Source organism: Squalius cephalus (assembly GCF_949319135.1).
Source record: "Squalius cephalus genome assembly, chromosome: 22".
NCBI classification, from domain to species: domain Eukaryota; kingdom Metazoa; phylum Chordata; class Actinopteri; order Cypriniformes; family Leuciscidae; genus Squalius; species Squalius cephalus.
The window spans coordinates 15,847,941-15,915,868 of record NC_137143.1 but is presented as its reverse complement, the minus strand read 5'-3'; the positions used below and the strand labels follow the sequence as shown (position 1 = coordinate 15,915,868).

At 38.5% G+C, this 67,928-nt stretch overlaps 4 protein-coding genes across 7 annotated transcripts; 1 reads left to right on the top strand and 3 right to left on the bottom strand.

Moving 5' to 3' along the window:
* Window positions 1-26,695: 26,695 nt before the first annotated feature.
* On the bottom strand, window positions 26,696-29,592 carry LOC307149925 (keratin, type I cytoskeletal 19-like). The gene is made up of 8 exons (XM_079856546.1): window positions 29,024-29,592; window positions 28,772-28,854; window positions 28,061-28,217; window positions 27,745-27,906; window positions 27,421-27,546; window positions 27,081-27,301; window positions 26,946-26,959; window positions 26,696-26,869 (listed from the first exon to the last, which is right to left on the bottom strand). Exons 1-8 carry the CDS (start codon window positions 29,516-29,518, stop codon window positions 26,745-26,747), a joined length of 1,383 nt encoding a protein of 460 aa, XP_079712672.1. The 5' UTR covers window positions 29,519-29,592; the 3' UTR covers window positions 26,696-26,744.
* Window positions 29,593-33,114: 3,522 nt separating this feature from the next.
* LOC307149932 (keratin, type I cytoskeletal 19-like) lies at window positions 33,115-35,821 on the bottom strand. The gene is made up of 8 exons (XM_079856557.1): window positions 35,243-35,821; window positions 34,979-35,061; window positions 34,718-34,874; window positions 34,473-34,634; window positions 34,178-34,303; window positions 33,526-33,746; window positions 33,404-33,417; window positions 33,115-33,295 (listed from the first exon to the last, which is right to left on the bottom strand). The coding sequence occupies exons 1-8, from the start codon at window positions 35,720-35,722 to the stop codon at window positions 33,231-33,233; spliced, it is 1,308 nt and encodes a 435-aa protein (XP_079712683.1). The 5' UTR covers window positions 35,723-35,821; the 3' UTR covers window positions 33,115-33,230.
* A 13,274-nt stretch (window positions 35,822-49,095) lies between these two features.
* krt98 (keratin 98) lies at window positions 49,096-59,243 on the top strand. Of its 3 annotated transcripts, XM_079856552.1 has the most exons (8): window positions 49,096-49,483; window positions 52,632-52,935; window positions 54,016-54,098; window positions 54,182-54,338; window positions 56,320-56,481; window positions 57,222-57,347; window positions 58,167-58,393; window positions 58,656-59,243. In XM_079856552.1, the coding sequence occupies exons 2-8, from the start codon at window positions 52,768-52,770 to the stop codon at window positions 58,735-58,737; spliced, it is 1,005 nt and encodes a 334-aa protein (XP_079712678.1). In that variant the 5' UTR covers window positions 49,096-49,483; window positions 52,632-52,767; the 3' UTR covers window positions 58,738-59,243. The 3 variants fall into 3 exon arrangements, with proteins under 3 accessions (XP_079712678.1, XP_079712676.1, XP_079712677.1); XM_079856550.1 differs by lacking the exon at window positions 49,096-49,483 and having other exon boundaries at window positions 51,675-52,935; XM_079856551.1 differs by lacking the exon at window positions 49,096-49,483 and having other exon boundaries at window positions 52,541-52,935; window positions 58,167-58,384; window positions 58,537-59,243.
* krt15 (keratin 15) lies at window positions 59,085-62,046 on the bottom strand. 2 transcript variants are annotated; one of them, XM_079856542.1, is made up of 7 exons: window positions 61,243-62,046; window positions 60,860-60,942; window positions 60,614-60,770; window positions 60,267-60,428; window positions 60,032-60,157; window positions 59,426-59,646; window positions 59,085-59,316 (listed from the first exon to the last, which is right to left on the bottom strand). In XM_079856542.1, the coding sequence occupies exons 1-7, from the start codon at window positions 61,771-61,773 to the stop codon at window positions 59,187-59,189; spliced, it is 1,410 nt and encodes a 469-aa protein (XP_079712668.1). In that variant the 5' UTR covers window positions 61,774-62,046; the 3' UTR covers window positions 59,085-59,186. The 2 variants fall into 2 exon arrangements, with proteins under 2 accessions (XP_079712668.1, XP_079712669.1); XM_079856543.1 differs by having other exon boundaries at window positions 59,085-59,310; window positions 61,243-61,865.
* Between the last annotated feature and the right edge of the window lie 5,882 nt (window positions 62,047-67,928).

Below are 67,928 nucleotides of genomic sequence, written 5' to 3'. Positions count from 1 at the left end.
GATCAGTAGTGGGATCGCGCCTGTGAATAGACACTGCAGTGCAGCCTGAGCGATACAGCGAGACGCAGTCTTTTGTGTGCACAGTTATACTCAGTGTCAAATAAATGTAATTACAACAAATCATTATTTGTAATTGTAGTCTTTTAAGGTTTTAAATTAGATGTCAATATTTTGCATTTTTAATTACTGTATTTATTTAACAATCGAAAAACAACATCTGTAAATCTATACATAGCCAATATACACAAATCCGCCGCGAACTCTATGGGCGTCGCCATCTTGCCTGCCGCCATTACTGCGTGCCTGCGAAGTGACGGTGTGACACTTGCCGGTGCCCTCTAATGACATATGAAAGCGGATCCTGCTCATGAAATAAAATGTCTGGTGAAAGGGAACATTGGGTAGATGATGTCAGGCAGTGGCCAAAACTTACTGATAAAGGTAATTTATTGACATAATGTATTAATGTAAAAATGCGTCAGCCAAATGTAACGTAATGTAATTAAGACGTGTATTAATTGATGACAACAATAAAACCGAACGCTGTCATTACTAGCTGTGTTGTTAATATGTTCACAAGCTTCACAAGTTGCAAATAACTCTTAGCCACGACCAGTTGTAGCAATAAAATACATGTTCTTACAGGTATTCAAGATTATTTTATTAATCATCTGGCATGCGATGAGCTTCAGAACCTAAACTACAGGGCATTGATTGAAGGTCAGAATTCCATGAGCTCAGGATGGATTGGCCAGATACTGCATACCATCGCAGATGAGCTCATCACATTAAAAGGTGTCGTGAGGTTTTCACAGGCAGTGAACTCGTGTGCGTGTAATGTGTCAGTAACAATACAGAGAGAAAACTGCAAAGTTCTCGAAGTAGTGTGTGACTGCATGGCTGGCCGAGGGAAGTGTTGTAGCCATACAGCAGGGCTACTGTACAAAATTAAAGATGCGGCAACAAGAGGGTTCACAGGCTTGGCCTGCACAGACACAGCATGTGCCTGGAACAGCTCCACTTGTGACAATGTAGTGCCAGAGACAGTGGAAAATATGCAAATGCAGCGCAGTGGCCCCAGAAAATCCATGAGTGTAATTTCTACTGCATTTCTGACAGATGAAAATGTTATTGCACATTTTTCAGCACCAGACATGGTTGGATTATCTATGGTTCCTGGAACTATCTTGCATCATGTGTTGACTGCTCAGCCACACACTGCACACACTGAAACAGGTCCACCCAAAGAGCACACAATGTGTGCAGAACAAAAATGCACACTTTGCAACACAACATTTAAAAATTATATACAATGTGGGGAACAGGACAGGCAGAGATTAGAAACGGAGACCAAGGGCCAGAATAGTAAGCTGTGGCTGGACCAGAGAAAAATTTGAATAACCAGTAGTGAGGCATCTGAGGTACCAAAAAAGACAGACCCAACAAACTGGGTAGAAAGAAAACTTAACACAAGGTTTTCTGGAAATGAGGCTAGGTACGGTCAACAAGCTGAGCCTTTGGCTAGACAATGTTTCGAGCAGACAACAGGGCTTGCAGTGGAGACTACAGGCCTGGTTGTGCATGATCAAGAAAATTGGCTTGGTGCCAGTCTCGATGGAATTATTGACACAGATACTATTCTTGAGATTAAGTGTCCCACACCAAAAAAGCTTGAAGCACATGGTGGCAGTCTGCAAAAAATGATAGATTCGAACAAATACGATGTTAGATTGATTGATGGAAAGTACGTTCTGAGGGAAACAGCATCTGGGTTAGGGTACTACTATCAGGTCCAGGTGGCAATGCACTGTGCAAAAAAAAAGAATTGTAAATTTATGGTGTGGACCCCAAATGAACATGTGATTATAGATGTACCCTACAATGAAGAGTGGATAATGAACAAAATCTGCCACCTGAAGAGGGTGTACTTTCAGCATCTGCTACCAGCAGTAGCAACAAGAATTGCACACGGGGTCATGACAATTTGTGGGCTCAAGTAGCTATTACACTTTAATGTGCTTTCCCATGACAACTTAGCGGTAATACACAGATCAAGAGTTCGACATTTGTTCACTGTTTACAACTGTACATTTTAACTATCTGCATTAAATTGTTATGGCAACTTAATACACATATCAAGAGTTCGACATTTGTTCACTGTTTACAACTGTACATTTTAACTATCTGCATTAAATTGTTATGGCAACTTAATACACATATCAAGAGTTCGACATTTGTTCACTGTTTACAACTGTACATTTTAACTATCTGCATTAAATTGTTATGGCAACTTAATACACATAAAGAGTTCGACATTTGTTTACAGTTTAAACCTATACATTTTAACTATTTGCAATTGCTGTCTGAAACTGTTGGTTGCTTTGTTAGATTTTCTGTTGAAATACAAATTAATATTTGGTATACTGTGACCTTCTTTAGCCTAAGGACATAACCTATATTAACCATATCTCACTCACACTTTCCCATGACAACTTAGCCCATGACACACTCACTCACACACACACACACACACACACACACACACACACACACACACACACACACACACACACACACACTCGGTTTATGTGTTTCATCCACTTTTGACGCACATCTTGGTCCTCCGCTTGGCCAGGAACTCTGTGTAATCCGTATGGCCATAAACATGGGCAGTCAATGTGCAACAAAAGTTCGTGAATTTCACAAACGATTTTATTCCAGGCCTGTAGTTTTGTGCTGTTGTTAAATCAGCCAACCACACAACACGCTCTTCCCGGCATCACTGGACAGCATACGTACTAAAAAAAACTAAATAAAAATAACATTTCGTACAGCTATGCTACAGCAGCCTACGGGACCAACACGCTACTTCCGCTACTTCCTTATCAGCAAGGCACGCTGTAATGGCGCTGCTTTACTTCCGTGTTTCGCCGGATTTGTGTATAGCCTATAGCAAACTTAATTTATTAAACTAAAATCAGTTTGATTAAAACATAATCAGTTGTGTTCAAATGAATGAGAACAGGTGAAGATAAATAATATTATGCGTTATGAAAGGCTAGATGAAATTTATGTCTGGAAAACTTCGGCTATGTGGTTAAATGGTTACTGTGTGATTTTGTGTATTGTGTTAAAACAACCTGAGGCATCAGGGGTTTTTTTTAATACAATTTTGAAGACTTATTTCTGACAAAAAAGCTACAAAAGAGATAATCTTCAGTTCACCGTGCTTATGGTAGTCTAACAGTCTGCTTATAGGGTGCTATGAATAAATTATATTACTGTAATTGCATTATGAAAGGCAATTACTCCTATCTTGAAGAAAGTAATGTAAAACTTAAATGTGGTTAAACAGCTATTGAGGTTTGTGTGTGTGTGTGTGTGTGCAGTCAATTAAAACATTTCTAGAATGCTTACATTTTCTTTACATATAAGCATACTTAATACCAAAATCATGGATCTTTATAGTCTTTTTTTTTTACAAATGCTTAAACGCAGCATGCCATAAATGAAGTCCTATTCTTCCAAACCATAGATACAGTATAAAGCCTCTACTTCTGCAACAATATTAGCTCAAAAGTATTGAAAGAAATATTTTAAAAAATATATTCAAAGAGCTGATAAGCATTTTTAAATGACTGATAATTAGAGTAAGAAATAGCTGATTCCAATCTCAATCGGAGACATAGCCAGGTGTTGAAGACTTTCCATTACATGGACATACACAATGAAAAGGCAGTCTTTGGATTGGTTTTGTTCAAAGCAACACATAACAACACAGAAAGAAAAAAAAAGAAAGACAATGTCTGCACGAAGGAGAGGACTAGTCAGACGAGGGAGAGGACTGGGAGAGGACTAGATGGACCAGTGAGAGGACTAGATGGACCAGGGAGAGGACTAGATGGACCGGGGAGAGGACTAGATGGACCAGGGAGAGGACTAGATGGACCAGGGAGAGGACTAGTTGAACCAGGACAAGGGAGAAGGAGAGGTAGGGGAAGAGGAGTAAGAAGAGGAGAGTAAGAGCTGTTGTCACTGATGAAATAAGAGCCACAATCATAGACCATTTGATAAACCATGGTCTATCATTGAGAGAGGATGGTGAAAGAGTCCAGCCTAATCTCAGACGGTAAACCGTTGCTTCCATTATCCAGATTTTTCAACAAACCAACAGGTAAGTCATGCATTTCATGAGCGCTATCAGTGCAGTTGCTATTTACTGTATTACAGTAACTGCTGGCCGTTACAAATATCTTGTATTTTTGTTCCTTTAGAGGACACAACGACTTCCTCGCTCTGGGGGAAGAAGAAAGCTTCTCAGTGAAGACCAAGAACATACCATTGATGGGTCATTGCTGACAATGCAATAAAACTGAGAGAAATTCAGACCAGAATTGTAGAGGACAACCTGGTATTCCAAAACGCGGAAAGCATCAGCTTGGCTACCGTTGCTTGGACTCTGACCAAAGACAGAATTTGAATGAAACAGTTGAACACGGTTCCCTTTGAGAGAAACAGTGATCGGGTCAAGGAACTCCGGCATCAATATGTCCAGGTATGGTGTCTATTACACCATGTCTGATTCTTCAGTGACTATTCTACACCTCTTTTTTTCACTATTCTCTATAACTACTCTAAAGCATTTATGTAATAATTGTGTTTGATTTTTCTGTCAGAGAATTATGGAGTTGAAGGCTAATCAGACACTGCATGAATTCATGTATGTAGACGAGGCAGGGTTTAACCTGGCAAAAACACGTAGACGAGGAAGAAATGTGATTGTGAAAAGGGCCACCGTTGATGTGCCAGGCCAGAGAGGAGCAAATATCACAATGTGTGCTGCAATCTCAAGTGCTTGGTCCTGCAGAAAAGCCAGATTGGTCCCTATACAACACAGAGCGCCTTCTTTTGTTTTTAGATGACCTCCACCAACAACTGGTGCCATAAGCAGAACAGGTGGGAGGAAACATGAGGACATGTGTGATTACATGGGACAATGTAGCATTCCACCATTCACATGCAATCACAAACTGGTTTGCAGCACATCCAAGAGTGATTTCCCTTTTTCTTCCTCCATACTCTCCTTTCCTCAACCCTCTTTTTTCCTCCATACTCTCTTTTTTTTCTTTTTTTTTATTCTTCTGGTGCTTTTTCTGTTTGTATATTTTGTATTTTCACATAATAAATGGCAGCTATATTGCATATTTTTGTTATCTTGCAGTAATGTCCTTTTGCAAATAAAAGTCTTTATTGCAGCAATTCTGTTTTCATTAACCGTACATTCTATAAAGCACTCTGAGATGGGTCTTTTTTAATTGAATTTCTGCAGCAAAATACCTAAACCCAACAAAACAAAAATGTAGAAAGGCTTCAAAAGAAACTGCAGTGCAAAACACAATCTATGATCAATACGGGCATACCTGACACATATAAAATAATGCAGTTTCTGTAATTCCATCTGATGTTAGTGTTTTTATGACATTGTGCTATGATTGACTAAATCTTACTGTTGGACGAGAACATACAGGTGCTGGTCATAAAATTAGAATATCATCAAAAAGTTGATTTATTTCAGTAATTCCGTTAAAAAGTGAAACTTGTATATTATATAGACTCATTACATGCAAAGTGAGATATCTCAAGCCTTTATTTGTTATAATTTTGATGATTATGGCTTACAGCTTATGAAAACCACACTGTAAAAAATTTACCGTAAAATTTACAGTAACTTACTGGCAACAATTAGCCAGTAAGTTACTGTGAATACTTTTTACAGTAAGGGTACTGTACTTCCATTTACAGTATTTTATGTATACACTGTGAAATCAAAAACAATTAAATACTGTGATTTTAGTTGTATTTACAGTAAGTTACTGGCTAATTGTTGCCAGTAAGTTACTGTGAATATGTTTTACAGTAAGGGTACTGTACTTCCATTTACAGTATTTTGTGTATTCACTGTAAAATAAAAAACAATTAAAAACTGTGATTTTAGTTGTATTTACAGTAACTTACTGGCTAATTGTTGCCAGAAAAAAATAAATACTGTGATTTCAATTGCATTTACATACAAAAAACAATTAAGCACTGTTTTTTATGTATTGTATGCAATACAGTACTATAAACAGTAGATAACAGTTAATCACTGTAAATTCAGTTTCTCACTGTACAATTTAAATACTGTATCACTGATTTAATATTAGCCATCATTAAAAGAATCACCCATATTCTAAAACATTGCAATCAGCTGCAGACAATAAGAAAATTGTTAATAGTTATTTATTTAAAAACATTTGGTGAACAGGAATGACAAAACAGGTACAACATAAAGGGATAATGGACATTGGACAACATGCCATTATACCATCCAAGTTAACGCACATTCTATGTTTGTAATGCGGCCACAACGCCCAGCGGAGTGCGTTAACTTTGGATAGTCTAATGGCGTGAAGTCTATTATCCCGCTTATTACACTGTTGCTAAATTTAATTTACGACTGAAGAAGATTTTACAAAACGAGGCTGTTTCATTACAAGTTTTGTAAAGTTACAGAGCAAACTGTTACTAGTTCATTCACTAGTTCCGCATGACTGGTTGCTATGACGGAACAATAATGCAAATTGATACAATACGGTCAAAAAATTTAACTACTTTAAATCCATGCAAATAACTGATTATTACCACATTCTAAAGAGCAATAAATAACACTATGGCAGTATTGAAATAAAATAAAACATTGAACATTAAAAAATTAAATATTTAACATTTGCATGAACATTTAAAACAGAAAGGAAAATAAACTTCCCCTGCCACTTGACAAAGGTCTATGACCTCTTGCATGCCCTGACCTTGGAGACCTAGAATCCTAGTTGGAGCCCTGAAATTAAAGAAGAAAACACATTAGATCAGCTGAATGGTTTTGAAAACGGTAAAACTCAAATGTTTAACTCTTGAGGAGTTGTAAAATGAGCCTATTTCCAAAAAAAGTGGAGTGTTCTTTTAACAAATACAACTTTTTATTTAAATAATGTAGGCTACTAGTAAATGGTGAAATTAACATTTAGAAAGATTAATAAATGCTGTAGAAGTGCAGTTTATTAATAGTTAATGTTAACTAATGTAGTTAACTAGAGTTTAATAAATGGAACCATATTGTAAAGTGTTACCAATTTGTTATACACCGATTCAGACGTCTCGTGAGTTCAGTGTTGGACAGGTCAGTTGTTTTAACCATTCATTAAATGTAATCGGTTCAAAGGAGTCATTAGTTCGAGAATCAGATGTGTCATTAGCGGACTATGGCACACGTTTTATTATCCCGGGAGTTTAGGACATTGCACAAGATTTTTGTCAACACAGGAAACATTTCATCACTGGATAGTTTTGTTTGTTTATTGAAAGTGTTTTTATTTCAGCTGATGCGTAACAATTTTCAGAGTACATAAGGCAACGTTTTTTTACAAGGTTTCTGCAGGTTTCAGTAAGTCAAATTTAAGACCTTTTTAAGACATTTTAAGACCATAAAGATTGAAATTTAACACCTACACGACGCATTATCCAAGTTAGATAGTTACCTCGGGATCATTAGAGTATCTATAGGGCCCTGTAAAATCCGTTTTATTTTTTCCCAAATTCCGTTTTATTTTTTCCCAAATTCCGTTTTTTCCGTTTTAATTTTTGCAAATTCCGTTTTTTCCGTTTTAATTTTTGGGAATTCAGTTTTTTTTTACCCTTTACTGTTATTTTAGTCGTAAAAAGAGTGTTTTTAATGTTAATGATTTAAATGTACACAAATAAAATAGGAATGACCCTAAATTTATTGAGGTAACAAACAAAATTCTCATTTTAAGAGGTGTTAAATGTAGTTTGGTTTGTTTACATTAGTGAATGTATTAGGCTAACTAACATGAACCACGAGCAATACATTTGTTACTGTATTTATTAATCTTTGTTAATCTTAGTTAACCCTAACCCTGTATTTTTATTATGTTACTTCACACAGTGCATTAAGCTAACTAATGTTAACAACTTTTCATTTAAATAATGTAGGCTACTAAATGGTGAAAATAACATTAATAAAGATTAATTAAAGCTGCAAGCAGCATTTATCGGGGTTCAAGCAGTTATGGCTTTTAAGGCCTTTAAGCACAAAAGCATCAAAAGACATTAAGTTTTATTTAGCAAGCATTTAACCACTGACATCATAGGTGGAAAAGACCATTTACAGCCAAAACAGGCAATTTAACATAGGACATATATGGTTTTAAAGCGTTTTTACAGTTATAGCACCTTTTGCCTGAGTCTTCTTATAGTCTTGCCTGATCTCCACCACTTTTATTAGTAGTACTTAAAGTGTGCCCATATATATGTGTCAGATTTGTTGTAAATATGTAATTTTGATAAGGAGTTTAGACAATTATATTCAGTGGCGTAACGAGCCAACACCGGGCCCTTAAGTAGGATTATCAAGGCGGGCCCCTTGATGACGCAATTGATGACGCAATGTCCGCGAGTAGGCTACTATGAATAGGGCAGGATATGATCATACACAGCATATAAGAGATGAGATGACTAACAAAATCAGGAGGAGCCTACGGTCACCAAAAACAAAACAAAAAAAACACTGGTGACAGCGCACCATAACACATTGTTAGGCCTAGGTCCAAATACATTAAAAAGATGCTCTCTTACATTATAGCGGGATTTTCCGGGCTTTCCTATGTGCAACTGCAAAGTTGTCGATTAGATCAGGATTGTGCGCACGGGCATTCTCAATTGACCCTTCGCAGGGAGTTTGATTGACAGGCGATCTGACTAATCATAATACGCCATTTTGTCCCACAAAGCAGTCAGGAGAGTTAGTAGATTAATATTGGAGGATTTAAATTTGAAAAACAAAGTGTGCTGACATCTTAGCACTTTAAAACAACATTCCTTTTATGTTCATTCATGTTTATTTTAATGCTATAAATTAACTAGAAGGAAGAGATGATTGGTTCATGAGCAGCTTTAACTGAGCCTCGAGTCTACAGCGATCTGTCAGACACATTAAAGAGTCACAAAACGGTATTTATTGTTTAAATGTCTCTAAAAAATTACTACATTTTGTAACAACATTGGCTATCGAATCATTCGTCGGTGGTTTGAATTAACAAATTCAAATACTCTGTGTTGCTAAAAACATTTCTTCTTGAATACAAAAGCTGGTGCACTTTGAACTCGTGAGTGCAAATCATGCTTCGGCTCCAGCTAGTCGGCGACAAATGGACTTTTACGACACTAATTGCACCTCAGAGACATTCCAAACCCCCTTCCCCTCTCTGGACCACAGAGAGATAACGAAACTTTCTCCTGCTACGTGACATCATACACACACACACACACACACACACACATACATCCCTTTGTGTTTTGAATTAGGATAGAATATCCTTTAATATAAATACAATTACATTATGCATGTGTGATTAGTTTTGCTTTATAACAGAGATGTGGTTTCGAAATGTATTCTTTAATCAATAGTGTTTTAGTTAGAGAATGTTCACTAACATTCTCTGGCAAATTGCCTTCCCCCCACCCACTTTGTTTTATTGCCTAACGGAATGTCAAGCAATGGAGCTTTTAGGAGTGGAGCAGAATTAAAGTGTTAATCTTTCCTCCTACTTAAATCCTACATTTTCTAGATGTATAACCACTAAAGAAATGTAAACATGGATGTAATTTCCCATCTCATAATTTTTCTTTTACGTGGTGTAGTTTGTGTATCCTGGTAAACTTTGGTAATAAGGTTAGACAAATCAGGTGTGTACCGTGTTTAGTTCCTTAAGTTTCATCTCCATTTGTAGCTAGTGTACAACACATTTTGGGTAAACCTTATTTCTAGCCATGTAACTTTAAAATGTTTTTAATTACGCATATCTTATGTAACTTGGTGTTCCTAAAATCTTCCTATGACAAGTTTCATATCTCTGAAATTCTCTCAATCTAACGGAGTCGAATTCCGATAGCAGAATGAAGTAATATGCATTATTTTACACTTTTTCATATTTTGGGAGCCGAACAGCTCAAAGCCCATCTCCTCATGACTCATTCGAGTGGGCGTTGCCCCCGAGACAAAGAACTTTTCCCGCTTCAGATCTTTGGACGTTCATTGGTTGTTCGCGCGAACAGAGGCGTCAACCCATCTTTTTCCATAAAAGACCAACTCAGAGAGTTCTTGAGTGAGCACTTTTACGAACCCGCTTCATCAGCGAGAAGACCCATATGGCTCCCGTTTAGGGAGCATTCATTCATCGTTTCCGTGAATGAATTTTTCTTTTATTTTCTTTAAGTCTTTTCTTTATTTTCGTATTCGGACTCAGCGAAGCAAATGCAGCAAGCAACTTCAACTCAAAGAAAAAGACTCTTTTGAAAATCCCGCGGCCGCGCACACCGAAGCAAGCCCTGCTTTCTTAAAGAAACACACGCAGCTGCTCTTAGGACACACGCACGAACTCGGCGTTCTTCAGCAACAAAGAGAACCATTTTGCAAGATAAGTTTATTGAACTTTTAAGGTGATTTGATTCCTTGTTGTCTCTCGAGGTTACCCTGCCTGTGACTTTGCCTAACTGTGATCGATCTTCGATCGCACATGTTAGTTTCACTTTCTCTCATCTCTCTCATTGTCCGATCTCTCTCTCTCTCTCTCTCTCTCTCTCTCTCTCTCTCTCTCATTTTCGTTACTTGTTTAGTCTTGTATTTTGTTTACGTGTCCTGTACATACATATTTACTCGTGTAAACTGTAGTATTTTTGTATTCATTAGTTCAATGTATTAGTCCAATTATTAAAAACCCATTATATCCTAGATTGTCTCTGTATAAGTGTTCATTTTACAAGTCAATGAAACGAAGATCAAGCTACGCTTTACAAATGCGCTACTGTTAAGTAACCTACATTTTATAAGAACAAGAAAGTAATTTTCATGGCGAGAAAATATAGCTTTCTTCGAATTATAAGAAAGGGATAATTTTGTTGAGAAGTTGATGGAATTAATTTTACGACCAGTTTGCGGGACAAACAACTGTTTAATTAATACATTAATTTCCCTTAAAATTATTCTGATTAATTGATCTGAAAGAGGGACCTTTTGGTATATTAATGATTGAATTATAATTCATTGCAGTTGAACATTGATGTATACGAATGGGTCTAAATTTCAGCTTCAATAATTTATTAATATTGTAAGAATATAGATGAATCAACCCGATTCATAATTTTGATTCCCTATAATCATTTGAGCTAAGTCATATTCGTTACAATTTGAAAGGTGAAACTTTTGGCGCTTTTCCATTACCAGCTCAACTCAACTCAACTCGACTCGACTCGGCCCGGCCCGCTTTTCGCTCCATTTTCCATTGCAGATAGTACCTCCACAATAGTACCTGGTCGTAATAGCGACGCCGCAGGAAACTGCCGTGACATAATCTTCTACACGAGATACATCCGCTGCCACACACACAGGACAATGGAGGAAATCGAGTGTATGCTGTTTTTGGATTTTTTTGTTTTTGCTGTTTTTTATTCAGGATACTCCGTCTGGCGCGTGCAATGATGATGCAGTGAATAGTGACGATTCTCTCTGACCAATCAGCAGTCTGCCGTGTTTTCACGTCACATTTTAGTATCGCCTCGCTTAGAACTTTGCCGGAGTTGGTACGAAAAAAAGTACCTGGAAGCAGGTACAGGTACAACTTTTACACAGTGGAAAACCAAACAAAGCCGAGTCGAGTCGAGTCGAGCCGAGCCGAGCCGAGGCGAGCTGGTACTGTGTAGTGGAAAAGCACCATTTGTTTCATATCAAAAGTACTTGTCTGTTAGCGCGCAGTCTCCTCTCTGATCCGCAATGTATTTTTCACTGCGTGAGAACTTGGTGTGGTGTGAGAGTGGCGTCGCTTGTCAGACATAGCAACAGTAACTAAAGTGGGCGGGTCTTTGCGAATGGTCATTGACAGTATGGACGGGGATTCGCCAGTCCCAATTCAAAACAAATTTCATCACAATCCATCATTGTTCGTTTCAAACATGTGAGAGCATCAAAATGATCCATGGGTGAAATTGATTGGATTTAATTCATTTTTTTGTCAGTTCCTATCATAATTTTAAAGGGGTGGTATAATGCCCTTTTCACAAGATGTAAAATAAGTCTCTGATGTCCCCAGAGTGTGTATGTTAAGTTTCACTTTTTGAGGGTGAGCAAAAACGCACCGTTTTTGTGTGTGTCCCTTTAAATGCAAATTAGCTGCTGCTCTCAGCACAGGGGGTGGAGCTTCAAGAGCTCCTGTCCTTTTACCTCACACAGACATGCACTGGAAATGTCAATGTTTATGTTCAAACTGGAGTCAGACAATGATGGAGAGACTCCAGTGAAGAAGTGACAACATGTAGAATGCAACAGGACGTTTCTGAATGGTTAGTTGATGAATTTATGTAGCTTATGTGTAGTTATCTTCTAGTCATTGATTAGCATATTCTGTCATGATAATCTATAAATCTTGTTCCCGGGGGTGGGGTTTATGTAAATTATAGGGTTAGTGATGTCACTAACCCGAGAGGAAGCTCGTGTAGTCCCTACCAACCGTTTGCTGTAGTCCTTAAAAAACGATTTCTTTAAAAGCAAATATCTCCCTTTGCTTTGAACTTTGAGCGTTGTAACTTTGCAGATGTTATTTATGCTCAAACAGCAACATTACACACTAACTAAAGTTAGAAAAGTGAAATCATAATCAACCACCCCTTTAACATTTTGGCATTATTGTTTAGCTATGTACCTATGTTTTCAAATTTCCTTTGTTTTTTTGTTGTTGCCTCGATCGGACTAACGGCTTTGAAGATAAACACAATTTTTTAAAGCTCTAAATGACACTTACAAAAACCATAAGGCGAAACCTGGCATGTTTGGTATTGTTGGACTTGGCAAGAATACAGGAGTCTTAGGAGGTCACTCCTGTGAAAAAACACTGGCTTGAAACTTCTAAGGCTCCTTCAAGGCATTGTGCCAATGACGTATACTGAGTTTTTTTAGATAAACCAATGTTCTCATAGACTATCATGGCACCCTGGACAAAGACACTGCATGCCAATTTTCAGTAGACTAACAGTTGGGTGCGCTTATAGCTATTTTCATGATTTTTTTCACTGTTATAGCGCCACCAAGTGGCCAATTATCACGATTTTTTTCATGTTTTTTATTTATTTATTTATTTATTATTATTTATTTCATTCATTTAAAAACAAATGCAACAACAGCATTTAACATGAATGAAAAGGAGCAGAAAGAAGTAAATACTTATAATGTCTGCCCCCTATCAACACAAAATTAATTCCAGTTCATTTGAGCTGTCTCATGCAGCAGTCTCCTTTTTTTTAAGACATCAAAAACACAAAAATACATCAGTAAAGTTGATCTGCTACTCCGCAGTATTATATTTCAGCAACATTGATAATTTAACATACTTCTTAAACACATAAATGGACTTAGAAGTTTTAATTTTACAATCAAGACTGTTCCACAAACTGACTCCTTTGATTGTGACACATTTTTCCTTTACAGCCGATTGGAACCTGGGTTTTGTAAAAACCTCAGTACCTTTTAATTCATATCTACTTTTCCTCTTAGTGAAATTGTTTGGTAAACTTTCTAAATGAGCTTTATACATGGTTTTTAGAAGGTTATATTCTACTAATTCATTAAATTTCAGAGTTTTTAGTTGTATGAATAAAGGATTAGTTGAATCTCTGTATCCACTTCCACTAATAACTCTAATTGCTCTTTTCTGTAAAAATAAAATTGGATTAATATATGTTTTACAGGCACTTCCCCACACTTCAATGCAATATGTCAGATATGGCACAATCAATGAGTTATACAACAAAAACAATGCATTCTTATTTAAATAATCTTTAACTTTATGCAGCACACCTATTATTTGGGATACCTTTACTTTGATATTATCAATATGTGATTTCCATGTCAAATGTTCGTCAATCATAATACCTAGAAACTTAATCACATGTGCCCTTTCAATTTCTAATCCATTAATAAACAATGATGTTTCGACATATTTCTTTTTACTACAAAATATCATAAATTTAGTTTTACTAATATTTAGGGACAATCTATTAGCATTGAACCACTTCATGATTTTCTGAAATTCATTCTCTACGATTTGTAGGACATCTTTTATATTTTTTCCTGAATAAAATAAAGTGGTGTCATCCGCAAACAGAATGCACCTAAGTAACTGAGACACAGACACAATGTCATTTACATATAAAAGAAAAAGTATAGGTCCTAGGACAGATCCTTGTGGTACCCCACAAGTTATGCTGCAATTTTTAGACTTTATATTATCAATTTCAACAAACTGACTTCTGTTTTTTAAATAGCTGGTAACCCATTGGTGCGCCACACCTCTGATACCATATTTATATAATTTATGCAACAATATCTTGTGGTCTAGCGTATCAAACGCTTTTTGAAGATCCACAAAGATACTTACTAAATAGTGCTTTTTGTCTATAGCATTGGTGATTTCTTCAGTTAGCTCCATAATTGCTGTAGCAGTTGAGTGATTAGGACGAAACCCATATTGGCTGTTACTTAAAATCTTAAATTCATTAAAAAATTTATTCAGTCTAATCGCAAATAACTTCTCCAGAATTTTAGAGAACTGTGGAAGTAATGATATTGGTCTATAATTAGAAAATTCAGATTTATTTCCTTTTTTAAACAGTGGAATTACTTTGGCTATTTTCATGCAGTCTGGAAATATCCCTGAAATAAATGACAAATTACAGATATAGGTAAAAGGCTCAATAATTACATCTATAATTTGCTTTATCAATACCATATTCATATCAGTGTAATCATTTGATGTTTTATTGGCACACATTGTCAACTCAGATTGAGCTTATGAACATGTGTCCCAAGTTTAGGGAAAATATCTCTTTCCGCTCACAAGTTATAACCATTTTATAGTGCCACCAAGTGGCCAATTGTCATGATTTTTTTTTCACGTGACCTCAGAATGAGCTCATGAACATGTGTCCCAAGTTTTGCGAAAATATCTCTTTCCGTTCACAAGTTATAACCGTTTTATAGTGCCACCAAGTGGCCAATTGTTGCGATTTTTTTCAAGTGATCTCAGATTGAGCTCAGGAAGATGTATCCCAAGTTTAGCAAAAAAATCTCTTTCCGTTCACAATTTATAACCGTTTTAGTAAAAGTGGCCCTGGTGCCATCAAAAATTTTGGTTCCCCTTATCGACCGCTAATTGAAATTGTGAATTTTTTGGATGATTATTGATTGTCAGACTCCAGAGAATATTCTTGCAGTGGTTTGGTTCCGATCGGGCCAAAAATCTAAGAGAAGTTTGCAAAAATAGTTTTTTCAAAAAAATGCAATTTACTCGAAATTGGCGCCTGAAGGGCGAGCAAATCGGAGATAGCCATTTTGTCCGCCTTGAGCCAAGGATTCCAACGATATAAGACACTTGATCCTGGGACAAACGGTCTAAGAGTTATGAGCGATTTTGAACTTTTGGTCGCTGTAGCGCCACCTATGGGCCAATCGGGGTCATACTCTGATAGGTTGTCCCCAAATTGAGGCCTACCATCTGGCCAGGTTTCAAGTCTCTAGGCCTTACGGTTTGTCCTGCACGATGCGTTTTACAAATCCTTACAATTACAATAGGGTTTCAGCATTTCATGCTTGAACCCCTAATAAGAATGAAGGCTTTTTGACAGTTATAGCGCCACCTATGGTCCGATCTCCATGAAACTCTGCATGCTTCCTCACCATGTTCTGACACATATGCTCATCGATTTTTGTGAAGTTCTGAGTTTTCCTTTGGGATTTATAGGCTTTTGAGTGTATTTTGCCACGCCCCTTTTCTAAATGACCCTGTTACAGCCACCCACATGCCAAAGTTCAACTTTTTTTCGATAATTATTGATCTAGAGAGTCCAGAGAATTGTCCTAGACTGGTTTGGTTCCGATCGGGCGAAAAACCAGGGACTAGTTCGCAAAAGTAGGTTTTGGACAAAATTCGACATAGCAGAAAATTTTCCCTGCCTACATCCAAATCGGAGATAGCCATTTTGTCCGCCTTGAGCCAAGGATTCCAACGATATAAGACACTTGATCCTGGGACAAACGGTCTAAGAGTTATGAGCGATTTTGAACTTTTGGTCGCTGTAGCGCCACCTATGGGCCAATCGGGGTCATACTCTGATAGGTTGTCCCCAAATTGAGGCCTACCATCTGGCCAGGTTTCAAGTCTCTAGGCCTTACGGTTTGTCCTGCACGATGCGTTTTACAAATCCTTACAATTACAATAGGGTTTCAGCATTTCATGCTTGAACCCCTAATAAATGCTGCAGAAGTGCAGTTTATTAATAGTTAATGTTAACTGATCTAGTTAACTAGAGTTTAATAAATGGAACCTTATTGTAAAGTGTTACTGATTTTGTTATACACCGAACCGATTCAGTGTTGGACAGATCAGTTGTTTTAACCATTCATTAAAGTGAATCGATTCAAAGGAGTCATTAGCTCGTGAATCGGACGTATCATTAGCAGACTTGTACGCGTTGTGTGATTATCCCGGCAGTTAGGACATCGCACAAGATTTGTCAACACAGAAAACATTTCATTATTGGATAGGTTTTGTTTAGTTTATTGAAAGTGTTTTTTATGTCAGCTGAATGGGTGGAACGCTTTTCAGAGAAGAAGGCAAGGTAAAAAAGTTTTTTTTGCACAATTCACACCCAGCGGTAGCCTAATTCAGGAAAAAAATATGCGAATGCTCCATGTGAAACTTCGTTCTTCCGATCTTTTACCATTGTGTCAATTCTCAATTGATTTAGATTAATAAGCGCGAGGGAGTGAGAGAGAGCAAGACAGTTTGAAGACGCGCGCGCGACCGGGCCTATCTCTCTGCTCGTTCTTTCAGTAATATGCGATTTTCCTCAGACATACGTTTTTCTCCCACACAAAAACAGAATTGTATTCCAAATATGTAAAATTCCGCGAAATTCCGCGTTGACACTAGATTCCGCGTTAATTTGCCAATTCCGCGATTCCGTCCGCGATTCCGTGATCGCGGAAATTATAGGGCCCTATATCTATCTTTCTATCTATCTAGGACTATCTGATTGTGTGTGTGAGAGAGAGGGAGAGGTAGATATTTTTTTAATAGAAAATTGTACTTTTGCATATTATACTGTAAAAACACAATTATTGTTGATTTTAGTTGATCATAGTTGATCATAACTAGAGAGGAAATGATGAGATGATTAAAGTGACCAAAATTATCACGGTTATCACAGAATCCTTTTCAAAAAGTACTAATACTACAGAATGAAGTCAATTTAACAAGTTTTATGTTGAAAAACAGCAAAGAACAAATTGATTGGCATCAATTAGGGCTGCACAATATGAGGAAAAGCTGCGATGTGCGATAACATTGTTTAATATTGCGATGACGATATGATTTGCGATAAATATTCAAATGTGTATGTTAGCTATACTGTTCCCATGTCTTAGTGCTTTAATAGGTTCTTTGCGTGATAGGTCAAAAGTTTATTACCTGCCTGGTTCAGATTACACGTTTTTTGCGCGATCCGTTTGATGTAGGGTGTTGTGGGGATTCGTAAAAACAACGGGAGTCGGGACGCAAGATTCGATCGTTTCATCCCGTATAGTGTGTCATAGTGGACGACAACCGACGCCAAGTCTGCGATGCTTCACGACATCACGACTAGCATGTTTAATTTTTTAACGGTCCTCCACGACGGGTTCCGTCAAGAGTGAGTGAGTATGAGCGAGAGTGTGTGTGCGCCAGTGAGCGAGACGAGTGTGTGTGTGTGTGTGTGCGAGTGCGTGCATGTGTGTGTGAGTGCGTGCATGTGTGTGTGTGTGCGCGAGTGAGCATGTGTGCGCGAGTGAGTGAGTGAGTGAGCGAGGACAGTGAGTGTGTGTGTGTGCGAGTGAGCGTGTGTGTGTGCGAGCGAGTGAGTGAGTGAGCGCAAGTGAGTGAGTGAGTGAGGGTCAGTGAGTGTGTGTGTGTGTGCGCGCGCGAGTGAATGTGTGCGTGCGAGTGAATGTGTGCATGTGACGGCACGCGATGACTGGTCGGAAAGCAACGTGTAGTCTGACATGTTTCTTGTCCACGACACGACAAGATTTTAGGAGTCAAAATCGTGTAATCTGACACCGTGACTATCGTAACAGACACAAAAATCTTGTAATCTGAACCAGGCATTATTCATCGTGTCAGGCTGTCTGTTGCGATGTGTTCATCGCGCGAGTTCATATCGAGATGACGATGAAAATTCGATGTATCGTTCAGCCCTAGCATCAATATGCACTTTTTGTTTACGTAAACATTAAAATCATTTGCACATGAAACCGAAAATTTGCTCATCTCTTTGCGGTGTGTTTCGGAGCGCGCGCGCCACCTTGGGAACAGCATCTCATGAGCATATTTTTGTGCTATTAATAGCTCTTTTTATTATTAAACGTGTCCCGCAATTTAGCAACAGTAGCTAGCCTGCATTTTACAACAATCACTGAATGCTGAATCTGATTCTGTCGTTACGTTTGAGTTTTAGGGAAAAATGAGAGCGTAGCCTACTGCTGTGAAGGGAATGCAGCTATAGTTTTTAATGGTTTTACCTCAATATATTATTATTATAATCTTATATTATATTATAAAATATATTATTATTATAATCTTTGGAAGCCAAAATCTAAAATAAAATCAGACTAATCACAAATCTGAAGTGTAACCAGGCTACGTTTGAATGTTTAGTTCTGTCCTCCGTCATCACTCATTAGGGCTGTCATGTTGTGCGCGCTGTGGAGCTCTCTCTCTCTCTTGGACTGCGAATAGCAAAAATGCATCACAGACAAATGGTTTAATATTATGGTAGCCTATATAGAAATGGCTGGTGAGATAAAACGTCTTTATCCACCTTATTCTGCTCTAAACAATGCGCGCTGCCATAACGACGACTCCGGTTGCCTACTTCCGGTTCGTAGCGCTTGACCTGTACTAGCAGCGAGAGAATGAGTTCAAGCTCCTGATGTGCTGTTGTTTGTTGTTTTAACAATTCAAAGAAGATTTCAAACTTGAGTGTTTCGAGCATAAGATAAGAAGGAGATAATGCCCATGTCCGGTTCCGTATCAGATACATCCAATAAAGTAAACGTTTAGAGTGGTTAGCGTTAAAACTGAAGCATAAGAAAAAAAGTCGGAAAACTTTGCCAATTAATTAGATGTGCAAGGCAAGCAGGCAAGTTTTCGGGTTGTTATGGACAATTAAAAATGTGAGATGTGATGTGAAGTAAACATTTCGGCTCGTTTGACTCAGCTTACTGAAAAGAGCCGGTTCTTTTGACTCACAGCTCTTTAAAAAATAAATTCTTATCTCCTTCTTATCTTATGCTCGAAACACAGTTTCTAAAAAGTTTGAAATCTTATTTGAATTGTTAAAACAAACAACAACAGCACATGAGGAGCTTGAACTCATTCTCTCGCTGCTAGTACAGGTCAAGCGCTACGAACCGGAAGTAGGCAACCGGAGTCGTCGTCATGGCAGCGCGCATTGTTTAGACTGAGCAGAATACGGTGGATAGCAATAATAACATTACGTGTATTTTTCCAAGTACTGACAGCAGAACCGATTTTCATGATCATTTAATACCGGCTTTCGGTACCCATCCCTACCCAGCCCTATATGTTAATGGAATATTTTTATGAATGAAGGCGTGTATCACTGATATTAGTAATATAGCTACTGATGTCTCTATGAAAATGTTTAAGAATCGATATCAGTTTTGTAAGAAACTTTGAATCGATTCAAATAAAAAAATCTAGATTTTTTTATCCAGCCCTAATAAGTAACAGTTTATGTTTTACTTGCATATATGATTTAGTCAATCAAGAGCAATCAACAAGTCTCTCTCTCTCTCTCTCTCTCTCTCTCTCTCTCTCTCTCTCTCGTCAGTTAACGTTGATAAGCTACATTATGTCTTGTTTGACTTTCTTTGCCATTTACATCACACTGAACTACAAACTTTCCAATGACGTCTGGTTAAAGGGATGCGCTCGACCAGCTCACGCGTTTTCTAAACACAAACACTGTTTACACGCCTGGTATCGGTTGTTGGTATCGGAGTACAAAAATCATTTTTACGAGTACATTGAGCTCAGTATCGGCCCGATATCGATACCGGTATCGGTGCATCCCTATATTATTATTATCAAATTATTATTAATTATATTATACCCACATATACCTATATTATTAATTATATTATAATTATTATTAAAGCTATTATCAGAACCTCACCTGTATCTAGTCAGTTAGCAAATAGAACTCCGTGAAGTCCCTGATGAAGGATATTACATAGGAGTTCATGTATGAAGTCTTCCGCTTCACCACTCTCCCAGTCGTCTTGCTCATCTGCTCCTTGGCAGTGCACTTGTTGGAGTCAGGATTGATCCTGACTAAAAACCTATGAACATGAGTATAGGAGTTAGGGGATGGGACAATATGTACACATTAATGAATAACTGTAAGTGCAGTGAGCAATGTAGAATCATACATAAAGGCCAGGAGACAGAGGCATTTCACATCCCAACAGGAGTTAGTCAAGGCTGTCTACTTTCTCGATTAACGTTACCATTCCTCTTCGAAGGCCGACTAGATCATGCGGCCGACTAAGTTAACGTTAGATCATGCGGCAAGCCACTGACAACAGGCGCAATGGGATCCAATGGACACCATTTACACAACTGGACGACCTAGACTTTGTAGATTATATACATATATAGTACGTCAGTGATGGTAAATTTACTTACTGATTTTCTGGAAGTCCCGATAAGCAGTTGGTGAAGGATCCGCGATTCCAAGATGGAAACTCCAGCAGAGGCCACGGGTGGGAAAAATACATAACGTTAAAGGCTGTGAAAACGTCTCCGTCGGAGCTCTCACGGAAACGTTTTCGTTGAATTCCTCTCACGCAAAAAGTGAAAGATATCAACACAAAGACGAAAACAAAATAAATACAACCACAAGACAAAGCCGTGTATAAAGAAACGTAAATTTGAGTAGTAGTCTGTAACGGCTGTGAAAACGTCTCCGTCGGTCGGGGAGCTCTCACGGAAACGTTTTCGCTGAATTCCTCTCAGGCAAAAAGTGAAAGAAATCAACACAAAGACGAAAACAAAATAAATACAACCACAAGACAAAGCCGTGTGTAAATAAACGTACATTTGAGAATTAACGGAGCTTTTCTGTCACTGACGACGAGTCAGAAATTCAAGTGCTGCTTCTTTCGCGCTTTTTTCCCACAGATTCTAGAACTTTCTAGACTGGGTAAACCCCGCCCACTCTGCCGGCGCCTTATTTCGCCCTGCAGCTCAGAAACAGCTCTGCATGTTTATCTCTCCTGCTTCCGAAGAAAAAAATATATAACACTGATTTTTGTAAAATAAAAATCCCATGGTACGTATTTATGAGTTAACCAGACAGCCCCAATTTTTGCCTACCCAAAATAAAAGTCATTCTGAGACACATAACCTTAGAAAGCTTGAGAGTTTTGGCTCAAGTTTAAAACTCAAAATTAATCAGATGTTATTAATATTGAGATATATAAGCTCAAAAATAAAAACAACAAATATTAAGAATATATTTATTAAATGTATAAAAAACATGAATATTTTAATATTAATAACATAATTATTTGAATATACTATTGCAACTTATAACCAATGGTCATGCTTCATTTCAAATCTGAGGATGATATCTCAAAAAATAATGCTTTTATGAAGCCTATATTGTTAGACCATGTCAAGGGAGACTTTGGGTATGACTTTGGGGAGACTAAGGCTTATCAAATATTTTATTTCCCTGTTAACACCCATTTACACCCAAACACCCATTTACAGTCACAAAACAAACAAACAAAAAATATTCTTGGAATCTTATGTGAATTCTTAAAAAAAATATATTGTATGGAATAGAAAGCTCCTGCAGCAGGTGCATCAGAGTACAAGTTACATGACATATTTTAATTTATTAAAACACTTTTACTTAAAGCTCACCATCGAGTATTTATATCATATTCCGGTAATGAATTCTGAACAACAATAATCTGGGGCCGTCCATGTGAAAGGGGTACAAAGAAAGATATAATAAAAAAGGAAAATACAGTAGCTTACTTTAATATTTACAGTACTATAGTGGCTAAATTGTGTTTTTTTTACAGTAATGATTTGACTACTGTGATTTCAACTGTAATGTTTGGACTACTGTGATTTTTACGGTCTTACTGTAAACTTTACAATATTCTACTGTAAAATATTATACAGTAATGTTACTGTGAAATCTACAGTAAATAACTGTAGATTTCACAGCCATTTTTTACAGTGCACAAAATCAAAATTTCAGAAAATTAGAATATTACATGAAATCACACAGTAATTACACAGTAATCCCATGGTCATTGAACCAGGTTTTGGTTCTTTTGGCAGTGTGGGCAGGTGCAAATCCTGCTGGAAAATGAAGGAAGCATGAAGTGCTCTAAAAATGTCCTGGTCGACGCCTGCGTTGACTCTGGATTTAATAAAGCACAGTGGACCAAAGTCCTCTTTTCTGATGAGAGCAAATTTTGCATCTCATTTGGAAACCAAGGTCCCAGAGTCTGGAGGAAGAATGGAGAGGCACACAATCCAAGATGCTTGAAATCCAGTGTGAAGTTTCCACAGTCTGTGTTGGTTTGGGGAGCCATGTCATCGGCTGGTGTTGGTCCACTGTGCTGTCCACTCAACGCAGCCGTCCACCAGGACATTTCCAGAGCACTTCATGCTTCCTTCAGCAGACAAGCTTTATGGAGATGCTGACTTCATTTTCCAGCAGGATTTGCACCTGCCCACACTGGCAAAATAACCAAAACCTGGTTCAATGACCATGGTATCACTGTGTAATTACTGTGTGTAATTTTAATTACTGTGTGTAATATTTTTTAACGGAATTACTGAAATAAATCAACTTTTTGATGATATTCTAATTTTATGACCAGCACCTGTATGTTAGTGTTTTGAAAAATTATTTGATTTTGAGACATGTTTGCAGTGTTTTGGTAGACATAGTGTATTGTTGCTAGCGTATTATTGTATTTTGAAAATTAGTGATTGAGTTTAGTTTACAATGTGTGATTTTGAGCATGAAATTAACTGTTTTGCCAATTGTGTGTTGTAGGTGTGTTGGTGCGTTAAGAGTTTAGGAAGTATTGAAAAAATTGTCATAGCGATTGTAAAAAACTGTAAACTAAAATCAGTTTGATTAAAACATAATCAGTTGTGTTCAAATGAATGAGAACAGATGAAGATAAATAATATAATGCCTTATGAAAGGCTAGATGAAAGTTATGTCTAAACTTCGGCTATGTGGTTAAATGGTTACTGTGTGATTTTGTGTATTGTGTTAAAACAACCTGAGGCATTAATGACTCTTTTGCCTTTCAGGTGGATCTGTCTCTTTCTCTGGTGGATCTCACTCTGGCTCATCAGGTGGTTCCCTAAAAAAAAGAGTGGGGGGAGGGGTGAACCGGCCCAGGTCGGAGACGGAGCAGGTCAAAGTCCCCGTGCCGATCAGTAGTGGGATCGCGCCTGTGAATAGACACTGCAGTGCAACCTGAGCGATACAGCGAGACTCAGTCTTTTGTGTGCACAGTTATACCCAGTGTCAAATAAATGTGATTACAACAACTCATTATTTTTAATTATAGGCTTTCAAGATTAGATGTCAATATTTTGCATTTAGCCTATAATATATTTAACAATCAAAAAACAAATTCTGTAAATCTATACGCTAGCCTATATAACCTAGCAAATTATCCATTTATTAAACTATGAATCAGTTTGATTAAAAAATAATCAGATAGCCTATGTTAAAATGAATGAGAACAGATGAAGATAAATACTCTTATGATAGCCTATGTGTTATGAATGGCTAGATGAAAGTTATGTCAGGAAAACTTCAGCTATGAGGTTAAATGGTTATTGTGTGATTTTGTGTATTGTGCTAAAACAACCTGAGACATCAGTTTTTAATTAAATAAAATTTTGAAAACACTTTGACAAGAAAAGCTGCAAACTATATTGTAAAAAGCTTCGGCTCACCATGCTTACGGTAGTCTAAAGGGGGTCGCACACCGGACGAGAAGTGCAGCGCCACGTCTTTAAAATTCGAACACATTAGTCTCTGTCAGTGTACACACCGGCGGCGCCATTCGGCGTCTTTCCGCGGCGCCCAGCTACGGCTCAGGATCTTGTTCAAAATCCTGCCGCGCCACAGAGCGCCATTTACATAGTTTTATTTTAAATGTAGCCTAGCTACATTTATTTGTCTCAAATCGTCTTTAACGTATAGGCTACTGACTTCACCCTGTGCTGCAATATACATTTAGTTTTGCATTCATTTACAGAAATCAGCTGCGTAGATGAAAACTGCTGATGTTATCGGATTTTCAGGTGAGATTCTCAATTCATTCAGTTAACGCTAACGGACGCTCTGAGGTAAAGTGTTCAGACTGCAGACTTAGTAATAATGATTGTATTTAATTGTACAGTACAATCATAACATAGTAAAGACATTATCTTAATTCTACAATGTCCTTAAACATAACACTATTGCTGGCCATAAACTGAGAAAGTGCGCGTCCAGTGTGCGATACCTCGCGTTGTCCTAGACGCGACGCGGCGTGGCGCTGCGCTTCTCGTCCGGTGTGCGACCCCCTTAATAGTCTGCTTTCATAGGGCACTATGAATAAATACTCTTATAGTAATTGCATTATGATTATGAAAGGCAACTATGAAAGATATGGAAAACTTAATTGGTTAAACAGCTGTTGTGTTTTTCTTTTTTTCCTTTTTTTTTTTTTTTTTTTGGTGTGTTGAATCAATTTGAAGCATAAATTTGAAAACACATAATTATGAAGAAAATATACCACTTCCATTTAAAATAAAAAAGTAACCAAAGAGATTTCAAAAAGCTTTAATTCACCCTGTCTTATTGTAACCTAATCATCTGTTTTCATACACTAGATGTCGCTGTGAGCCACTAGGTTCAGTATCAGCGCTGATTCTCGCAGCTCTCGCCGGGTGCAGTGGCGCGCGCCTGTAATCCAAGATACTGGGAGGCTGAGGCTGGAGGATCGCTTGAGCTCAGGGGTTCTGGGCTGCAGTGGACTATGTCGATCGGGTGTCCGCACTAAGTTCGGTATCGATATGGTGTTCCTGGGGGAGCCCGGGACCACCAGGTCGTCTAAGGAGGGGTGAACCGGCCCAGGTCGGAGACGGAGCAGGTCAAAGTCCCCGTGCCGATCAGTAGTGGGATCGCGCCTGTGAATAGACACTGCAGTGCAGCCTGAGCGATACAGCGAGACTCAGACTTTTGTGTGCACAGTTATACCCAGTGTCAAATAAGTTTAATTAGCCTACCACAATTCATTATTTTTAATTATAGGCTTTCAAGATTGTAAATTAGATGTCAGTGTTTTACAACTATAATAATACCAATATTTAACAATCAAACAACATCTGTAAATCTATAGATAGCCCATATAGCAAATTATTCATTGATTAAACTAAAAAACAGTTCTATTAAAAAATAATTAGATATGTGTTCAAATAAATGAGAACAGAGGAAGATAAATATTCTTGTGATGCGTTATGAAAGGCTATAGATGAAAGTTATGCCTGTAAACTTGGCTATGTGGTTAAACGGTTATTGTGTAATTTTGTGTATTGTGCATCAGTTTAAAAAAAAAACTGAAATTTTAAGACAATGTACTATACCTTTGACAATAATAGCTACAAAAGAGATTTACAAAAAATTGACACCCCTTGGTTTACATCGCTCTCCTGTCCTGGGTGTGGAGAGGTTCTAATCATGGGGGTCACCTGAAAACCAGTGGCCCCCAGAATCGTCACCACCTTTCGTCCCCTAAAGAGACTGCCCTGGCTGTGGTATCGATGGCTACTTAAAGGGGTTTTTTTTTCTGATCTGAAAAACTATCCTATCTGTAACTCAAAAAACATAATATTGTCTGAACCGCGAGCTTTATGATCCGTTGCCCCACTAATAAATATTATGGAAAGTGCATTATGAAAGACAATCAATGAAAGTTATTTAGATGCAAATTAAGGCTATGTCTGGTTAAACAGTTATTGTGTAATTTCGTTTATTGTGTTTTGTCAACTTGAAGCATGAATTTGAGAAAGAAAATCATTTTTGGAAGAAAATGCACCACATACTTTTATCAATGATATAGCTAAAAGATTGTAAAAGCTTTCAGTTCACCCTGCCTAATTGTAGTTGAAAAGTCAAATTAAGCTTGATTAATGATATACTGTGACTGATCAAATAAACTACAGCATCGAGAATATGACTTCCATGTGTTTTGCATCATTTTAAATGTTGTTATGCGAAAAAACACACATAAGAAATTATTGCTGACAGCACTTTTATTTTCAGAGACAGTTTTTTCTTTCACACAAAAACACAACAGTGAGTGTCTTTCAATGCTTTTAAACACTTGTTTCCTTGTTCTTTGTCATATCACAAATTTTTACACAAATAAATGTGTGCATGTGTTTGAATACTGTCTCACAGAGCAGCATGCTCTGTGTTTAGTAAGTACGGTGTGAAGTGGTGGTGGTTTGCTTTATTTGGATTGTTGGTCCACCAGTTGAGATGGTGTGGGAACCACCTGATGAGCCAGAGTGAGATCCACCAGAGAAAGAGACAGATCCACCTGAAAGGCAAAAGAGTCATTAATGCTTAATGTAAAACATGCCTAAAACTGACCTACAAAGATAGATTTCAATTACCTGGTATTTGAGTCCTGGAAGAGTAGGAGGGGAAAAAAAAGAATTAGTGAAGCCATTCCAGGACAAGATAATGTAACATGATCTATGCTTCACTGACTTCAACTCACATTAACTTTTATAAATAAATGACCTTACTTAATGTCCTGATTTTCCAGGAGGCATCTGTAGGTGGCGATCTCCTGCTCCAGACGGCTCTTGATGTCCAGCAACATGACGTAATCTCGTCCCTGTTGCTCAATGCTAGCTCGCATTTGACACAGCTCGTTCTCCAACATGTTGATTTGGTTCTGGTAGCCTGCTAGCATACAGCTGTACCTGTTCTCTGTTTCTGCCAGTGAGTTCTCCAGTGCCGCTTTCTGTTTGAGTAATGAGAACAAGCACAAAGATCTTAATAAAGCATACTTGGCCATAAAACTGCCTTTGGTTCAGATAATGTATCTAATGTCTTTCACTCTACATTCCACTTGTTTCTCACCATGCTGAGTTGAGACTGTAGCTCGATCTCCAGACCCTGTAGAGTCCGTCGCAGATCTGTGATCTGTGTCTTGGTTGTCTGGATGATTTCTGTGCTCTGGGTCACCTCTTTGGTCAATCCTGCCGTCTAAAAGAAAGACAGAAACACACAATATGAATTCAAGTACTGAATATCGTAATGTAAGATAATATTGTTTTACCACAGTAGCATAAGACACCAGCTGGAATATGTGGTTTATTCTTCAGTAAAGTCAGTTTTTCAGTATGTATAATGGTAAATTAGAATTCACAACAAAATAATTTAAAGAGACAGACAAGGTCTTACCTGGTTTTTAAACCAGTCTTCCTGTTCCCTGCGGTGTTTCTGTATGATGGTCTCGTAATGACAACGAATCTCGTCCAGAACCTTGTTCAGGTCTTGCTGAGGTGCAGCATCAACCTCTACATTCACTGTGCCTGTCAGCTGACACCTCAGTGCTGCCAGCTCCTAAAACGTCAAAATATAATATAATATAATATAATATAATATAATATAATATAATATAATATAATATAATATAATATAATATAATATAATATAATGGTCCAAACTTTCAGGATCAGTCATATATAGATGATTATGTCAGAAAGTTACTACAAACCTCCTGGTGGTTCTTCTTCATAAACTCCAGCTCTTCCTGCAAATTCTTGATCTGCATCTCTAGGTCGGCCTTTGCCCGGTGTGTCTGGTCCAGCAAGCGATTCAGGTTAGCGATATCGGACTCTACGCACTGGCGCATCACCACCTCATGCTCATATCTGATTGGTGGAAAGGTCACACAGGGAATTAAACTCACCGATCAACGTTTAAACATGACGAGTATCATATATATACACACACTACCATACAAAATTTTGGGCTCGGTATGATTTTTTACATTTTTTTGAAAGTCTCATGCTCACCAGTGCTGCATTTATTGAATAAAAATACAGTAAAACAGTAACAATGTAAAATATTATTTCAAATGCAATTTTTTCCTGTGATATCAAAGCTGAATTTTCAGCATCATAACAGTCTTCAGTGTCACATGATCGTTCAGAAATCAATCTAATACACTGATTTGGTGCTCAAGACATATTCTTCTTCTTTTTATTATTATTATTATTATTATTATTATTATTATTATTATCAATGTTGAAAACAGTTGTGCTGCTTAATATTTTTGTCGCAACTGTAATACATTACAAAAAGAAAGAAAAAAATCTTTTTGACCCCAAACTTTTGAATGGCATAGATAAACACTGTGAAGCTGTTGCATTTTAGGCATCAACATAGTTATGTCTAAGTTAGTGGTCAACACTGTTTAACTTACTTCACCCTGAAGTCATCAGCAGCCAGTTTGGAGTTGTCGATCTGCAGGAGGATGTTGGCGTTGTGGATGGTAGCATTTTTAATCTGAAAGGTAAAATATTAATAAATAAATTGTATTACATTAGAACGTATTTAAATCTGGAGCATTGCTGTAGATCATCAGAACCTGAAGTGATTATCTGTCTGATTTTCAGCTGCTGTATGCAAAGAAATGTGAATTTGTTATGTGTCATTCATTTAGAGATCACTGTACCTTGTCCTTCAGGTCCTTGATGGTGTTCCAGTAGGCGCTGTAGTCCCTCTGTGCGATCGGCCCCTTCTTCTCATAGTACTCGCGGATCTGCCTCTCCAGAATGGCATTGGCAGCCTCCAGGGAGCGCACCTTCTCCAGGTAGGACGCCAGACGGTCGTTCAGGTTCTGCATGGTGGCCTTCTCATTCAGCTGGTAATCATTTACAAAGCAGCCTCCTGGTGCAAATCCTCCACCAAATCCTCCACCAAATCCTCCACCATATCCTCCACCATATCCTCCACTGTATCCTCCGCCGCATCCTCCTCCAAAACCGTATCCTCCACCACCTCCAATTCTGTAGGAAGAGATGCGGGTGCTTCCACCATGACCACCTCCATGCACGCTGAAGGCTTTATGTGGGAAGGCTGGCGAACAGCTCCGACTCTTGGTGACTATGGACTTTGAGGTCACAGTCTTGGGACCTTTGTAGGATGTCGTGCGAACAGAGACCGACATAGTTGGATGGATACGGAGATGAGATGAACCCAGAGAGGACACTGAAGGAAACCGTTAGAGTTGTCCTGGCTAGGATGGCACGTTTGAGTCCAGCTCTGGCCTCTTATAGAGATGGAGATCCAGGGTGGCTCCATCACTTTGTGGGTGGGTAAGGGAGGTAAAGGTGTGTGTGAGAGAGTGTGTTTGTGCCAGACCCAGCTGTCACCACCAGCAGAGTTGAAACTTAGTGTTCAGGTTCCACCCTGGTGAGGAAACTGCAAAAGAATTTTATACTCCTTAGATGTACTCACCCTCCAGACTACAATGGAGGGAGTGCAATAAGACAACACAAGTTGTATGTATGTGTGTGTTAATGAGCGTGTTTTTAAGTGTTTTGTGCCAGTGGAGGAAATCTCTTTGAGAGTTAGAGGCAGAAAAAGGAGGCTGAGTCGGGTAAGCGAGGATCGAGATTTTATAAATTCACCATTTTAATAATAATAAAGAGGGATTTAGCTGACAGGTAACTCCCTGAGGCCATATGAGATCATCTGAGACAGTTTCACCACCCTTTTACAGGTCATACGGATCAGCCTGAGTACTTCAGCCCAGTTTGTTTATTTTATTTTATTGTATTTAATTTTATTTTAGGCTATTTTATTTTATCATTTTATTTTATTTTAGGCTATTTTATGGTGCATGTGAGCTGGGGTGTAAAAAGTACTTAGAAATTGTACTGAACTTGGGGTATTTACCTATGGGTACATTGTCAATAATTATATCAAAGTATTGACACAAAAACATGAGCAAAAAGTACAAAAGTTTATACTTTTACGTCAGGTAGTTAAAACTAAAGAGTAAACTTTTTTTTTCTTTATAAATAACCCATTTGTGCATGTCTGTCTGTCTTGAGCATTTGATTATAATTAAACACAGTGCTTTAGGTAAAAACGGTGGGGAATAATGAGAAATATTGTCTTACATGGGAGAATTACAAAGTCGTGGTTAATTACATTTCATCATGCTTTTATTAATATTAATTTATTTTTTATTATTACATTTAACATATTTTTACTAAAATTTTATTATTTTATATTATTTTATTTTAATTTATTTTTTTGCATGAAACCAGTTGTTATTCCGGTTTTATACACTAGTTGTCGCTGTGAGCCACTAGATTCAGTATCAGCGCTGATTCCCGCAGCTCTCGCCGGGTGCAGTGGCGCGCGCCTGTAATCCAAGATACTGGGAGGCTGAGGCTGGAGGATCGCTTGAGCTCAGGGGTTCTGGGCTGCAGTGGACTGTGTCGATCGGGTGTCCGCGCTAAGTTCGGTATCGATATGGTGCTCCTGGGGGAGCCCGGGCTCACCAGGTCGTCTAAGGAGGGGTGAACCGGCCCAGGTCGGAGACGGAGCAGGTCAAAGTCCCCGTGCCGATCAGTAGTGGGATCGCACCTGTGAATAGACACTGCAGTGCAGCCTGAGCGATACAGCGAGACTCAGTCTTTTTGTGTGCATATTTACCTTTTTGTTTTAATGTAGCCTAAACGTATCATTCTTTCTGCTTTAGTTTACATTCTAAGGTAGGCTAAAATTATACTTCTAATAATTAGGCTATGTTAGACGGCAGCATGATGAAAGTTTAAAGTCGCAATTTAGAAAGGTAATTTCAGGTTTGCAGAACGTTTCAGTTATGAAAGAGGTGTCAGGGTTTAGTCACTTCTGTCTAGTTTATTTCTTGGTTTTGTGACAGAGCCCTGACACTCCTGTTTTGTCTTGTCTGTGTCTGAGCGCGCGGATTCGAGCGTCTAGTCTCTTGTGTTCCCGCCTCGGGGTAGTTTTTGTTTGTGTTTTTTTCGCCTTGTATTTTATGAAATAAAGATAATCAACTCTGCACCTGAGTCCTCGCTCCTTTCACCACCCCCACACTTGACAAGAGGACTAAATTACAACTTTGATGTGCAAAGCAACATGTGGCACTGACAACTAACAGATCAGGCAAAAAAGAGACAGACGTTTAGTAGCTACAACCTTGTGTTAGGAGCATAAAACGTAACCTCTGACCAATAAATAAATAAATATGGTTTTGTGATGTATACAGCTCTGCTCTTTTGCACTATTTTTATATATTTATATATTGAATGTCTTTCAAAAAGTCCACAAAATGTTCAGGTGTCGATAGCACATCTCTCATTTCCTTTGCCATCAGGGCATGAGAATCAACATTCAAGTGTGATACATTGTTTCCTGTGATTGTGATTCCAGAATAAATGCATTATGCCACATTAACAAGTGTAAACAAACAATTTTTACAGAGATGATAGCTCTTTCCAGTTTAATATAAACTTTTTGCAACAAGCAAAGAACTGAAACAGTGAAAACTGAAAAAAAACAGAAACAGTGAAAACCATCGCTGGACAGGACTTTTGAAGTTTTCAGATGTAAGATTTCATTATATGTATGTCAATGATGTATATAGTGAAGTTTACTGTAAGAAATCAGGTAGTGATTTACCAAAATCACAGTGAACACACTGAGCAACACAACACTAAAACTTCATATTTTTTTGGTAAAAGTGCATCAGCGCACCCAGCCGACAACCTCTAAGCATGATTGCAGCAGCTCGTTTTATGCTTTCTTTTAAGACAGACGATGAAACAATTTTATTTCAACAGCACTGGAGCAAATTAAACAGTAAAATCTCAGCATGCCCTGTCAATCAGCATCTGAGCAATAATAATGCCACTCCTATGTCTGCCGATGCGTCTGCTTTTCAAGTTAATTTTGTAGTATCTCTACATTTCACTAACTCTTTTGTTCTTGTCTCTCTCTTTATGAGGATTACATGTCATTAAATGACTTGTTACATCCTGCATATTGCATAAATGTAAGTGTAGAACAAATCTGTGGTTTAGCCAAATAAAGGAAGGAAAATGGTTACATAGGCTACATAAAGGTCTCTGGGTTTAATCTCTTTCTGCGCATATGTTTTGTGCACAGGGGCGTAATTTGTGGGGGGGTTGGGGATTTAATATTTAAATCTATGCATTACAACCCCCCCCCCCCCCCCCCCCAATATTTATACCATGATCACATGAAAAATATGCAGACCCAAACTTCAACCCCCCCAATGTTCAAACCAAATCTACGCCCTTGTTTGTGCATATTCCTCGTTTTCTTTTATCCAGTTTACACAATTGCAATTGTTTATGAGGGTCGAAGGTTTTTGCAGATAAAGAGGAAGTCAATGGCCTGCCAGCTTTTTTTGACCTTCACTTCACCACTTTTGTGATGGATCTGTTGCCAGGCAACTTAAACAATATTGTTTTAAGCCTGTTATGGAAGAAACTCATGAGTAACAACCGGGAAGAGTAACCCAGTTCATTTCCCTCAGAGACTCTTTTCTAGTGATTGTCAGTAAACATATTATTATGAAATGTGGTACATAAATACGATGTAATCAGACTCTTTGTAGGTGAGTATTTGACTCATCTTATATTTAAAATAGACTGTGTGTTCAGATAAAGAATAACAATGATGCAAAAAGTTATCCATGACAGCATGCAGCTTTATTTAGAGACGGGTTTCATCACACACAAAAATACAAATATGAGTATCATCCATTTTTCTTTCAGTAACACATGTTTCCTTGTTCTCAGTGATACTTTCAATACACATTTAAAACCAAATGTATGTGTGTGTCCAGATGGTGTCTCATAAAGCGTTGTGCTCTGCATTTAGCTGAAGGAATGCTGTGTCTGCTTGATAGTTGTTCCACCTGTGGTGACGGTGATAGTCCCACCTGAAGGCCGAGAGAAAGAGAGTCAGTAATGCATGATGTACGGCATTCACTGCAGTATACTTGAAACTGACCATCCCACCACAAAATGCAAAGAGATATTTCACTTACCTGGTATTTGAGTCCTGAGAATTAAAAAAGAAAAGATGCATTAGTGAAGCAATTCCAGAACAAGATTATGTAACATGATTCACAGATTTTGACACACATATATATAAAGGATATGAACTTACTTAATGTCCTGATTTTCCAGGAGGCTTCTGTAGGTGGCGATCTCCTGCTCCAGACGGCTCTTGATGTCCAGCAACATGACGTATTCTCGTCCCTGTTGCTCAATGCTAGCCCGCATTTGACTCAGCTCGGCCTCCAACATGTTGATTTGGTTCTGGTAGCCTGCTAGCATAGAGCTGTACCTGTTCTCTGTGTCTGCCAGTGAGTTCTCCAGTGCTGCTTTCTGTTTGAGTAATGAGAACAAGCAGAAATAAGTCACTGTGTATATTTGTGTTCTGTGAAAGAAAGTCAAAAGAGTTGGAGCAAGTAAATTATGACCTTTTTACACATGCTTGGTATCCGAAAAACACCAATGTGCAAGTCCACAAATGGACCCTTCAGATTTCCAGACGTTATAAATGGCTTCTCCTCATTCCTTTCATTGTACCTCACTTACTATCTGGGATTTGGAGGACTTCAAATAAAACATTCTTGACACATCTCACACTCACCCTCCTTTCTCTGTTTTTTGTCCATCTTTGCCTCCCTTTCTGTGTCCTCTTCTTGGCCTGCTTCCCTAACCTCTTACGTAAAATGTTCCTGCCTTTGGTTCAGATAATGAAATCTTTCTTTCTCTCTCCACCCTACAGTTCCTACATTCCACTTGTTTCTCACCATGCTGAGTTGAGACTGTAGCTCGATCTCCAGACCCTGCAGAGTCCGTCGCAGATCTGTGATCTGTGTCTTGGTTGTTTGGATGATTTCTGTGCTCTGGGTCACCTCTTTGGTCAATCCTGCCGTCTAAAAGAAAGACAGAAACACACAATATGAAGTCCTGAATATCGTAATCTAAGATATACTGTTTTACCACAGTACCACTGCAATAAGACACTAGCTGGAATATGTGGTTTATTCTTCAGTAAAGTCAGTTTTTCAGTATGTATAATGGTAGAATTCACAATGGTCTTACCTGGTTTTTAAACCAGTCTTCCTGTTCCCTGCGGTGTTTTGTTATGATGGTCTCGTAATGAGAACGAATCTCATCCAGAACCCTGTTCAAGTCTTGCTGAGGAGCAGCATCAACCTCTACATTCACTGTGCCTGTCAGCTGAGACCTCAGTGCTGCCAAGTCCTGCAAACCCACAAGGCTCAAGCATCAGTTCACTGAATGGATTCACAAGTTCTGATAACAACTACATGCAAGCTACTACAAACCTCCTGGTGGTTCTTCTTCATAAACGCCAGCTCATCCTGCAGAGTCTCGATCTGCATCTCCAGGTCGGCCTTTGTCAGGGTCGTCTGGTCCAGCAAGCGACGCAGGTTGGCGATGTCAGCCTCCACAGACTGCCGCATTACAAACTCGTGCTCAAATCTGATTGGTGGAGAGGCAGAAATGGGAATAAACTCACCCAGTATCTTTTAAGAAGTTAAAGCTACCAAATAGTAACAGAGAAACTATTATTTGAGAGAATTTACTTTATCCTGAAGTCATCAGCAGCCAGTTTGGAGTTGTCGATCTGCAGGAGGATGTTGGCATTGTTGATGGTAGCGTTTTTAATCTGAAAGGTAGAATATTGATGTACAATTTTATTACATTAGAATGTATAAATCTGGAGCATTGCTGTAGATCATCAGAACCTGAAGTGATTATATGCAGTCTGATTTTCAGCTGCTGTATGCAAAGAAATGTCAGTACACTAGAATTTGCTATATGTGTCATTCATTTAGAGATCACTGTACCTTGTCCTTCAGGTCCTTGATGGTGTTCCAGTAGGCGCTGTAGTCCCTCTGTGCAATCGGCCCCTTCTTCTCATAGTACTCGCGGATCTGCCTCTCCAGAGTGGCATTGGCAGTCTCCAGGGAGCGCACCTTCTCCAGGTAGGACGCCAGACGGTCGTTCAGGTTCTGCATGGTGGCCTTCTCATTCACCTGCATGTAGTCACAGTCCCCTGCAACCACGTATCCAGAGCTGAATCCTCCACCATATCCTCCACCATGTCCTCCACCGTATCCTCCACCATATCCTCCACCAAAACCGTATCCTCCACCGCCTCCAATTCTGGAGGAAGAGATGCGGGTGCTTCCACCATAACCACCTCCATGAACGCTGAAGGCTTTATGTGGAAAGGCTGACGAACTGCTCCGAGTCTTGGTGATTATGGACTTTGAGGTCACAGTCTTGGGACCTTTGGAGGATGTCGTGTGGTAAGAGATCGACATGGTGAATGGATGCAGAGATGAGAAGAATGCAGAGAGGACACTGCAGGAAACTGCTAAAGTTATCCTGAAGAGGATTGGTGCCTTCGAGCTGAGCTCGGTCCTCTTATAGAGATAGAGCTTGAGGGCGGGTCCTGCTCTTTGGGGACGGGAGGGGGGGAGGAGGGTGTGTGCCAGACCCCTCTGCAATCTCCAGCTATGTTGAGACTCGAGGACCAGAGTTTGGTTTCCACCCTAGTGAGGAAACTGCAAAGGAATGTCTCTGTGTCTGTATGAACTATTGCAATGTTCTCACCCTTGAGATTTCAATGAAGGGAGTGCAATGGGGTTATGAGCACTTTGACACACACACACACACACACATAGACGTGTGTTCACGTGTGTGTGTGTGTGTGTGTGTGTGTGTGTGTGTGTGTGTGTGTGTGTGTGTGTGTGTGCATGTGTCTGTGCAAGTGATTTGGGCAAGTTTTCCTTTCTCTGTCAGCTTGAAATAGAACAAAGACACTTGACCAGTAATGTGAGGATACCAAGTAGTTTTAAATTCAGTATTTATTTTTGATCAAGCAGTAAATATAAACCTGGAAGCAATGAAACATCAGAGTTTCAGAGTTCAAATGTTTGTTCTCAGGCTGCAGCTGTGAGAAGGAAAGTCATAATTTGAAACCAAGTGGACACTTGTGCTGGGTCCTGTTTGCTCATAAAGACTCATGGGTCAGGGACAACTAAGAGTGCCCATGATTTAAAAAAAAAATGTTTTACACACATGTGCCAAGTTAAATGTACTCTTTTTATTCATGTTGGTTTCATTATTTTTTTTCTGCATGTTTGTCGCACCACATTACATTGTCTGTTGTACTGGATGACTTGATTTTGTGGACAAAAGATGTTTTTCAAATATTATTAAGCTGTATAACAGTTCGATTTTTTTGAGTTACAATAAAATTAAAATGCAAAATGCAATTTTTTTTTAACAGATTTCATTCTCCTAATAATGTATGAAAAAAAATCTAAATATCAAAATGTACTTTAACAAACTAATACTCTAAATGAGAGTTATTTGACATGTAGTTGCAAAGTTACTTATAGTTAGAAGAAGGTGTAAAGTGGACTATTGAAAAAAGACCATTGGAATTTTTAAATATGAATACATCCTTGATGTTTGTATGAAGTTCATAAATTTTTTTTGAAAAAGCGGCTGTTTATCTGAGCAAGGACAAGCTCAAGCTATTTGACATGACAGTGTTCTTTCCGACAAAGTTCTATGATGTTGTGTTGGTTGACAGGGTGTTGCTATCCAGTTGCCAGGGTGTTCCAATTGTTTTTATTTTATTTTTGTTTATTGCTATGTTTGTCTAAGCAAGCACCGGTAAATGAATGGAGTGTTTTCATTGGTACAGGTCAGGAGAGAGATTTGTGTGCAAAATTACATTGTGTGCTTGTTTTAAGATTTGTAATTTAGCAGCTTTTTTAAACATGCACTTGATGTTAAGGGTGGTGACATTTGTAAGATTTTAAGCATGTGTTTTGTGTCAGTTGATGCTTGCAGAAGATTTGCTTTCATTGTTGGCTCCCTGGGGGGGATGTGACATCATCTGATCATTTCACCATCACACAGGTCACATCTGGAACTTTGCATCAACTTGGATACCTCACTGATCAACAATAGAGAATTGGGGAGTGGTGGTGGTGGTGGTGGTGGGGGGTTATATTGAGTTATTATCATAAAATAAAACCTGAGATTGTGCAGAACCCAGAAACCAAAGGGAAAATGTAAATAAATTGAAATGGAAAAACAAAAAAAAGAGTATTATTTCAGAAGAAAATTACTGCAGAGTGATACAAGAGACATACAACTTGCAGTATGAAATTAGTTTTCTGGGAGAATTATTCAGTTCCAGGGTCATTATACAGAAATATCACAGTCATCAGAATCAAGTACTGCATAATGTTGTTTAAAAAACAGAATATTCCATTATTATATATATATGGAGATTTCACCACTAGCATGTATCTACATGACTTAAGATCTGCTGATCTTTTCTTCTTTTTGTGCTCAAGTCTTTCTCTGTTGTGAGGGCATTAGTCTGGTTGACTCTCATTTATGACTCACTGTATAAACAAACAGATCTCCACCCCACCTCTCTCTCTGCTGAATGAGCTGTCCTCAAAGAGCTCATGGGAGAGTTGATAACTGTAATTACTCATAAAAATGACTGAAATTGGCTGTTCTGTCCAGGCGAGCACCAGCTTTGACTCAGTGCTAGCCTGCTGCCACAAGGGAGATACAATTATTGTAACCTTGACTATTTAATATTTTCCATTAAGCTATTATTGTTTTATTTACCTGTAATAGTTTACAACAGGGTTCCTCAAACTCGGTCCTGGAGGGCCACTGTCCTGCACAGTTTAGCTCCAACCCTGATCAAACACACCTAGCTGTGAGTTTCTAGTGATCTTGAAGACTTGATTAGCTTGCTCAGGTGTGTTTGATCAGTGTTGGAGCTAAACTCTGCAGGATAGCGGCCCTCCAGGACCGAGTTTGAGGAACCCTGGTTTACAAGAATGAATTAGGGTGAATTAGGGTGCTTTTCTCAGAAGGCGAAGCACTGCTACTTCTGCGGAGTGATTTACTCCAACTCTGAGCAAACTCTCTGCTCCTCACGGGGCTTCTCATGGGCTGCGAGCAAATCACTCCGCCCAAGCAGCAGTGCTTCGCCTTCTGAGAATATAGTTCCCAGTATGTATACGGTTAGAAGATGGCTGTGTCTCACGTGACCTTGTTATTTGTACACGCTGTGACTATACAAATCACAACATGTAAATAGGATAATGTTGGAGTTGTTTTGTTACTTATTGGGAGCAGTATGCTAGCTGGAGCCCCCAGTCTTTGTGTTAAGCTAGGCTAGCGGTGGGTGCGTCAGACAGAGTTATGGCATGCACAGAGCTGAAAAGGGTATGTATGGACTTATCTAAAGCCCAAAATGCCGACGTGTTCCTTTATTAATGGCACTATTCTAGCTTCATCTGGTCTAGTTTAATATGTTGAGCTATGATTAATAGTTGATATCATGGTGATGTAATCTAAATAAGTGCCAACAGATCATGAAATGGGTGTCAGGTAGAGAATTGTGTCTCCTTTCCTAAATGTGAGTAACTTTTGTGTGTATGCAAACAAAAACTACTAGAATAACTAATATAAAGTTGAACATTTTTCAGGTAGGCCTAGGTCTAACAGTAGTTAGCTATTCAGGTAAGAAATAAGCTACTGAAATTGAATGAAGTATACATTAATCCTTAAAGCTACAAAAGTTATTCAGTCAAAAGCAGCGAGTGATTTTATCTTTTTCTAACGGTGACTGATTAACATTAAATCTCTGAAAAGCCACGCCAAATGCTCATTTTATTAAGAGATCTGTCACATTCTCTTTTTACCAGCAGTCAACTTTCTTGCTCGGTATGACAACTAACCTATGCCACTCCCACACCATACATAGCCTACATTCATGAAAATGACGAGACACGCATGGGTGAGTGACTTATGCGTAATTTCCCACAAAAACCATCCCGCCAGGTCTAAAATATAAACACTTATAATAGGCTTAGGCTATAGTGAATAAGACAAAAACACGTTTAATGAATATAATTTGTTTTTTTTATGCCACTCCCTCGCCTCCTTGGGGCCCTGTTTAATGGGTAGGTACGTTTTAAACAGAAAAGCCTTAAATCCCTTTTAATAATAGTTTTATATACAGAAGTATGTTTTACAGTATGCTTACTATGTGTAGGCTATATTAGTCTAGGTCCTGGGTAAGATTTGTATGCGCTTCATTTAGCGGAGAATATCTCAACTGTTATAGACTAATATGACCCCATTGAACAACGTGGGATGTGTGCCAAAATCTCTACCCGGGACGAAAGTCCTGAAAATGACCACAACCGGTGACACTTATTATCACACTACAGGTGAATGGGACTTTTTTTTTTCTTTATAGATATCCTCATACATTTCTACCAGATTAATCTTCATATTAAGAGAAATACTTTTTGTATTACACTTTGTCTTAAAAATAAAATAAAATATGCAAATTAGGCAATATCTCATTAAATATGCGTAGGCCTACATATAAACTCTTGAAGCTACAGATTTCCTGAGGTGAAACTTTTTTAAAAGAAAGAAAACAAGCATTTGATTAATATACAGACATGTTATATCCAACCTTGCTATTATTATAATTGGAATTTTAACTTTAAGTGAGAAATACAAAACAACAGGTTTATTCCCTGTGTTGCAAGGTAAAACTGTCACAACAGATTCCAGGTATGGGGGTGATGATGAGAGCTCATTCAGTGATAGGATTTTTACAACTATTGCATTTGCAGTACTTGCAACAACGGATACCAGCTACCCGACAGGGACACCCATTCTTGTGTGCACACTTGCCACACGAGCAGGGATCTGGCAAACCTTCAGGTTTTGAGATTACAATCTCAGAGACTAATAAACTGCCCTTTCTTACAAAACCATAAGCATCTGCATTTAAGATCGAGGTGGCGTCTGTAAATGGTGCTTGGACCCAAAGCTGCTGTTGATAATAGGCTCTTTGTATATGTTTTCTTGCATTAGTTGAGGTGCAAGCGGTCCTTTCAAAGTCCATCTAAAGTAAGAGAGCGCTAGGCTACTAGTGAGTCTCCGTGAGTCTGCCCAGGATTTCGAGATCGCCCAAAATGTCCGGGATTCGGCTTTTGCGTTCAACAGTCGCCATTCATTATGTTTACTGTGGCGAGCAGGACGAGGCTAGGGCCGCGGGAGAATGACGCGAGGCCGGTGGCGTGATTACTGATGAGCGACACCTGTGAGACGCACCGGTCTCGTATCTCTCACGGAGGAGCGGGAATTTTCTTAGCAATGTTAAAACACACATCAACCGATCACTTGTTTAGCGTTCATGTAAACACTACATTCAGATTCACGGAATGAATTCAGTTAGATTGAAACAAAAGGTGTGCATGTAAACAATGAATGGCGACTGCAGAAAGCAAAAGCCGAATCCTGGACATTTTGGACGATCTCGATGGCCGGACATGTCCGGGAAAAAGAGGATGGTAACCCCTACTACTCAGCTTTCTCCTCAGAATAAGAACACGATAGCTTAGCTTCCAAAGAAAGAGGGCTGACACTATGTGTACACTCTGTGAGTGAGATCCCACCCTCTATGGGCGGGTTGAGAACATGCGGGACAGCTCCTACTACTGGCTGTAGTCTTTAGCCTCTGGACAAAAAATCCTCCGATGACGCAAAATGATGATTTTTGCGTCATCTGAGGATTTTTTCCAGACAAAAAATACATAAATCTCTCGTCTCAGGGGGATATAACATGGAAAACATGGTAATTCGAAAATACTACAGGTTTTCTACTAATACAAAATCCTGAAGTATCCCTATAACCCCCATAATCCACAAATAAATTGAAATTAATTAATTAAAGCTCATATCACCATGTTTCCTGGTGTAGCCCAGTCCAGTGAAGTGTTATCTATGTGACACTGGATGGATAAGTTGTTCTCTCACTCTCTCCAGATCTTTTGGAATTTTGTAAAATAAGGTTTCAAATAAGTAATTGGTATGTACCAACTTATCTGTTCTTTGTGAGGAATAACTTCATGACATGAAGACACTGTAACTTCATCAACTTATCTGAGACTATTGCCCCTTTCACACAGAGATTCCGGAAAATACACGGATAAAGTGACCCGGGATTTGACCCGGGTTCGTTTGATTTTGGTTCATTCACACTGCCAGTGATTTTTCCAGAATCAGAGAGTGCGTTCTCACACAACCCGTAAAGACACGTGACATCAATGTGACTTTAATGTCTCAGCAGCGTCTTAAGTTTGCTTATGAGCTGCGATTTCTCTCTCGAGAAACCACGCTTGTGCATTTTTTCTCTGATTCGATCATAAACTTGCGCATTACGTAGCGTTTCACAGCTGGCGAACGATCCCGCGCTTCAGCGTCATCACTACGACACGGCATTATTACGGCTTTTGTTCACACAGCGCGAGTTCCGGGACTGAACACGGCAATGTTACTAGGTCCCCAACCCGGCTTCGATCCCGGCATCAATCACGGGTCATGTTTGCGTTCACACAGAAGGCACTCTGGCAATTTGCCGGCAATTTGCCGGGTTCAAAGTACTGTGTGAAAGGGGCTTATGTGATCACAAGTTGTGATGTACTGGTGATGACATTTTCCCCATTAGCTAACAAACAGTAGTTAGCTAGATACAATACACACCAAATTAGATATAAAACTGATACAAATTCATTATAATTATGTGCTCTGCTATGACCTCAGGTCACTATGGCCAAGTAAACTTTTGTTGAAAAAAAAGGTTGGAGGTGAGGACGTGATACAGCAATATTTAGAACAGGTAGGAAATGTAAGCTTTTAAAGTTTAGGTTAATAAATAACTGGCAATTCCTTACACTCTTCTATGACCTTATAATCATGGTCATTGTGAACATTGTGATCACCTCAGAAAATCTGTATAGCTTCAAGGGTTTATATGTATGCATATTTAATGAGATATTGCCTCATTTGCATATTTTTATTTTATTTTTTAGACAAAGTGTAATACAAAAAGTATTTCTCTTAATATGAAGATTAATCTGGTAGAAATTTATGAGGATATCTATATATATAAAAAAAAAGTCCCATTCACCTGTAGTGTGATAATAAGTGTCACCGGTTGTGGTCATTTTCAGGACTTTCGTCCCGGGTAGAGATTTTGGCACACATCCCACGTTGTTCAATGGGGTCATATTAGTCTATAACAGTTGAGATATTCTCCGCTAAATGAAGTGCATACAAATCTTACCCAGGACCTCTACTATATAGCTTAGTTTTTTTCTGGTGGCCCATGAGAACATTGCATTCTTATTGTAATATGTTTGCTCAAACTTTGATTCATCTCTTATGCTGTCGGCTTGATCTTTTTTGGTCTCCTGGATTGTTCTTTTTGTGTTCAAATCCATTTATTCGGTACATACCTCAGCACCTTAGAAAGTTTATTTTTTCTTATTTTTATTCCAAACACAACCACATTCTTACTTACCTCTATGGATATTTTTGGAAAAGGAAAAACGATACAAAAGATCTATTACTGGCCTGAACAATCAACAATATAAGGCACCAATGAATGCCAGGAAATATGATGTGTTCCTCCCTCATTTCTGTCACCTCAGCGTTTTCAGGCTGCTTCATCACTGAAAAAAAAAAAAGGTCTCTCATTATCTGAAGACATTTTCACTAATAAGTAATAAAGTATAATGCGTTATGTTACTATAGCATTTCTTTTTCTTATTTGGACTGGGCTTGCTTGTTTGTTTTTTAATGACAAAGAAAATCTATTTTAGGCAAATATAAAAGCCTTTTCACACCAAAAGTGAACTGAAAAAGCCTCAGGCTGAAGGAAATGAAAATTCGAGCCTGTACAGTATGAGCGCAGCTCAAACAAACCTTTCAGATTTGCTATCATTCTGGATTGCAGAAGAATAGGACGCAGGATAAGACAATTCAACATTCTTACTTGCAATGAAAAAAAAAAAAAGTGATGTTTATGTAGTCATTTTTGCTTGTTTGGTTGAATTGAATCATAGAAGGTTAGCAGCAAAGACATTGGTTAATAAAGCGAGATTAAATAAACAAAGTTCTTTAAAATATTTCATTATTGCAGGTTTGCGTAATATTCTAAGTTTGTATTTCACTGTTTTTATTCATTTTGAGGAATACTGAATCTGTTTTTGTGCAAGTGAGATGATGAGTAAATGCCTGCTTACAATTTTAATGTTTCAATAATTGCTGAAGCTTTTATCACGGTATATGATATTATCACGATATTGAAATAAGTTGCAAAAAAATGTGTCGTCATACTAACAGGTTTAATAACTTTTAATAAAGCAGTATACACAAAAAATGTATAAAGTACGCAAATGTTTCAAACAGATTAAAGTGCAAAAAAATAAAAAAATAATAGGTAACAATTTAATAAGGTCTCATTAGTTAACATTAGTTAATGCATTAAAGGGATAGTTCACCCAAAAATTAAAATGATCCCCATGATTTACTTATCCTCAAGCCATCCTAGGTGTATATGACATTCTTCTTTCAGACGAATACAATCGGAGTTATATTAGAAAAATTTCCTGGCTCTTACATGCTTTATAATGGCAGTGAATGGCTGTATGTCTTTGGAAGTCCATCAAAGTCTATCCATCATAAAAGTGCTCCACACAGCTCTGGGGGGTTAATAAAGGCCTTCTGAAGCGAAGCTTCCTTTTTGTAAGAAAAATATCCATATTTACTAGCCTGGCTAACGTCAGACCTCTTTCTCATTGAGACGTGGTCTGGGAACCACATGTTCATTTTCTCGTATTTGAGGCGTAGTTTACGAATGCCCAGAGCCGTTTATTGGGCGCTACGAATGTCTATCAAATGCGCCTGTACGTAGCTCGTAGCCAATCGTTTCAATTATACCAGATGACGTATGTAGAGCGACAGAAATTCGACGAGGAAGAAGACGATGGCTGAAGAAGACTAAACTACTTAGAACACTATCTAAGGCTGCATCGAAAGGTAACTTCGCGTCTGCTGCCATGTTGGGTCCATAGATATAAACAAACTGCTTCGGTGTGTCACATAGACGTTGTCATCGTCTTGCTGCTCCCTCCCCGTTCTGTGATTGGTTTCCTCGCTGAGGCGAAAATCTGGTCCATGGTATCCAGGCTGCCTAGCAGCGTGAATAAAATCGCGCTGCGCTCAAGGCAGCATGGGGAAACCCAGGCTACATATTTACAACTTTATCGACTAATATAACTAGCTTTGGGCAGACGGCCGTACACATCGTTTAACGGCGAAAGAGTGGCACTTGACCTTGACGCACAGCGAAATGACAAACGTGGAAGCGCAGAGGATCGTCAAGTGTTAATCTTTTGGCGTAAGTCGACTTGCATAGGCCATCTGCCGGAAGCTAGTTATTTTAGTTGATAAAGCTTTAAATATGGATATTTTTCATACACAATCGGTTCACTTCAGAAGGCCTTTATTAACTCCCCAGAGCCGTGTGGAGCACTTTTATCATGGATGGATGAACTTTCATTGACTTTCACTGCCATTATAAAGCTTGGAAGAGTCAGGACATTTTTTAATATAACTCCGATTGTGTTCGTCTGGAAGAAGAATGTCATATACACCTAGGATGAATTGAGGGTAAGTAAATCATGGGCTAATTTTCAGTTTTGGGTGAACTATCCCTTTAACACAACAATGAGCAATAGCTACATTTGTTACAGAACTTATTATTCTTTGTTAACGTTAGTTTAAGAAATATGACTGTTAGTTCATGTTAGCTCAGGTCCATTAAATAATAGGCTACAGTTACAACTTCTGATTTTCAGAATGTGTTATTAAATGTTGAAATTAACTAAGATTAATAAATGCTTTAGAAGTATTTTTCATTGTCAGTTTATGTTAGCTAATGAATTAATGTTAAATAATGGAGCCTTACTGTAAAGTGTGACCTAACAATAAAGAATCAGAACATTTTTAAAGCAACACTATGTAACATTTTTTACCTTAAAATAATGTTTCCAAAATCGTTTCAGTGGTTCATCAAGTCGTAACAGGGTGAAAGGCACTTATGCCTCCGCTTTGCGGTCCTTTATCTGCTATAACCACACTATGTAAGATTGCTAGATCGGGTCGTGTTTCTGTAGTTCAAATGAGACATAAGAAAACTACAAATTTGACTAGCTTTACGGCAAGTGTTACAATAGTCATTATTTTGTTTTGTTTTTTTGTGATTTGTCCATCACAAACATGAAGCTTTATTCGGGCCGTTCCTCAGGGTTTACTCTGTTGTTACCGCGGTAAAAGCTGGCTCAGTCAGGACACAGTGTCAGAAGTCAGGGTGCGCACTCCTCTTTGACGCAGCATACATCGGTGTTGGTATTTTAACCAGTTGATGGGAAAAGTACTTATGGGATGGAAAAGGGAAAGGTTGGGACTGATGGGAAAGGTTAAAATGCATTCAAAAAACGGAACAATTCATTATAAATCATTATTCGGTATTTTGATGTGCCTACAATAAAAATATGCATGGTCATTGTATGATATAGGCTATCGACTATCGTATTGCCATATAAGGCACGTCTAGCCTGCTCACTTTTAGTCTAGAACTAGAATAACTATCATGTTCACATAGCGCACACAACGCCTCTGCACTTACTCACGATTTCTGTTGTCAGTCTGGAAAAACAAATGGAAAAACAAAGTTAAGAATGAGAGGAAAAAAACATAGTAATTTGTGTTGCTTATCTGAAAAAGTACATTTCTATTGTAAATTTAAAAGTAATGTGTTACTTTACTAGTTACTTGAAAAAAGTAATCTGATTATGTAACTTCTGTTACTTGTAATGTAGAGTTAAGTTGCTACTTTTGCTAAATTGTGTACATAATTTTGTGTGTTGAATATATTTTTATCCAGATAAAGTTGAATTGACATAAAGGGCAATTTATGCTATACTGAAAAATCACTTTGACAAGCAAAATGATCTGGTACATAAACCTACTAGGAACATTGTCATGTAGGCCACTTCCAATCACAGAAAGCCAAATAATGGGAAATCTTTGAAAAAAAAGAAATTTGCATAACTCCTGAGGCAGTTGGGGTGACTTAACTTACCCACTGGCTCATCATTGTTTTACTACAGTGTAAATTTTCAGATACCTCCCTCCATCACCTCACTGTGTAACACCCTCAATACTTGTGCGAGCATCACCTGAATGAATAACAGTCATGAAGTGAATGTTAACACCCATGTTGTCCTCAGAAACCATGGCTTGAACTTGTCCATGTAATCATCTCCCATTCATGCACTAATGCCATGACAACAAGCTTAAGTGTAAACATTTGCTAGTGCATGTTTTTCTAGGTGTGTACTTCCTGATGTCCCTCTATCTATCTCTGTCCTAAATGAACGCTCATATTGTTTCGTTCAGGATTTATCAGATTCCTGGCTTTACAGGTTTCTATCACAAGTCAAATTTCATCAGGGATGTCTGGCATGCAGACAGATACTATGTACTTTTCTCACGATGTCAAACATCTGATGACTTTTTACTATAACCATGTTTTCACCTGTTGTGAAAGGTGTGACTAATGATGAGAGTGTGACATGAAAAGACAAAGGAAGGTCTTGTTCTCTAGCTGGCAGCTCTATTATGCATGTGCTTTGAGTAAATCTGCAGGGTTTTTTTTTTAGGTTTTTTTTCAGAAAGACTTTCTGTAGATATTTACTATTGGCTGACAAACTAGGATGTCCTTGAGGGACAGATAGTTGCCTTGTGTCTATCTGTTTTGGCTGCAGTTATTAAAAGGATATCCCAAAATTTTAATTTACATACCCTCAAGTTGTTCCAAACCTGTATGAGTTTCTTTCTTCTGTTGAACACAACATATTTTTTTTAATGAAATGTTGGTAACCAGACGTTGGTTACGTAGAGTACAGTACTCGTTTTTAAAAGTACTTAGTATCAAAAGGAAATGTCAATGCATTGTTTTATTATTGTTGCATTGTTGTATGTAATACTTACAGTACTTTATGCCTCTGAATATATGCCCGCCTGCCTACCCTCATATCAATATCACATTTATTTCTAGAACACAGTTCCAGTAGCGGGATTGAATGTGAGATTGAATTAGTGTGCTCAATAATGTCCACAATGGTTTCGGACACCCAAATGGCTGTTCCCTCAAATAGTGCCCTATTTAAAGTTTTTTGGGCTTTTAGTATGAATGTGTTAGCCTTACTGTTATCTATAAGCTAGTGTGCTCCAAAACAATGACAAAATTCTCATTTAGGAGACCAAACCCAACGCTGAAAATGAAAATCAGCTCGATGTCAGAATCCAACATCAGATTGGCCTTAATCTCCAATGTTGGACAGACGTTGTATTGTGGTTGAAAATGAAAATCGGGTTGACGTCAGAAACCAACATCAGTCGGGTTCGACATCAACCCGACTTTCATTTCCAGCCAAAATCCAATGTCGGATGCCGACGTCAATACAACATCGGGTTCAGACGTCAAACCGACGTCGGGTTTCTGAGGTCAACCCGACTTTTATTTCCAACCAAAACGCAACCCCTGCAACCAAAATCACCCCCTGACTGAGACGTTATAAACATAGTTACACTTGGTTTGGCGCTGCAAGGGTGATCAGCTGCCCTTCCTATCTCCCTTTAACACTGTCTTAAGCGTTTTACATTACATACATTGCAGTTTATTATTATCTTTTGTGTCCTAAGTTATTGTAACTGTGACCTTATAAACGGTTGCTTAAGGTCATGCAACATGTTCCTGAATCAACATATTTGTTGATCCTGGAACAAAATTCCAATTAACCAATGATTTAAGGTACAAGTTTACAAAGTTGGTCAAGTTTAGGCTTATAACAGGGTCAGGTGTTTCAACATCAGTGTTATTCACCACTGATTTCACTAATATTTCCCACTGATTTTAGGGATAATTTATGAGTAGGATTAGGTTTAGGATATGGTTACATTATCGGACTGGAATGTTTTTCCAGGATCAACAAAATATGTTGACCCAGGAACGCATCTAACTCAGCAAAGTCAGGACATGCGTCAGGAAAAGTCAGGACTGTTCCATGTGCATGTGTAGTAATTTAATGAGAATCAGAAAGAGCTTTATTGCCCAGTACGTTGAAACAAACAAGTAATTTGTCTTGGTGACATGGAGCTTCCAGTGCAGAAGAAAGTACAGACAAAGTGCAGACATACTTAAGAATTAGGCAATACAAATGAAAAAAAGAAAAAAAAAGAACTGCTCTGGTGCTCAGTGCTCTGTAGTGCCAGCCAGTCCGTTGTAGTCTCCTGATGTTTGATTTGCTGGCTTTAGATGAACACAGGACAGATTCAGTGATGGCCGAGTAGAACTGTGTCAGCATCTCCTGTGGCAGGTTGAATTTCAACCCCTGCTGTGCCTTTTTCACTATATGAGTCTACAGTATGTGAGTGTCCCACTTCAGGTCCTGAGAGATGCTGGTGTCCAGGAACCTGAATGACTCCACTGCTGCCACAGTGCTGCTCATGATGGTGAGTGTGGGAGCACTGAGGGTTTTCTCCTGAAGTCCACTATCGTCTCCACTGTTTGGAGCGTTTTCATTAAAGGTTGTTACGCAAGACAGCCAGCTGTTCAACCTCCAGTCTGTAAGCAGACTCGTCACCGCATTGGATGAGGTTGATGACTGCGATGTCATCTGAAAATTTCAGGAATTTGACAGAGGGTTTTTTTGCAGTGCAGTCGTTCATGTACAGGGAGAAGAGAAGTGGAGAGAGAACGCAACCCTAGGGTGCATCAGAGCTGATAGTGAGGGTCCTGGATGTGAGTTTCCCCAGTCTCAAGCTGCTGCCTGTCTATGCAGGAAACTGTCCGACAGATTGGGGTTGGCATGAAGAGCTGGGTCAGTTTGGCTGAGAGAAGATCAGGAATGAGGATACTGAAGGCCGAACTGAAGTGCACAAATAAGATCCTTGCATAATGTTGCAGGATGCAGTGCAGTCTCAATTTGAGTGCATCATCCACAGACCTGTTTGCTCTGTAAGCAAACTGAAGGGGATCCAGCAGGAGTCCAGTGATGTCCTTCAGGTGGGCCAACACCAGTCTCAAATGAGAGCGACAGGTCTGTAGTCATTAAGTCAAGTGATTTTTTTTTTTAACATCAAAAACTACAGTTGCACTTGAACTGGGGCCTTTCCTTATTTAATTGTGTGTAAAACCAGCAGCTGCTGCCATTATGAAGGACACTGTAAACCTTTAGGGTGTATGTCACTCTATATAAAATATCACAGAATGTCAGATTAAAGACAAACCAGTCCATTCACCTCTGGTAGTTGTGTTTCAAAATTGTAAGCTTGTAGCTGGTCAACAACCTGCAATATTTCAGCAACCAACTTGACCACCAGAAGCCGATTAAACCAGCTGATGTGAATGTTTTTTTTGATCCGTCTAGATACTATAGCAATTTGGACCCAATGGGTCAATGTTTTGCTGCTTAGCATGTTACAGTTAGCCCCATCTGGTAGACACATAACCACTGTACCATCTGAACCTAAAAAACATCTTTCTTCATTGAAGGCAATGTACACTGACAACAATGGAAAATGGATTTTCAATGGTTCAATTTAACCTGCTTCCAAAGACAAAATGAATGACTGTCACATAGCATCACCTGGTGGCTAAACACCTCATGGCATCAGGCACACCCATATACACAGCCACTGCAACACAGCGCCTCTGATTCACAAACATTTTACACATTCTGAATTACAAGCACCTTTTTTTCTGTCCTCAGACTTGAGATTGATTTTCAGTTCCATTCACTTGTTTGTTTCTCATTATTCATGTCTGAGTAGTTGTTTGATCGTAGTTTACAGAGGAAGCGTTTTTTAAATTCAAGCACTCCCATTGAGTTGCACCCACCTTAAATCCAACAATGAATCACTGCAACACCTCAGGTTCACACTGGTCTATGATCAATGTCTGTTCACACTGAAATGTGTCATGTTTTTTTCTGTTGACACCTATTTAACGGAATAGTTGACCTAAAAATTATTTTGTCATCCTTTACTCAAACCAATATGAGAAATGCTGATGAATGAAACCCCCCTTTCTCTTAAACATATCATGACTTATGCTTTTTTACATTTTCAACTTTCTTTAGTGTGTAATGTTTCTGTCTGACCTATAAAAAGGTCTGCAAAGTTACAAAGCACAAAGTCCCTCCAAAGGGAGTTATTCTCTATATCAGTAAGCACATAACAATTAGACCCTAGACCCTAGACATACACAAAAAAAAGGTGAGGCCTGTTTGAGTTGCGTTAGTAGTGTTGTCGCCATGTCCCAGACACTCTGAAACAGTCAGAATGGTAAGGGGCGTGACACGGTCCGAAACATTAAACATTACTGACAGACTGGGAAATACTGGGAAGGTGCTGCAACAATGCAAAATATGTGAAAAATAGTGTGTTTTTGAACATTCAAGCATGAAAACCTGTTAGACCCCAAAACACAGCATAAGAACACATAATATGGCCTCTTTAATAAGATCTTACCATAAAAAGTTGTGGAATTTTATTTTTACATTTAGAATGCCGTCTGTATAGTTTTCAACATATTTTATTTTATTTTTATTTAGGGACTGTAAAAGTTAGTTTGTTCTACGTTTTTTCTTTTCTTTCTGAAGTCATAGTTTTGTACAGTAGGCTATGATGAACTCCTGTTAACATCCATTAAAATATATCCAGTTTCAGGGCTGACATGCATGAAATCAGGTGGCCAGTGCCAACATTCCTCCTTTTTTTCCACAGAAGAAAATCAGTCATACAAGTTTGGAATGACATGAGGGTGACATTTTTTTCTTTTTAATAGCCAACAATGTCATTACAAAATCATTGACGGTATTTCTGAGCATAACCCTGAAGCTGAAGTGTTGCTTGAAAAATTTAAATGTTCTTCAAAACATGTCCAAATCACAGTGTCTAGCACAGGTTATGTCATAAAATACTCCACCTCTTGTAAGTGTAGATATCTTTACAGTCATCTAAATCTCATCTCTTTATGCTGTCGTAGGAATACCTGGGCCCTCGTAACATAAGATACGTCAAGATGAGAAGATATATATCTAGTAAAGCAGCATTCTGAAGTATAACCCTTATGTTTTTTGTTTGTTTGTTTGTTTGTTTGTTTTTAATAAAAGGGAATGGTTATCATTTAAAAAAAAAAAAAACTTTTTAAACTGTTTTATATATTTATGATGTATCATATTCCATGTGCTTTTTTAGCATGTAAGCTGGATGGTAACAAAATACAGTACATTTATGTGGTACATAAATAATAATATTCACATTTGTCTTATAGAGAAAGAAAAGAAGATAAAAAGATGGCCATTTAGTGATTTTTTTTAAACTTTCTAATAGTACAGAAGTAGATTAGAGTAAACCAACAGGTTCAGATGATGAGAAGTTGTTATCAGTTTGAACGTCATGAACTTGGTGTGAAACCACACATTCCATACAACCTCCCCATAAAAAGAAACACACATGCTTATTTACCTTTTGAGCATACTACTGTTGGCACACACAGTCAGATGTTAATGTCATTTGAGAGACTGGTGTTGGCCCAGTATTAAGGCTGAGTGGATTATTGGTGCCCCCTGTCCAACCAATAAGATCTTTACACCTCCAGAGTGAGAAAAAGGACAAGAAAATCAAATATGTGTAAAAATAAACCTTTTTAAAATTATGTTTTTTAGTGTTAAGAGGAAAGGTGTTTAGTCAACTCGACAATGAGCACAATTATTAATAAATATTATACATTATTCTTATTATTCTTGTCATTTCAAAGTGCTCATAAAGATTCAAATACAGGGTGTGTAAAATTTGCCTCTTATAATTTTGTATTGCCCCTCCAGTTCTATCATTTTATTCTCTATAACTGGGTGTGTTTATTTTAGATACGTATTTGGTTTTCAGTTCAATGGAAATGTTATGATAAGAATCCTTGATCATTCGGTCCAGGACAGGAAATGTCACATTTTGACTTTAAACAGCACAAAAAATGTTGATGCTCAGGTTCTAGAGGGCAATGCACATACTCACCTGTTCATTGGAAATGAATGTCCTCTCCCCTCCCCCGTCCTGGGCAAGTATTTAAAGATTTCTTTGAATCTGACAAAGTCAGGGCCAAGCATTTCTACACGGCCAAGTCCTCCACTTCTACATTTGAGACCTTGTCTAGGACAGAACTATGTCTTTCCCCTCTAATTCCAGAACCATCAGTGTTTATGGAGGTGCCGGTGGTCGAGGAACCCGGATATCCTCGTCCCCCGCTGGGTTTCTTTACTCTTCTCCAAGGAGCTTCAACCTGGGTGATGCTTTAGACTCGTCCGCTGACGAGAAGGCCACCATGCAGAATTTGAATAACCGCCTGGCCTCTTACCTAGAGAAGGTGCACTCACTGGAGAAGGCCAACACTGATCTGGAAGGCAACATCAGGGAATGGTATGACAGTCGCACTGATGTCACATTCGACCACTCCAGTTTCCAGGACACCATCAAGGACCTGAGAAACGAGGTGAGTTGAGTGGAGTGGGAATCTCAGGGTCAGAGTGGATCAAAAAAAGACATAGTATAACAAAATATAGATAACATTATTACAATTACCAAAGCGTTCATTATTAACACTAATTGACAAGTTAGGGTTAGGGTTAGGGTCAGGGTTAGGGTTAGGTTAGGGTTGTGGGTGTGATGGGATCTAGACCAGTGTTTCTCAACTGGTAGGGTGCACGCACGTTTTAAGTGGTCACGGAGTGAGTAGTCAAAGAAACAACAACAACAAACTTAATTCTATGTTTACTGATGCAAAACTTTTATTTTGAAAGACGTGCGTAAAAGCAAAATCATGGAATGCAACGTTGTTATGTTAGGGTAAAAATTAGGGTAACATGGGGTCAGATCCACAATACGATGACGACTCCACTTAATTTTTTTCTCCTGGCCATTATGGATGGCACAAAATCTCATCTCAGCACTTTTGATGAATGGCTACGCTATTTATAATTTGTAGGGGATTTGTGGAGTATAAGTTATACTTTTTCAAACTCCCTCCTCCAACCCCAACTCCTCCCAACCGAACCTTTAATCAATCTGACTTGTTATTTTGTTTTTCTGTACAGGTCACTACAATGCAATCATTTTCTATCATGTTTCATTTCCACAACTCATGTAATTGAGAATTGCAATTATGTATGCATATACTGTTCTGTACCCCAGGGGGGTTTGCTCTCAGTTTTGCCCAGAACAGAACTATACCGCCAACACTAACTGTATGCTATAATTGAAATACATTTGTATACTTGGTGAAGTGGTCCTGCTGAAACTGATTGAACACGTTTTGTTGTCAGATTTGGCTTTTGTTCCACATACTGTGGTTGTAGTGAATTCCACAGATACCAGAAACTAGTTTTAAAAATAAAATGACTCCAGGTGCCAGACTGTTTATTGTGCAATTAGACTAGTCTGTTTTTTTCTTCTCATTTGGAATTCAGTGTTCTGGGGGTGTATTTTCTGCAACCTTCTTAAAAGACTGACATCTTTGACACCTACTATTTGTGTAATCATCTGTATAATACCTTTTCTTTTTTTTAAATGGCAGATTCAAACAATTTCCGTAGACAATGCCTCAATCGTCCTGGCTGTGGACAATGCCAAACTGGCTGCTGAAGACTTCAAACTAAAGTGAGAAACTAAATTGACATCTTGCGAATGATTGATTTAATTGGTAATTTATTGGCTTTTAATTTTGTGAACCATCGCCTCAGATATGAGAATGAGCTCGCTATGAGAAGGGACATGGATGCTGACATCGCCAATCTGAGGAAAATTCTGGATGAGTTTAGCTTGAGTCGGTCGGATCTGGAGATGCAGATTGAGGCTCTGAATGAGGAGCTCATCATGCTGAAGAGAAACCATGAGGAGGTACAATAGATGACACACATTTCCCATCTTAACCTGTCTCATTGAAGAATCTTCAGTTGGGTTATGCCTGTTCTGCCTCTTATTTTTGTCTTATTTCATTTCATTAAAATGGACAGAACACAGTCAATTGGTGTTCCGCTCCATAGTGTGTTATTATATTCTAAAACAGCACATAGCTTGTAAACAGCAATGATATAATATATCCATGACAGGATTTCTATTCAGGGCTTTACCCATGAGACTGGCCATTCAGATATTCCACCCACAAATTGATTCCTGTTTTACACAAAGCTGTTATATAAGCCCAACATTTCCACTGAACTGTATACAGTAAATATCACCATGGTGGTTATGTGGTATGGGGGTGTGATTAAGACCAAATAAAGCATAGCTTGCAAGCTAACCGGTTAGCCTGCAAATGGCTAGCTGATTAGCCTGCTAGCTTAGCATATACAAGTTGCACTACTTCACCACCATGATTTATCCTAATTACTACTATAGCCTAGCTACCTACCACTGCTACAAATTAATGATATTGCATAAGGTGATGTGTTTTGAACTGCTACTGTAACTGCACAGTATCTGTCTTTGAAAATGAATGATTTTCAGTCGCTTTGTTGCTGCAAATCGCGGTCGGTGTAAACACCCCATAGACAACATACTCAGTTTCTGCAAGGGGACCATCTCTAAGACCATTGTGCTGCTCTGTGCCAAGATTTGTAAGTCAGTATGGAAACATATAAGGATTCTGTTTCATATATACGGATTCATTCCTGAAAGGCCCATTTAATTCAAAAGTCATGGATCTTCTCTCAGTGTGAGATTCCACCACTCCTCACATTCCAACCTTCCCACAACGAGCACACGCCCTGAACACAGGGCAGCTAAAACCTGTGGATGGGCTGGAACTGATATCCAAATATAAGATTACCTCATATTGAAAAGTGGCACACACACTTCAAATACCATATACAGTATATATATAAAAATTGATACGTTTCCAGGAAGCTTCTCATGTTCAGCCATGCTGCTTTTTTATCACAAATACAGTAAATTGTAAACTTATTTTATTTTATTTTATTCCCTGTAATGACAAAGATGAATTTTTAGAAGATATGTTTATTTTTGTACTCAAGAAACCTTTATTATTATGATTATTATCACAGTTGAAAATGGTTGTGCTGCTTGTGGAAACCATGATAGGCAATAGTGGTTTTTCTTTAAAGGATTTTTTTTGATAAACATAAAATTGAAAGAACAGTGTTTATTTGAAATAGAATTATTTTTGTAAAATTACAAAAATGTCTTTGTTGTCATCGATTTTAAAATCATAGTGATCCCAAACTTTCCAACATTTCATGTTCATGTTTTCTAAACTTAATCTAGATGGAAAGAAAGTCTGTTTAAAGTATTTTATTTTGATATCTTTTGCTTAAAAACAATTGAAAGGCACATTCTGAAAATGAGAGGTTAGGTTGCTGTAGCTATGCGTAAGCGTTCATTTTAGAGATTGCAGTTTCCACACCAAAACATACAGGGTCGTTTAAGAGTGTTCCTTCCTTCCTTCAATTTTTCTTTTTTCCTCTAGTTCTTCTGCTGCCAGCTCTGCTGGGGATTTTCCGTCCCATTACATCATTTTAAACTAAACAGTAATCTCACTGGGCCTCTTCTCGGGTCTACGAAAGGTCATCATTCATGTATAAACACAACTAGGCGCACACATAAACCTAAAAAACTCTTTTAAAACATCCTAACTGGTAAAATTATTATGTAATAAACAGAATCAACAAGGGAAAACTACACTTTCTCCTGAAATCGTTCAGACATGTTTGGGATTAAAAGACTAGGCTTATCCCACCACTCCCACTTCTTTTTTATTCCCATTAAATCTATTAATTAATTAATACCATGTCTGCATCATAATACAATCCATCTCTGTCTCTGTGCCAGATCACAAACTGTTTGATATGTGTTTTCACAGGAGATGTCCCAGGCTGGTGTCGAGGTTGGAGTTCAGGTGAACGTTTGTGTGGATGCAGCGCCCTCTATGGACCTGAACCAGGCCATCGACGAGATCAGACTACACTATGAGACCATGACTGAGAAAAACCGTCAGGAGCTGGAGTCCTGGTATGAAAGCAAGGTGAAGTTAAAACCACAAATGCATTTGTTCTTGAGTAAATTCATTATTATGATTAATTATTATTTTGTGGGAATTGTACCGTGCTTGATTACTATAAAAACTGAATACTTGCACTTTTACTCAACTACAATTCCAAGGAAATAATCTTATTTGGTATGCATTCAAATTACAATGTAGATTACATATTTAGCAGGTCATAATGACTTTAAATGACTTCTTATTGGGAAAAAGGGCATCATTTTAATACTTTGAATTCTTAAGTGCAATTTAATGTGGAAATTTTTACACAATACCCATGTCTGAAAATGATTTCAATTTTAATCGCATAGCTCATCTGTGATTAAAGGGATAGTTCACCCAAAAATGAATTATTATTTTTTTCTTCTATGAAAGAAGAATTTCTTTCTTCTGCTGAACCCAAAATAAGTTATTTAAGAATATGGGTATAACCAAACAGTTGATGGGCCCCAATGACTTCCATAGTATGGAAAAAAATACTATGGAAGTCAATAGGGCCCATCAACTGATTGTATACCGACATTATTCAAAATATCTTCTTTTGTGTTCAGCAAAAGAAAAAGAATTCACACAGGTTTGGAACAACTTGATGGTGAGTAAATGATGACAGAATTTTCATTTTTGGGTGAACTATACCATTCAAAAGAATAAAATATTATTTCATAGTAGGATGCGTGAGGTGTCATAGTTGTTGATTTTGTTGATGTTGGTGTTAACTACAGATCACCACAGTGCAACAGGAGGTGGTCACTCATAATGAAGAGCTTCAGAACAGCAGAACAGAGCTGACGGAGTTGACAAGCTCCTTCCAAAGATTACAGATAGAACTGCAGACCCATCAGAGCACGGTAAACCTACACACCCTTACAAACAAAAAATTGAGTTGTAGTTTAAAGTGAAGAAGCACTGCAGAAAAAGTCTGTGGCAACATGTCTAGGCAGAACATGTGTGCCAGGCTGTTTTTTTTTTTTTTCTGTCCATGAGCTCCAGCCTCTCCCCCTCTAGTTCACCAACCAGCACTCTGCCAGCTTTAAGACTTTAAGAGCAGTCAGGGGAAATGTCCTGTAATTTCCTATGCTTACACATTTAGAAGAACAAAAGATAGACTGTTTAAATAGAAGATAGCGTCTCAAAAGTGTATCAGCTCTGTTTATATATAATTCAGCTCTAAAGCACTGTAAAAAATTATAAGATCAATAAGTTTTGAAAACATATGTTTTTACATTACTTTAACTCATCAAAATAAGTCAAGCAATTTTCAACCTTTTTTTATAAGTTTTACAAGATTCAACTCATTTTTTTAAGTCAGTTCAAAGTAATTTAAGTCAAAATGACTTAAACATCCAAGTTGATTGTACTGAATTTAAGGCAGCAACTTCTTTTTTACAGTGTGCACCCAATAACATCAATCACTGTGTGTGCACAGCAAAATAAATATAATTAAATCATTTATAAATATATATATTATGCATAATAGTAGCCTATATAAAATACAAATATATAATATAATATAATATAATATAATATAATATAATATAATATAATATAGGCTAATATAATATAATATCTATAACATAATATTTATAACATAATATATCAAAAATATGATGTATTTAATGGTATTATATATTTAATTTATTTATATATTTATATATGACTATCCACAGAGGTCAGCTCTTGTCGGGGAACTGGAGGGCACACAGGCCCGTTACGGGGACCAGTTGGCTAGGCTTCAGGTCACTGTCACAGGCCTGGAGGACCAGCTTAGTCAATTTCATGCTAATATTGGCAACAACAAACAAGACTACGAAACGCTGCTGGACGTAAAGAGCAGACTGATGCTTGAGATCGCTGAGTACAAGAGACTGCTGGATGGAGATGAAAGGTGCTGCTCGTGGAATTCATTTCTTAATTTTGATATCTTGTGATTTAGTGCATAGACTGATTTAGAAGTTAGAAAGCTTTAATGACACCAGCTCTCTCTCTCTCTCTCTCTCTCTCTCTCTCTCTCTCTCTCTCTCTCTCTTGTTTTTACAGAGAGTCCCACAGTAAGTGACTATTTACATAAATTATTATTTTTTCGTATAAATGTATTGCATCACTATGAAGCTTTGTAGTGCACTGCTAACTGACTATCTCACATTGTCTGTTTTTAGAAGTTGTCACCAAAATGACCACAGTGGTGGAAACTGTTGTGAATGGGAAGGTTGTGGAGAGCACCAAGACCGTGGATATTAATGAGAAAAATGACTAATCTGCTCAAAAACACATTGACTTCAAATGACGACGTCACATGTCTTATAATGCCTTACTGTAATGCACAATTACACAATTATTGAAGAATTTGGAAGTTTACCTTAGATTGTGAACTGATTATATGAATGTAATTTATTTTTTCCTGTGCAAACTCTTTCAGCTCTTTGTTTCCCAGTGTTAAATGACAATCAAATATGCCTGATGTACTGCAAGCATCCACAAATCTCAAAATGTATCATAATCTTTTCAGAAATAAAATAGGGATCAAGAAACAATAATTTCATATTGACTTAAAACAGTAAAGAGATTTAACATGAGACAAATCACAGTCGTGTTTTTGCTCCATCAATGATTTTATTCTTAACAATAGTGCATGCAGCACAAGGTCTGAAGACAGGTGTAGATGGGCAGTCTTTGATGGTATTTGGTGTTTATTTTGTACTAGATGACACCACTTTCCCATCAACAATGTCTTCAACAATGGTCTTCACCATGACGGTTTTGGTAGAGCTGCTGCTGCTGCTGCTTCCTCCTCCTCCTCCTCCTCCTCCTCCACTGAAACTGGTAATGGTGGCAAAGAGAGAATATGTTGATGCACGTTCCTCAGAAATAATAAAAACCCAATGACAAACACACACTCATTTTACAGTATCACTATCAATCTTCCTACCTGCTTGCTTCTCCATCCATCAGTCTCCTATACTCAGCGATTTCCATCTCCAGACGGGCCTTGATGTCCAACAGCATTATGTAATCTTGAGACTGTCTGTCTGTGTCAGCTCTGAGACGAACAATCTGCTCCTCCAAACTTGTTACGTGAGCCTGCAGTTGAGTCAGCTGCATGGAGTACCGAGATTCTGTGTCCCTAAGAGTTGCCTCAAGAGATCCTTTCTGTAAAATAAGAGTGGATGTGTTTAGTATTTATTAGTGCAGAGTGGAATATGTATGTTTGGTAAAAAATGGTAGACGTTAAACCTGACGAAAAACTGTATTAACCATGAAAAGATGGAATTGACATTATTTTCATGTCTCCCTGAATGGTCAACATTATCTGATTTGCGGGTTTCAGAGGGGTTTTGGGCACTTGTCGACCTGGCTGCCTACTAAACAAACAGAACACTTTCTTGGCCAGGCTTGGCCAATGCTGGGAGACCAGTTGGTCCAATGTAGCTTAAACCATGTAGCTAAGACCTGCTTAGAATGGTTTAAAATGTTTATTTCAGCAGCCGTTACCATATTGCTATAGATGTATCCCAACACACTCGCACAAACTTACTTTACTGAGTTCAGATTGTAACTCGATCTCCAGGCCCTGAAGGGTGCGTCGAAGCTCTGTGATTTCAGACTTGGACATTTGTAGGGTCTCTGTATTGGCCTCAACCTCCTTAATCACCGTCTCTGACTGCAGATAAATAACATTCAGAGTTTAGTCAAGCATCTCTAAAGAATAAAACTTGGTTGTTCTAGTTTTGGCTAGTTCAGGAAACACAGATTTATTTGCCCTCTTCTACCTTGGTTTTGAACCAGGTCTCTAGTTCACGTCGGTTTTTGGCAGCGACACCCTCGTACTGCTCACGGATCTCAGCCATCACACGGCTCAGATCTTCCTGAGGAGCCGCGTCCACCTCCACGTTCACTGAACCAGTCATTTGAGTGCGCATGGCTGCCAGTTCCTACAAAGAGAAGAAGAATTCAAGATGATTTATATATATGGCCCCTGAGGCACATTCCTCAGATTTACAGTGCTTCTCAGCCCCACATTTGACTGCCTTGTTAGTTCATCTCATGGCAAGGTCAAAGGAGCATGTCTGTTTTGGAAGATCAAAAGATTGATTTGGACAGGTTTACAGTGGTTTACCTCCTCATGGTTCTTCTTGAGGAAGATAATTTCCTCCTTTAAGCCCTCAATCTGCATCTCCAGGTCAGATCTTGACAATGTCAGCTCATCCAGGAGTCTCTTCAGCCCAGCAATATCTGCTTCCACAGACTGACGCATGCCCAACTCATTCTCATACCTGAATTGGTCAAACCAGAGAAGATTATTAGCAACTTTTCACCAAAGTAAGAGCATAAGAAGTTTCATAAACTGTAGGCTTGGATTTACTTTGTCTTGAAGTCGTCAGCGGCTAATTTTGCGTTATCAATGCCAAGGTAGACTCCTCCATTGACACGGGTGGCATCTTGGATCTGTCAGAGACAAGAGAGGATTCAAACAATGAGGTTTTTGCAAATGCACAGCACATTTAGCTTCCAAATAGACACAAAATGCAAATACTGTCTGAAACACCCATGTAATTGTGCCCTTTTATGCTAATTGGTTTGGGAAGCAACCGTGACATACACATCTGTACAATGCACTCGAATGGCTTTGTTTCATTTTGACATGCGGAAAACTCAATGAGGACATGACCACACCCATCATCCTGCAGCTATGAAATAATGCATTTCTTGTGCAAGAGATGTTGTAAAGTTTTACAGTAGCATTACCTTATCCTGCAGGTCGCTGATTGTGGCGTAGTAGGCAGAGTAATCTCTTGCAGAAGGCGAGGTTTTGTTCTCCAGAAACTGTCTGATCTTCAGTTCGAGATCTGCATTGGCCTTCTCCAAAGAGCGCACCTTCTCCAGGTAAGATCCCAAACGGTCGTTCAGGTTCTGCATGGTTGCTTTCTCATTGACGGTCACGTTGAGGTCCATATCGCCCCCTCCAGCGCCACCACCAAAGCCACCACCAAAGCCAAAGCCTCCTCCACCACCAGCGCCACCACCAAAGCCATAACCTGCTCCACCACCACCACCGCCACCACCAGCTGAATAGGTGCTTGACGCAGAGGAGATACGGACACCTTGGCCTCCTGAACCCCCATACATGCTCCCAGCACGCATGGCGCCTAAGCGGCCACCGCCTCCGATGCCCATCGATGAAGACTGAGACATGCGTCCTAGAGATGCACCCCTCATGGAGCCTCCACCGAAGCCCCCTCCAGAAGACACAAAACTACGGCTGCTGTAGGACGTCATTGCTGGGGAGCAGAGGAGAGAGTCTTTTTGCTGGAAGGAGAGGGAATGTGGTTCACAGAAGAGGCTGATTGATTTTTATATGTTTGTGAGATGAGGTAAGGGGTGGGTGGAGGTAGAGATGGAGGAGGGGGTGAGGGGACAACATGAACTCAAAACTTCACTCTCCGCCCAGCACATGCCCTGAGGCAGAGGATCTGGCAGGTGAAATGACATGCATTGTTGGAATGATCTCTGAGAGCCCAGGGATGTGTGCCAAAGACAAGACATACACACATCTTATCTCAAAATATGCATGCCTATATAACTTGACAATGTTTTCACAGGACGTGATTGTTTTGATGTGAGGAATGAGATTTTCCCATGCATGTCTGCATTGTATCTCATGTTACAGCCATACAGCCTGTGTTACAGGCTTCATAACATGTGTGCTGACAGGATGACCTGCGCCTGCCAGCGGGGTTTCCAGGACAACAGAGTGCTGGATGTGATAAACACTTATAAACAGCAAGCTAAAAGCACACAGTGAAATGGTCTCTTGCACGTGGAATGCTGCCAGCTTCCCCAGAACAGACCTCCCTTTGTCTTTTTAAACATGAACAGAACAAAAAAAATAGAGAGAGAGAGAGAGAGAGAAAAACATTTTCCAAAGTGAACTTTTAAATTACTCAAGAGGCATCTGGAGACGTGCTAGCGTGGTACTGCTCGTCTTGCGTAACAGTATTTTTCTGAGAGCTTTAAAAATGAGTCAGATATCCGCCACTCCAGAAGGCTTTACTTTTATTTCAGTAAAATTCTTGTATGCATAAGAAACTTTCAATTGAGGGCTGAAGCTTTGCTTTGGAAAGCATGACCATGAAATTCAACTAATTCAGTTCTATCTTCAGTTAATGAAGCATCATTAAAAAGGCTGCCGCATGAAGTAGTAGTACATTAGTAGAGTAATTGCTGGTTTGAATGCATTTACAAAGGTTACATTGTATTTGGGTATAGCTGTCATTACACAATCAAGTGAAAACAATGCGGCAAGGATAACTGAACACGGATCTAGTGTATGCATCAAGTAATACATCAATTTTAAGTGAATGTGCCTGCGGTTATAAGGTGATGAATGATGTGAATTTCATTAGATACTGAATGGCAAGATAAATCTGATCCATCTGTTGGTTCCAAACAAGCTCTTACCTGCTTTCCTGCAAGCTCTGCTTTATTCAGATCACAAATGAAAAAAAAAATTTGGATTAAACAATCACCTTGTTACTGCTAGACCGCTAGCTTTTTGATTTAAAGGACATATTTATGTGCACACTTTTGTGAGTATGTCATGCGGGAGTTCTATTAATCTATTAATGACTTAACAGTAGTCAGCCTTATAATTTCACTGTGGTAATATACTGCCTACAAAAGCAGCAACCCTTAAATAGACGTTTATTCAAGTGTGCTATACTTCTTTAAAACAACAACAAAAAAGAAAGTATACTTTCAGTCTACTTTTTACGTATACTTATCAGAAATATACTAAAATCACACTAAAGTATATTTGACTTATACTGTCAGAAAAGTCTAAGTAATATTTGGCCAATACTTGCTCGACCTAGTTGTGTTTACGCTTTTTTCACATAGTTTTACATAATGTCTTGTAAACTTACATGTTTTATAGTTAAGTCAGCTTTGGGGTGGAATAGCTTAAATAAAACGTGTGGAACTGAACATGATCTTCTTTGTACGATAATAACCCACAGAGAAACAGATCAAAATATGGCTGATTTTATTGACAGTTCTTCCCAGGTGTAAGAGTATTGTAACAGTCTTGATTCATATGGCTTCTATAATAAGCCATTACCAGAAGATACCATTTTAAATCTCATTACAAAACATCAAGCCAAATAGGAAAAGGAGTATGTGAATTTCTGTGTAGTCCACTGGTAGAGTTGGGAAACTTTTGCATTCCTCAGAGAAACTTTTATGTTCTCTCGCAAAAGACTGACGAAAAGCAGACGCATGTGGCGGAAGACAAAACTTGTAGTCCATTATAACATCTACAAAGACAGCCTTCATGCTTTCAACATGGAACTAAGCAAAGCTAGACAGACTTTCTTCTCAAATATTATAAGCAGCAATTTAAACAACACACGCACTCTTTTTGCTACTGTAGAGAGACTGACAAACCCCCCAAGCCAGATTCCCAGTGAAATGCTCTCAGACAACAAGTGCAGTGAGTTTGCTTCTTTCTTCTCTGAGAAAATCAATAATATCAGAAAGGTGATCAGCACATCCTTGAGTTGCGCTGGGGTCAGACAGATCAAACCACCTGAGAAAGTAGTTAATATGTCTGATTTCAAAGAAATTGATGGCAAAATTTTGGAAGAAACCGTACAGCACCTTAAAACATCAACCTGCGCTCTTGACACACTTCCCACATCTTTTTTTCAAAAGTGTGTAAAACAGTTTAGAAGCAGATCTTCTAGAAGTGGTAAATGCCTCACTTCTCTCCGGGAGTTTTCCAAACTCCCTGAAAACTGCAGTTGTCAAGCCCCTCCTGAAAAAGAGCAATCTGGATAAGACCATATTAAGCAACTATAGGCCGATCTCAAATCTTCCTTTCATAGGCAAGATCATTGAAAAGGTTGTCTTCAATCAGCTGAACAAATTCTTATGCTCGAATGGATACTTTGACAATTTTCAATCTGGTTTCCGACCGCACCACAGCACAGAGACAGCGCTCATAAAGATAATGAACGATATTCGCTTAAATACTGATACAAGCAAATTATCAGTGCTGGTACTACTCGACCTCAGTGCTGCATTTGACACTGTCGATCACAACATACTTCTTGACAGGCTGGAAAACTGGGTGGGGCTTTCTGGGATAGTCCTATAGGTCATACTTAGATGGGAGAGGTTATTATGTGAGTATAGGAGACCATAAGTCTGAGTGGACATCCATGACATGCGGAGTCCCTCAAGGCTCAATTCTTGCACCACTCCTGTTCAACCTGTATATGCTCCCAATGAGCCAAATAATGAGAAAGAACCAAATTGCTTACCACAGCTATGCAGACGACACACAGCTCTACTTAGCCCTATCGCCTAACGATTACAGCCCCATTGACTCCCTGTGCCAATGCATTGATGAAGTCAACAGTTGGATGTGTCAAAACTTTCTTAAGTTAAACAAAGACAAAACTGAAGTCATTGCATTTGGAAACAAAGATGAAGTTCTCAAGGTGAACGCATACCTTCACTCTAGGGGTCAAACAACTAAACATCAAGTCAGGAATCTTGGTGTGACACTAGAGTCAGACCTTAGTTTCAGTAGTCATGTCAAAGCAATAACTAAATCAGCATACTATCATCTGAAAAATATTGCAAGAATTAGATGCTTTGTTTCCAGACAAGACTTAGAGAAACTTGTTCATGCTTTCATCACCAGCAGGGTGGATTATTGTAATGGACTCCTCACTGGCCTTCCCAAAAAGACCATAAGACAGTTGCAGCTCATACAGAACGCTGAGCAGAACCAGAAAATATGAACATATCACACCAGTCCTCAGGTCTTTACACTGGCTCCCAGTTAGATTTAGGATTGATTTTAAAGTATTATTACTGGTATATAAATCATTCAATGGCCTAGGACCTCAATATATTGCAGATATGCTCACTGAATATAAACCCAACAGATCACTCAGATCATTAGGATCATATCAGCTAGAAATACCAATGGTTCACTCAAAGCATGGCGAATCCGCTTTTAGCTATTATGCCAGCCGCAGCTGGAACCAGCTTCCAGAGGAGATCAGATGTGCTCCTACAGTAGTCACATTCAAATCCAGACTCAAAACACAGACTCAAACACAAAAACAATATGCATTTACTGAATGAGCACTGTGCCAATGTTCGTCCGACTGTTTGTACTGTATTTTATTTTATTTTTCTAAACTGTTTTAATTATTCTTATTTCTTTTTATTATTTTAATTTCTTCTATGTAAAGCACTTTGAATTGCCATTGTGTATGAAATGTGCTATATAAATAAACTTGCCTTGCCTTGCCTTGCAAAAGTATTGTATTTCCCAGAGTGTGAGAAAAAAATGAGATGGGAGGAAAAATTATACTTAAAAGAGTTCTTTGTGAGCAAATGCAAAGTATCTTGGGGCAACAATAAGGTTTGGCTAAGGGATGCACTGGTTTCTCTGGGAACATAAACATTTGCAAGTCAATGCAAAAACACTATTTTTTCATATATATATATATATATATATATATATATATATATATATATACTGTATATATATAACATGTTTTTACATCACCATGTCCCTTTAGAGTAAATTTAAAGTTTCTCAGAACTTTTTTTATAAATGAATGCAAAAAAATTTAAATATAGGCTAATAATACTTACACATCCATCTTGTTTACTCACTTCTGTTCTCCACACACATTACAGTCAGTTCAGACTTCCTTTTCAAAATAGTAGCCACAATACAGTTCACGCATGAACACAGCATTTCCACCTTTTTTAAGAACAGAATATTACATCAGAGTTGCATCAACAACACAGACACATCCACACATCAGATCCAGAACAGCACATCAGATCTAAGTGACAAGGTCCTTCAACCACCTTCAAAACCTCATGCCATTTGCTGTAATAATCAGTTAATGTAAAACCTACAGTCAGATGTTAGCAGTGTCAAATGGCCCGACTATATCCACAGCCACTTTCTGCCATGAACCCTGGTTTCTGCCATGAACCCTGGTTTCTGCCATGAACTAGGATGTTCTTTCAACAAGAACGTCCTGTTCTGTCATTGAGCTGGCTGGCCACCAATAGAGATCAAAAATTTTCGGTTCCTTGCCACTGTTGCCTTTGGCTTGCTCAGTTGGGGATATTTTATTTAATTTAATCAATCAATAATACTATTGATCAGCCTTACCAAACGTGGAAGTATTTTCCACTAGAAACAAACCTTGTTGTGTTATTTTGATTTAATACTGTGAAGCTGCTTTGATACAATCTGTATTGTGTACAGATTGTGTACAAGTATATACAAATATACTTGACTTGACTTGACTTGACAAAGGCGTTGTTTGGTTCTTACCTCTCCCTCATGTCCTTCGTGTGCTATGGAGACCAGCACAGATCTTATCACAGATCTTGTCCTTGTAACAAATTAGCACAAAGGGGAAATATTAATAATAAATCATAACTTGTTATGATTAATTATGAAAATTTGGAATTGGATGAATATTTGTTAATCGGATTAACTTGTAGCTAAATTAATATTACAATCAATTAATTAGTTCGTCCAGTGAACAATTTCATTCTAAGAAAAGGCTTTTTCTTAGCATGTACAGTGCTTAGAGCGTGTCACAAGATAAGAAATCGTTAAATTGACTTTGTTGCAAGCAGAGAATCAGAACCAAATACGTATTGTGCACAAGTTTTATTAACTAAATCACAAACACAACTAATCTAAACACACATACACACAATCATACATACATGGGTAAAACGGTAAGTGACAGAATGAAACCGGAAATGGAACAGGGGAATGAAACTATGGAAAATATTAATTTAGCTATGAAAAGAACCATCAGCTTTCTTCTTTCAAAGCACCTCATTAAGAGGTTAACCTCTGTTTAAAATGTGCGATACTTGCATCTCCTTTGCAGTGGAAGCAGTGTGTGACACCTTTGAAGAAGATCTCATTGGTTCTGTGAGTCGATGTGGTTGGAGTTCGATTGACTTCTTCTGCATTGAATTAAGAAATTGTGATGAACTAGCAATCATGTCCTTGACTCTGTTGTGGTTGAGAGAGTCCTCTTTCCAGAATGAGAACATGGCTGGTTGTTAGTCAAGGCCTGCTGATCTGGGGCCTGGTGAGGCCATTCAGGACAGCAACCCGAAGATACAGAGAAGGGCCTTTTTAACCTCTGAGGATGTCCTCTCCTTCTAGGGGTCAGTGAACCAATTGTACTTAAGCTTTCGAAAGGAAGGTTTTACGATCCTTTGTCTCAAGCATATCGTTTGCAAATGTAACTGGATTGGTTGCAGATGAAGAAACTATTAAAGATTCTTGTAACACTAATATGTTGCACAGGTATCAACATATGATATACACGATCATGCAGCTCATACCAGTTTGTAGATACCCA

Excerpts from the sequence above, each read along its gene's own strand:
- LOC307149925 (XM_079856546.1), bottom strand. The coding sequence starts at position 29,518 with ATGTCGGTCTCTGTTCGCACGACATCCTACAAAGGTCCCAAGACTGTG. Across the intron at positions 28,218-28,771 it reads GCTGATGACTTCAGGGTGAA|ATATGAGCATGAGGTGGTGA; the intron begins GTAAGTTAAACA and ends TCCACCAATCAG. Across the intron at positions 27,302-27,420 it reads TACAGTCTCAACTCAGCATG|AAAGCGGCACTGGAGAACTC; the intron begins GTGAGAAACAAG and ends TTACTCAAACAG.
- krt98 (XM_079856550.1), top strand. The coding sequence starts at position 52,609 with ATGTCTTTCCCCTCTAATTCCAGAACCATCAGTGTTTATGGAGGTGCC. Across the intron at positions 54,099-54,181 it reads GCTGAAGACTTCAAACTAAA|ATATGAGAATGAGCTCGCTA; the intron begins GTGAGAAACTAA and ends CCATCGCCTCAG. Across the intron at positions 56,482-57,221 it reads AGTCCTGGTATGAAAGCAAG|ATCACCACAGTGCAACAGGA; the intron begins GTGAAGTTAAAA and ends TGTTAACTACAG.
- krt15 (XM_079856542.1), bottom strand. The coding sequence starts at position 61,773 with ATGACGTCCTACAGCAGCCGTAGTTTTGTGTCTTCTGGAGGGGGCTTC. Across the intron at positions 60,429-60,613 it reads TCAAGAAGAACCATGAGGAG|GAACTGGCAGCCATGCGCAC; the intron begins GTAAACCACTGT and ends TTCTCTTTGTAG. Across the intron at positions 59,317-59,425 it reads ATGGATGGAGAAGCAAGCAG|TTTCAGTGGAGGAGGAGGAG; the intron begins GTAGGAAGATTG and ends CACCATTACCAG.
- LOC307149932 (XM_079856557.1), bottom strand. The coding sequence starts at position 35,722 with ATGTCGATCTCTTACCACACGACATCCTCCAAAGGTCCCAAGACTGTG. Across the intron at positions 34,875-34,978 it reads GCTGATGACTTCAGGATAAA|ATTTGAGCACGAGTTTGTAA; the intron begins GTAAATTCTCTC and ends TCCACCAATCAG. Across the intron at positions 33,747-34,177 it reads TACAGTCTCAACTCAGCATG|AAAGCAGCACTGGAGAACTC; the intron begins GTGAGAAACAAG and ends TTACTCAAACAG.